Source organism: Carassius gibelio, chromosome A16 (genome assembly GCF_023724105.1).
Source record: "Carassius gibelio isolate Cgi1373 ecotype wild population from Czech Republic chromosome A16, carGib1.2-hapl.c, whole genome shotgun sequence".
NCBI classification, from domain to species: domain Eukaryota; kingdom Metazoa; phylum Chordata; class Actinopteri; order Cypriniformes; family Cyprinidae; genus Carassius; species Carassius gibelio.
In genome coordinates this window covers 4,192,080-4,261,310 of record NC_068386.1, presented here as the reverse complement: position 1 = coordinate 4,261,310, position 69,231 = coordinate 4,192,080, and the positions used below count along the sequence as shown (strand labels likewise).

Genomic DNA, 69,231 nt, shown 5'->3' with positions numbered 1-69,231 from the left:
CAAATACATATTTATAAATACTATATATAGTCATTAAAATCCACTAATTAACATGTCAAAAACACTAAAAAGTGAACGTTTTATTAAAAAAGTTTTACAATTTTTTTTATTTAAAATATTAATGTAAACAATAATTATATATTAATGATACTAAAATAACACTGTGTCAGGGTTTATTTATTGATAAAATGAATAACTACAAATCAAGAATAATATGGCTCACTAGGTTTTGGAACTGAGCTAAAGCAATATTGCTTGTGGAGAAAATGAGCTTGGATATGATTTTCCATGTTAACTTTCTTGTATCTCACATAGTTCAGTTGAGATCACTCGCCTGCCCTCTCCAACCTCTGCCATGTCCAGTGGCGGAGCGCCTCCGGCCCGGGCCGGATTGGGGGGGTTTGCGGACCGCGATCATCCTCACCGAGCCTCATCTAAAGAGGTTTTCTATGTTGCCCGTCCCCCGTTGGCCCGCTCTAGTCCAGCATACTGTACTAGCAGTTCTGATATTACTGATCCAGACCCAAAGGTAAGTCCCATAGGACAGGGCTTCTGATTGGGTGGGGGGTTCTGATTAAATAATAAGCCCTTTCGTTTAGAAATCTTTCATGACTATGGTCAGTGCTGTCTGGTCCGAATTCTCATGTGAATAACAGCTCGCTCCCTAGCACACGTTTCGCCAGCTTTTCTGAGGGTTGGCTTTGTTCCTGTGGGAGAAGGAAGCACCACTGACCTGCTTACTGCAGAGTCAAATACCACCCAAGCAAGGAAAGAGGGCTACGAGATGATGTGGGTGCAGTCAACACATATGATAGAGATTCTTTACCTTAATCTTGGTCCTGACATACAAAAAGTCAACAATTCACTCAAAAAATTTAATTCTGTGAGTATTTACTGCATAATTGCATCACATGCAGTTTTCATAGAGACAAATGCTGTCAACAAAGCACTATAAGAGTAGTACATATTATTTGTGCACTATATTCCAGGTCTTCTTAAAATTTTATATTTAATTATATATATATATATATATATATATATATATATATATATATATATATATATATATATATATATATATAATTACAAAAAAATGGCACCTTCCATGTTAGGTTTTGCCTCAGTGCTATATAATTCATTTGATTTTTGTGGTTTTAAAGGAACTTTAGCTTCAAAATATAAATATAAATCTCATAATTTTTTATTTTGTTTTTAGTTTTTAGTTTTTGCTAAAAAAGTTCAATTAAATTAAATAAAAAAACCTGTTGGAAATGATTTATTGTTAAATTATATAATTACTTAAATATATTATGTTATTTAAATATAATGTATAGAATATCATATTTGATTAATTAAATATCATTTTCTTTGACATTTTATTTATCATGAAATTATATTTTATAAGTTTATAATAAAAAACAAAGCTTACTTTTAAAATATACACACATAAAATATAATATATATGTATATATATTTTTTTCAATATAAATATTTTACACAAACAATAAATATAACAATGACACTTAAATGTAATTTAATGACATTTAAATTAATCATATGAAGAAAAAAAATAATTGTTTTTTTTTTTCTTCAAAATGTGAAAAATCTAATTTTTCACTGTTTAAGTCATGAACTACTTTTATGGTGCTTTTGTGGTGTTTGTTTCTATTTTGATTTCAGTTAAATTAATTTCTCTTAATAGCTGATGCTAATTATTTTATTAACATTTGCTTGAATATTTTAATAATTATGACATTTATCTTGACATTATTACATGGACAATTGTCTATTTATTATTTTTTTAAATATGCTGTAAAATTAATGTCAAAAACATAACTCTGAATAGACTACAATCAGTAAATTCTAAGTGTTTTTTTTTAATGTAACAATGGCACATTTAAATGAGCCATTGAAAAAAAAAATCAATTTTTATGGTGCTTTTATGGTGTTTTTGTTCATTTTGAATTCAGTTAAAATTATTTTATTCTATAAAAGCTGAGTTTAAATATTTAAATATTATTCAAAATTCTGACAATGCTAGGACAACCTGGCTTTTGTTTTTATGCATTAAAGGCATAAGACTAAAAATAAGCAACACTACTTCCTATGAAAAAAAAAAAAAACATCTCCTGGGTTTTTAACAACATGAGTAAATAATAACAGAAATTGGATTTTTGGGTGAATGATTTCCCTTTTAACCCAAGTTAATACACACATGCAGCCAAGCCACGTTCATAACCGGCCACACCTGCTGCGCTCGGCAGGTATCTGCAGCGTTCTCGCCCGTAGGTTCTGCTGTAGGTGTTAATGAAAATGTTTCTATGATGGACCTCCAGGACTCAAGAATGAACAGCGTCTCTAACCTGCAGTCTATGGGGGACATGCTCAACTCTTCCCAGGCCTCGATTGCCGGCCTCGGCAGCTACGGTGGGCTCGCGGGCTTGGGAGGAGGCCTCGGAGGCCAGCTACGTGCTGGAGGGCGTATGTCGGCCGGATCCGGGGGCTCCAGCATGTCCGGGGGTCTGAGGTTGAGCCAGATGGGAACCACCACCGACTCGCTGTCCCAGCAGCAACAAGCCGCCGCTCTCCGCTACCCCCTCTCCTTCCAGAACCCTCTGTTCCACCTGGCTGCTGACGGGCCTCAGCTTCACCACCAGCACAGTCGAGCTCAACCTCCTCCTCCTCTCCTGCTGGCCCCGGAGCCGGACGCTTCTCACCCCTCTTACATCCCGCAGTTCGCCCACGGCGGTTTCTCCCGAAGCGAGGACCTCTCCACCCTCAGACCCGGCCCTCATCTGGGTCAGCCGAGTATTATTCACTCCCACAGCTACAGCGACGACTACAGCCGCCATAACCAGAGCGAATACGGGCGACGCCAGATCCCCATGCACATGCAGGTATTTTCTTGACGGTTTTTATTGGCTTTTGCATCATTTTGATTTTAATGTAGAAGTTGTTCCACAAAAGTACCATTATCAAATGCTACAAAGAAGCACCATATATATATATATACCAGTGGCATCATTAATTGGCTCAAGTCACTTCAAGTTGATTCGATTCAGCCGGTGTCAATTACAAAACAAATAGGATTCAGATATAAAGCAGCTCTACAGAAGATAATAGTGTCATCATTTAATTTAATTTATTTCAGTGTTGATTCAATTCAAATTTAATAACTGTGAAAAGTTCATCAATTATGAAATGACATCAAAGCAGATTTAATTTAAAATGTATGCATTTAGCAGACACTTTTATCCAAATCGACTTACAGTGCATTCAGGCCATCAATTTTTACTTATCATATGTTCCCGGGGAATTGAACCCCCAACCTTGCGCTTGATAAAGCAATGCTCTACCAATTGAGCTACAGGAACACAGATTTACTGAAGAGAGTTCCATTATCCAGCTCAATTCAGTTCAATTTTTGTTCTAATTTGCAAAATTGATCATATTTCTGAATGTTAAAGGGGGGGTGAAATGCTTGTTTTCTCTCAATATCCTGTTAATCTTGAGTACATATAGAGTAGTACTGCATCCTTCATAACTTCAAAAAGTCTTTAGTTTTATTATATTCATAAGAGAAAGATAGTCTGTACCGATTTTTCCCGGAAAAACACGACCGGCTAGAGGCGTGACGTGTGGGCGGAGCTAAAGAATCAGAATAAAGAATAATCTGTGCAGGGTTGTCTTGCCCTGGCAACCAAAAACACACTCCTTTTGTGACATTTCGCGACGCTCTCGCTCTGATCAGTGAAGTCTGTTGTGCTCTCAGTGCTCTGCTAAACGGGAGCGCGCTCTTCCTGCAAACTAGCCTTAGGACCCATATAAGGAAATTCCGCTCCATCTAACGTCACACAGAGCCATACTCGAAAAAAAACTTTCCGAAACTTGTGACAAACCGGAAGGAGTATTTTAAGAACAAAAATACTCCTTCAAACGTACAACTTAATTTTTGAAACTGTCCATGTTTAGCATGGGAATCCAACTCTATAACAGTGTAAAAAACTCAGTATGCATGAAATAGCATTTCACCCCCCCTTTAATGACCTTTTAAGCCCTAACTCAGCAAGCCAAAGGCAACAGTGGCAATGAACCAAAACTCAGGAGACAGTAGTGAACAAAAGGAACTAAAGAAGTTAAACATTAACCATCACAGATTCTTGAACTTTTGTTGTGTTTAGTGCTGCTTGTTCTAAATTTCTGGGTAAAATGATTTAATAAAGCATGTTATTTAAGCATGTGTCTGATGACCAGGAGCAGCAGCAGATGGCAGGCATGGCATCGCAGACGGGCACATCTCATTCATCTCTCGCCACGCCACCTTCCACCGTTCAGCCTGCCCGCCAGAGCTCCATGGCTCCTCCCACGCAGCGCATGAAATCGCAACCCTCACATCAGCTTTCCGTGAGTTCTGCCGCCGCTGCCGCTCCTGCTGGCAAAACCAGGCCACAGAGCGGAAACCTGCTCCAGTCCCCGGAGTCTGGCTTTGGGGGCCGACAACAGGGCCCTCGGCAGCAGCTGTCGGTCAAAGACAGCACCCCGCCTGGCCTGCCTCATCAGCAGAGCTCCACCAGAGAGAGCCAAGGGTCCCAGGGCTCTCAGGGAGGAACGCCACAGTCCACACAGCAATCCAAATCACATCAGGAACGACAGCAGATCCAGCAACAGCATCTGCTCAAGCCTACCATGAGCAAACAGGTGTTCCCATCAGAAACCATTCTTCACTCTGCTATCAGTGTGTGTTTGTGCGTTTGTGTCGTGTATTTCCTTTTGTGTGTGATCTCTATAATATTATTTGTGATGGAAAATATGTGGGAAACTGTTTTCAGGTTTATTAAAGCCATTTAATGGACTATAATTTAACAAATTATTCAGTTTCTTAAAAATATCTTTAAATATAATAAACCAGCAATGTTTATCACACAAAAGAATATATATATTTTTAAGTTCTTTTAACATCTTAACTGTATAGTCAATACGACTAGTAAAACAAATGAACACTACATATGATCAATCTTGTTTGCTATAATTTTTACAAATTCAAAAATAAAAAGCAATATTTATGACTCACAAAAATGCGAATCTCATTAACACTTTAAAACACCTTATGTTTATAATAAATACATCTAGTAAAACAATAGAAAAAAAAAACTGTATTCAATCTCATTATTTAAATAAGTTTATTTTGCCACAAGATCATTTTTATAAATGCTGCACAGTGACTATTTTTGGGCAGATTTTAGAGAAAGATTATCATAATTCTATGAAATAGATTCAGACTTGGTAAAATGTGTTCAATGGAGCTGAAAACACTATAGTTGAATTGGTAGCATAACAAACTTAATCATTTTCTTTAAAATAAATCATACTTTTATTCAGAAGGGACATGGTAAATTGATCAAAAGTGACAGTAAGAACATTTATAATGTTACAAATGATTTTTATTTCTAAGAAATGCTTTGATAAACCTTTTCTATTTATCAAAGAATCCTAAAAAAAAAATGTATCACAGTTTTCACAAAAATATTAAGCAGCAACAATAAACTTTCAACACTGATAATAATAATAAGAAGAAACGAGCAGCAAATCAGCATATTAGAATGATTTCTGAAGGATCACGTGACACTGAAGACAGGAGGAATGATGCTGAAAATTCAGCTTTGCATCACATCAATAAATTACATTTTATGATATACTTATATATATATATATTTAAGTTGAAATAATATCACAAAATCTAACCAACCTCAAACTGTGTAGTCTAAATATTAAGCATGCAACTCAAATTCTGTTCCCACACTTACATGATCTTGTGTTCTTTTCCTCAGGGCTCTTCCCAATCTCCAACCACCCTCAACCCCTCGATCCCTGCCTCGGAGCGAACGGTCGCATGGGTGTCCAACATGCCCCATCTTTCTGCTGACATAGAGAGTTCCCGCATTGACCGAGAGGAATACAAACTCAAGGAGTATTCAAAGAGCATGGACGAGTCGCGTCTGGACCGGGTGTGTTTCTCTGTTTCTCTACTAGCTGTGTTCACATCGGGGTGAAAAAAAAGTCATCTACTCACCCTCATGTAGTTCCAAACCTGTATGAATTTTCTGTCTTCTGTTGGACTCAAAAGAAGCTATTTTGAAAAATGTTGGAAACCAAACAGTTGCCATTAACTTCTGTCTACAATATGGAAGAAAATACAGTGGAAGTCAACGATTTGGTTATCAGCATTGTTCCAAATATCTTCTTTTGTGGTCATCAGAAAATAGAAACTCTTACAGGTTTGGAGCAACTTGAAAGTGAGTGGTTTTTGGGTGAACTGTCCCTTTTTGACTGTTTTCAAACTGTTTCTTGGTCCAAACACAAGCTTGATTCTTGTCTCTGTCCTTCTGCAAATGCTCCACAAGACTCTCAGTTGACTTCAGAGTGCAGTTGTGTCTCCCACCTCAGCACACAAGTGTCAAGGAAATGCATATCATGTCTTTCACCTCTGTAACAGATGGTGCTGGCAGCCTCATTTATGCATTATTTAAATATCAAATGAGAATGAGCAGACTTTTGCAGTAAACAGACTTCAGGAGAGAGCAGCATGGGCTTTCAATCAGTTCGTCCTGGCTGCTCTTGACCTTCTGTGAAATTTGTGTAGAGGTGACACGCAACCTTTTATAAATGTTTCACAGTGTGCCTATTAATCATGCATATGATAGCTATGAATCAGCATTTTTATTTATCTTTTTAAATATATTTTCTCATTCCTGTGTGGTTTAGAAGGAGAATTCTGCTAACTTGCATTGACTGTAGTTGCCCACCTAGAAAACATATGACACGTTCCTTGCGGAAAAGCTGTAGGGTGCAAAATCATGCTTGCTTACTTGCCGAATTTTGGCCAAAATCTAAAAGTTGCTCATTACTGAAAAAAACAAAAATGTTTCCAAAACGGCTGAGCTACAAAAATATGAAAACAGTCATTATTTACTCTTAGTCTTAATTTCTCACAAAATATGATTTTTTGAAGAATATCATGCCTTCAAAATTGTCCCTTTTATATTTCACAGAAGAAAGAAAGGATTTTGGAGTAAAATTATCTCTCACCAAAGCTGTACACTTGGAGTACCTTATTGTTTTACTATATCAAAAAATTTTGTTGCATATCTTATTAATATTTTGAAAGTTTAGTAAATGTACTTAATAGATAATACCTTGTTACTCGTAGTTTTCACAACTTATTCAGGTAATTTTTTAATACTTTTATTTCTACCTTTAATTTTTAAATAATTAATTTTTTATTCAATAGTTATTTTATAGTTTTCATTTTAATTATTTAATATTCCTATATGCTTTTAATACTTATTAAGACTTTTAATCCTTTTTTTGCAAATTTTATTAATATTTTAAAAGTTCATTAAAGCCATTTTATGGATAATATCTTGTTAATTATAATTTTCACAAAAAGATTCAATACATTTTTAAACTGTTTTTAATGCTTTTATTTTTGTTATTTTTATTTACTTTTATTTTTTAATTTCTTAAAAAAAATTACATTTAATTAAAACTTTTACATTTCTTTTGAATACTTTTAATACATAGAACATACAACTCTTTTTTGCAGATTTTAATAGTAGTACATTTTATTAAACCTTTTAATGGATCATATCTTGCTAAATATATTTTTTAACAATTATTTAATGTTTGAACCATTTTTTTACTTTCATTTAAAAAAAAATTTTAAGTAATAAAAAAAAATGTAATTTGATACGTTTGAAACTTTTTGACACTTTGATTTACTTACTGACCTAGCGATTACCTTACTGTCTCAAGGAAGCCATCAAGATGAGGGTAACATCTGCTCTGTCTTCATCTGTTCTCTGGACGCAGGTGCGTGAATACGAGGAGGAGATCAACTCTCTGAAGGAGCGTCTGATGATGTCACACCGCAAGCTGGAGGAGTACGAGAGGAGGCTGTTAACTCAGGAGCAGCAGACCAATAAAATCCTGCTGCAGTATCAGAGCCGACTGGACGACAGCGAGAGGAGACTGAGACAGCAGCAGATGGAGAAAGACAACCAAATTAAAGGAATTATTGACAGGTAATATGAAAAAAAAAACAGAGGCAGGAGAAATACTGAGCGGCGTTCATGTGATCATGCTCGCTGTGTAATTACAATCATTTGACAAAGACCCCTCGTGTACAGTAATGCTGTTTAGAAATAGTGGCCTGAAAAAGTGTTTGTATATTAAAACCAAACTTAAAAATGTCTGATTGTCGTTTCATTAGAAATTAAGATCAAAATGTCAAATAAAGTGGCATTAATAAAAAATAAAATAAAAAAGCAAAGCATTTCATGACAAATGAAAACTCTATATACTGTAATAGAGTACACTCAAAAGTGCATTATATAGAATCAAAAGTTTTAATGTTTTTGAAAGAAGACTCAAAAATAAAGTAACTGTAACAATGTGAAATATTATTCAAACTTAAAATAACTATTTTCTATGAAAAATAAATCGAATATATCTTAAATTTTAATTTATTTCTGTGATGTAAAGCTGAATTTTTTTCTGAAATCCTTCTAATATGCTGATTTTGCTGCTCAAGAAAATATCTGCTGTTGTGCTGCTTCATATTTTTGTGGAAACCATAATTTTTTTTCTTTTCCATTTTTATTACTGTAGTTTATTGCATCCTTGCGGAATACAAGTATTTATTTAAATTTTAATATTTTTTTATGACAAATTATTAAATTATTACATTTTATTTAAAAAAAAATATTATTTTTATTTACATTTGAATGAACTAATTAAATATTATTTAGTTATTAGTTACTATATATTATTTAATTTTTTTGATATTCAGACATTTTATTGAATGATCCAAATACTTTTTTAGGGTCAGTCTGTGTATATGTTTTACACATTTTCATAAGGGGATTTCTGGAGTGACCGCCAGTTATGTTGAACTGTGCTACTGTCATAATAGTTTAACATGGACATCTCAGTCTTGTAACTGTCATGTTGAGGGTCATCACAAAGCTACTTTTAATTGATGAACTGGGTTCATTTCCTTCCTGTTGATGTTTGTTTTGTTTCATTTCATAATTTTTATTACTGTGTTATTAGGATTCTTTACAGAGACCCATTTTCCATTATTTTGCTCACTATTATAAATAGCATCACCCCACCTACTAGTTGATGAAATGATGATGTAACTTCCTGTAATGCAGCACTTACATTTTGTGTCACAGAGTATATTGCTGTTTCAATCCAATTCTAGGGATGAAGACATGGAGTCAAGACACTCAGATGGTGAAGGGAGCCCTGGTTCTTACTCCCAAAAGGGCATAAAAATATAAATCATCAAGTCTCTTCCTTCCTTGACGTGTATTAGTGCAATACTGGAATGATCTCAGGATGAACGGGATGTGTTTTGGAGGCAGTCGTACGTTTGCAGTATATATTTGTTATTTTAAGTGCGGTGGCGTCTGCAGTAACAACTTGACATGGACAGACTGTGCTTCAGCTGAAAAGAAAAGTTGCTTTCTGAATCGCTAATGTTTAAATAACTTGTTCAGAAAGAGAAACTGCAAAAGCTCTTTCAAGGATTGTTCATCCATTAAACAGAAATCTGTGATTATTTGTTCACCCTCCTCAATCCAAACCTGTGTATAAATATTTCACTGGAATACAAAAGGACAAGTTATCAAATAAAATATTAATAAATAGTACAGGTTTAAGAATGAGACTCTTTTAGCGTATCTGCAATAATAATGTTTTTGAACAAGCCTTTATTTGGCTTCTAGCTGTTTATCTTGAAAATGGAAAAGGTGCTGGCGATTTCTCTTCCAAACAACCACCAATAATTGTAGCAGTACCCAGAATCCTCTCTTCCTGCTCTGCTGCACTTCTCTGTTCACTGTGTGCAGAAGAGATCATATCTCAGATCTTCATGTTCTCCATATCTCTATGTGCTATCACAAGAACAGCGCTCTCATGTGTCAACCGCTCCTCATCACATTTGGCTTTCAGTTGTTCAGGCCTTTCAGTGTCGAGACCATTCATTTTGATAAATGCAATAAAAACAGATATTTCCCAACTTCAGAAACAGGCTTGTGTTGCTTATATTCAAACACAAGCCTCGTATATGATTTCTAATACTGAAATTAATGGCTGAATCTCACAAAACCCGGCCAAGGTCATGTTTCACTCCAAAATAAAATACTAATGATTAATTTAAGATATATATATATATATATATATATATATATATATATATATATATATATATATATATATATATATATATATATATATATATATATATACACACACAGTGCTTTAAGTGGACTGGTATGCACCGGTACTCAGTACCGCCACTTCCAAATATAGCTCTTGAGCCTACCGCCACCTCTCCGTGCGCCCAGAACGTGCTTTTCGCGTACTGGTACGTTCATTTGGACATCTGTTTTAATAGAGGTTTTAATAATTTGCCTGCGCTGCCGCTTTTCAGAAGTGCCCTCCACAATGCACGCTTCCTAATTCTTCCTAGTTCGGAGTATGAGGCGTGAATCATTTGAACCTGTTCGGGAGTTCGTAGCGGGTTTGCGAATCATTTGAGTCAGTTTGGAGATTGCAAATCATTTGAATCAGTTCGGGAGTTCGGAGCGGCTTCGCGGATCATTTGAATCAATTAGAGAGTTCGGAGCTGGTTCGCGAATCATTTGAGTCAGTTCGGGAGTTCGGAGCGGGATTGCGAATCCTTTGAGTCAGTTCGGGAGTTCGGAGCGGCTTCGCGGATCATTTGAATCAATTCGAGAGTTCGGAGCTGGTTCGCGAATCATTTGAGTCAGTTTGGGAGTTCGGAGCGGGATCACGAAACATTTGAGTCAGTTCGGGAGTTCGGAGTGCGTTCGCGAATCATTGAGTCAATTTGGGGATCGCAAATAATTTGAATCAGCTCGGGAGTTCGGAGCGGCTTCGCGGATCATTTGAATCAATTCGAGAGTTCGTAGTGGGTTCTTGAATTATTTGAGTCAGTTCGGGAGTTCGGAGCCAGATCGCGAATAATTTGAATCAGTTCGGGAGTTCGTAGCGGGTTTGCGAATCATTTGAGTCAGTTTGGTGATCACGAATCATTTGAGTCAGTTCGGGAGTTCGTAGTGGGTTCGCGAATCATTTGAGTCAGTGCTTTAAGTGGGCTGGTACGCACTGGTACTCAGTACCACCACTTCCAAATATAGCTCTTGAGCTCTTTGTGCGCCCAGAACATGCTTTTAGCGTACCGCTACGCTCATCTGGACATCTGTTTTAATAGAGTTTTTAATCCTTTGCCTGCGCTGCCGCTTTTCAGAGCGCCCTTCATAGTGCACGCTTCCTAATTCTTCCTAGTTCAGAGTATGGAGCTTGAATCATTTGAACCAGTTCAGGAGTTCGTAGCGGGTTCGCGAATCATTTGAGTCAGTTTGGAGATCGCGAATCATTTGAATCAGTTCGGGAGTTCGGAGCGGGATTGCGAATCCTTTGAGTCAGTTTGGAGATCGCGAATCATTTGAGTCAGTTTGGAAGTTTGAATGCAGAAATGTCGTAGCTCTTTCTAAGGGTATTTTTTCAAAATCCTTTTGCACATTTTATATATGTTCAGTAGTTCTTTATAGCTCAAGCAAATCCACAAACTAATAAATGGATTTATTATTAAGGTCGCCTGTTGACTCCTTCAATATAGTTGTTGTTACCTCAGCGGATGAGGGGAGTCAGAAAATAATATTTTTTTTTGGCTATAATAGAGTACCGGCATCTCTTTTGGGCCACTTAAAGCACTGTATATATATATATATATATATATATATATATATATATATATATATATATATATATATATATATATATATATATTACTTAAATTAAAGTATTTGTATATCTTAAGATGTTGTGCTGTTTTAATTGAAGCTGATTTCATTACATGAGTTAAAAAAGACATCACAGTGCAGTATGCAAATATATATATTTTGTTTTCTTGAGGTGAAATCTGACCTGGATTTGTTGTCACCTTCATAGATAAATATTAACACAACAAATCAGTGTTGTGTTCAGTATGTTTCAGTATTATGATTCATTCACAATGGCGAGAAGATGCAGCATAAAATATTAAATATGAGGTAAGTGAGTTTTGATACAGACACGCTGTGAAATAAATATATGTGTGCTGCTGTTTGTGAAATAAACATAGAGATATGCATTAAAGATCAAGAAACATAAATACTGGATTAATTAAGGACTTAAATGAGTTCTTATAAAATCTCTTTTGTAATGTGATGTTGATATTAATAATAATTTAGAAGAACAGGAAATGTTTGTATTGGGAACAAAAAAGCCCTTTTTTAAGTCTTTCATTGTTAGCCTTTCAGATATTGATGTATAAAAATGAGTGTATTAAACATTTCTATACTCTTAGACACCAATAACAAAGACATTGCTTCCCTATAAATTCTTTTAAAGTTATTTCTTGAGAAATATAAAGCATAGATAATATATATTCTGTATATGAGATGATATATATTTAATTCTTGTAGCCAAACTGTGTGCAATAAATATGCCTTGATACTGTAGCAATGTTAAACAGCACAATGAAGATTTATTAATGATTCCTTCTCGTGACCCTTCTGACCTCTGCTTGTGAAATGTGTCTGACCCCATGACCCTTTGTCTGACCTTTGTTAATAAAAAATCACGTCGTTGTGACAGACGTGAGCGGACTTGAAATAAATATGCTTCTGTCTTTTTTAGCAGTACTGAAGTATAACTTTGTCTTTGTTTTTGTTGTTGTTTTTTATTACGTTTGCGTTTCAATTTTGTAAAAGCATATAATGTGCAATTATCAATGGAATAAAATATCAAATCACATTTCTTTTTAAACCTAAACTGTGGAAATCCTTATTTACTTATGCTTAAGTCTAGAATTAGTCATTCTGCAATAAATAAATGTTAAATTCATGTCTGTTTCATATCAGTATACGTCAAAACAATATCAGATCTATCACCGAACCCATTATCCAATTAAAGCTTTACAATTCAAAATCAAATGCATGCATTTAATATCAATCACCTTATCATCTATATATTGTCTTGTCATCATATATCAATCCAGACATCACAAAACACTTCCCTTTAGTTCACTTGATAATCACATCACTTTTGGGCCTACTAAAGTGCTTTGCTCTGCAGTATCTGATGTGATTTCCAGAAACGAGAACGTCCTTGTTTTGTGTATAAAGCCAAACGTCACTTCGATGTGCGCTGGCGGCCAGTTCAGTGGCGTGTAATTGCTGGAATAAGCTGCCAGTAAGAGCGGCAGGCATCGTTAGAAGCCGTGCAACGTGGCCCATTTTCATTTATCAGCTCGCTTATTCCCATGGGATGATGGAAATATGTCATTACATGAGATAATGAGACATATTCTTGATGGAATTTCTCATAGTATGCTTTTCAGATTGGACCAAATCAGCCACTACAACAGTTTATACCGCAATCGAAGCGTTTATCGATGATATTTGTGGCTGATTAACACTTATCTTTGATTGTCTGATCTCAATAATGTCTGTGGGATTTGGAACTAATAATGTCTTTCTGTTTCTTGTCCTTTCTTTCTCCTTGGCTTTCTTGTTTTCTGTGAAGACTCATGGTTGTGGAAGACGAGCTGAGGGTAGGGGTGATGCCTGAGCAGAAACCCAGGATGTTCGCAGACCAGGTCTGTCCTCTATTTCTGGATCTCTCCTGCACTGTCCGGTCTGTTGTTTGCGTGTATGTCTGTCTATGTTCATGCCGGAATGCCTTTGCTAGTGTGCTCTGCCTGTCAAACCGCTTTAGAGGACTGATTTCCATCGCTGATGTATGATGATTTGTAGGTCAGAACTCACAGATCATTGATTTGATCCACTTGAGGAAAAGTAGCACTGAATTCTGATGCTAAAGCTGAACTATCTCAGAGGAAACTTTTTTTCAGAATGCATTCTGTTATGAAAGCATACTTAAACTTTGAGGACAAAAAAAAAAAAAAAAAAAACATATATATAATGTATAAGCCCAAAACTTTTGATTTTGGATTGGTCTTTTTGGATTTCTTCATTTTTCTAAAATACAGCAAAAACAGTACATTTCTGAAATATTATTATTACAATTTAAAAGATCATGTTTCTATCTGCATATATTTCTAAATGTTATTTATTCCTGTTATCAAAGCTGTATTTTCAGCATCATTCCTCCAGTCTTCAGTGTCACATGATTCTTCAGAAATCATTCTTATATTCTGATTTGCTGCTTAATAAACATTAACAATAACAATAACATCCTATTATTATAAACATTGAAAACACTTAGGCTGTTTAATATTTTCTGTGTAAAACATTTTTCATTATTTATTTTTTGATGAATGTAAAGTTCAAAACAACACCATTCATATATGTATTTACTGCCGCTTTTGATCAGTTGAATGCATCCTTGCTGAATAAAAGAATACATTTCTTTCAGAGAAAACTAACCCAAAACTTTTGAATGGTACAGTCCTGTATGTCACATTAGAAGTAACCAATGAGAAATCTGTTTTATAGAATTCATGGAACATAGCTCAGATCCTTTGCTCTTGCTAAGTGTTCATACAGAAATATTTGAGATTTGATAGCAGATTTGATATCTTGGCAAATCTGAGCACAGCTTGAGACACTGTTAGGGTCTTTTTCCTCCTCCAGTTATTCGTATTGCTGTCTAGGAAAAATGATTTATATATTACAGAAATATTTCCAATGGGATAGTACAAAAAAATACATGTACTTCTATACATAATGCATTTTTGAAGCATCATTTGCTCAGTGTCGCTTTACCTCAAGTGGAGAGATATTTAGTTAAGCATTAAACTCCAGTACCTCCTGTAGAGATGTCAAATGCTTCATGTGTCATCCTTCTTTTTTTCTGCTTTGATTTCTCATAAATGGTGCATCACTGTACTGTATGTTTCAACAAACACCAAATTCTCAGCAGCTGCAGTCTGTGCAAACGTCACTCGACCGCTCTGAGCAAACGCTCCAGCTGGCTCTAAATCAACTTCCGATTTGACTTTGAAAAAAGAAAATCAATTATGTTGTTCCTGACAAGATAAGATCAGATAAAAGGAGTGAGCTGCTGCACGTATAACTGAGGGATCAGGAAAGCTGCTGAGTGGACAGAACCTCAGACTGACGTTCAGCGCTGTCAGCACAGATGCTCCTGCAGAATACAGTTAGTGTGTGAAAGAAAGCAGCCCTGGAGATGAAGCTCAGGTGGGTACCAGGAGATGTTTGGAAGAGGCCTAAATGCAGGGTTCCGGAAGGGAACATCTTTTAAACTTCTATTTAACACATTTAGATTCCCCCAATAATAAAAAAAAAGAAAAGAAAGATTCTTTCTGGGCCTTATAAACATTCTTTATCCTGATGCACTTTATATAAATGCATTTAATATTTAATATATTAAATAATTTAATATTATTAATTTACATAATAAAGTAAAAAATAAAAGTGTAAAAAGCTGTTCATTTCATATTTGTACTGTTACATATTTGTATCTATTCAGTTAATAATAAACATAATTTTAACACAATATTTATATTTTTTTCACTGCTGTGAAAGTTTAAAATAATAAAAATAATAATAGCAAAAATGTTTTTGAAAGGGGTCTCTAATGCTTACCAATCCTGCATTTTTTTTGATCAAAGATACAATAAAATGGAATATTGTTAAATATTTTTACTAATGTTTTCTATTTTAATATATTTAATATACTGTTAAATATATTATAAAGTTATATTTTATAATGTGCTATATATTAAATAAAAATGTGATAAAATATATGATAAAATGTATATTACACAATATAATTATCTTTGAACTTTCAGCAGCCATTAATTCAGGTTATCATTATCAGTTGCAACTAATGCACAGTGATTAATAAAGAAAAAAAACCCATTGGAAAAAAAAAAAACTATTGACCAGCAGGGTAAATAATTATAAAAAAATCATGCTGCATTAGAAACTGATTATTTTCTCTTCCAAAGCCACTCTGATTTCAGCAAGAGAGAAGTTTGTGTTTGTAAATCGTCTGGTTTCGAACTGTCCCATAGTTTTTAATGATGCGTCTCTGTCAGTTCTGTGTTCGCTCATGTGCTTGGCAGACGTTCACAAGCTGTCTGTTTGTTTTTGTTCTGCCGTTTTTCCTTTTATTATGTCAGGTGCATTGAGCCAGTAGCATGTCCCTGTTCCCAGATTATTTGGATCGTGAGCGCTAAAGAATTATTCTGTTGTATTTGTAGAGAAGAGTTTTGTTTAGCTTGTAGCTGCATGTTGGCTGCAGAATCATTATGATGAACACAGACTTCAACACAGATTTTCTTTGCCCTTCACTTATGTGGTGAGGTTTGTGTGTGTATCTTGATGGACATTTAAATGTTTGTCTGGGGATTTTTTATGTGTTTTTGTGTCAGTGCGTGCATGCGTGTTTCCACATGTATGCTGATCCGGTCTCACGGACACGCACTCACTTTGCCTGCTCACAACCCTCACATACACACGATTCTCTCCTCTCCTCTTCTCCTTTTGTGTGTTGATGAGATACGGTGATTTCTCTTAGGGGAGGCGGCAGTCCATCTTAGTTCAGCCCCGCCTTGCGCCCGTCCCGCTGCGAATGAACAGGTAACGACTCACCTCACTGTGACCCGCCCACTCCACCCTGTCTCCTCCCACATCCACTGTATGTACACTGGACTCGTCTACACACACTGCACCTCGCCTGCACAAAGTCATATGCACCTGTACTTCCCAGCAGTAAAAAAAAAAAAAAACTAGAATAAATGTTGGCTTGGTCAAATCTGAGGAAAAAGCCTTAGTTTATGTTTTGAGAGATTTGAAGATTCATACAGACAGATAGATAGATGTGCAGTCGGACAGACAGACAAAAAGATATATAGATAGACTGACAGATGGACGGATGGATGGATAAAAGAAAAAAAGGAAGAAAGAAAAAAAGAAAGACGGACAGACAGACAGACAAAAAAGATAGATGGATGGATGGATGGATGGATTGATGGATGGATGGATAAAAGAAAGAAAGAAAGAAAGAAAGAAAGAAGGACGGACTGGCAGACAAACAGACAGACAGATGATAGATGGATGGATAAAAGAAAAAGAAAGAAAGAAGGATGGACGGAGGATGGACAGACAGACAGATGATAGACAGATGGATGGATAGTAATTTTAATTTGAAGATTGGGCTGAGAAGTACATGACTTAATTTAGCTGTTATTTTAATTTTATATATGTATGCATGTATATATATATATATTTACATGTTCAAATAAAACTTCTACTATTAAGAGAAAGAAAGAAAGAAAGAAAGAAAGAAAGAAAGAAAGAAAGAAGGATGGACGGACAGATGGATGATAAAAGATAGATAGAATAGAATAGAATAGAAGTTTGTCAAATTGTTTGTCAAGGTAACTTGATAAAAACATGCTGAGAAATCAGTTCTGCTGATGTAAAGAGAGACATTCTATCAAAAAGTCCATTAAAAACTAAGCAAGATTGATACATTTAATAATGACAGCATTTTGATGAGTGATTATCAAATGCTGAGTATCCTGGAAATCATTTTGCTGCCATGTCCTGTTTCAAAGAGATGCTTTGTGGTGTGTGTGTGGGGGGGGGGGGGGTAATCTCACACTATGTAGAGGTGCGCAGGGCATATGGCTCAGTGCAAGGTGCAGGACTTCTCATCACCATGTCCATTCTATCAACATCATCACCATTACACTATGAAACTGATGATGATGAATTCGGGGAAATCTCCGTATCTTTCTCTGTGCCGCCCTGGCTGAGGTCAGGGGTGCGTTATCAGCGTGCATGAGATCCTTGATGGGTGTGAGTGTACATAGTATGTGTTCATGCTTTCGTTGCGATGTTTAGAGCGCTTTTGGTGATTTCAAAGTACGTGTGTAGATATTTGTGCACTGAGTGGTGTATAGCTGTTTCGCTAGTTTGTTGCATAGAAATGCAATGTTCATGGTTACGTTAATAACTCATTTTATGCACTGTTTATTTTGGGTAAATGAAGACATGCAATGCTCATGTCAGTTAAAAAGGTGAATGTATGTGGTGCTGCTCAATGTATTTGTGATTTTGTTCGCTCCAGATGATGGTTTTATAAGGTTTTTGGGTCCTAAAGAGCTGTAGAAACACATCCGAACGTCTCAAACCTTTCTTTTGTACCTAAATTTTTTGACCTACCAATTCAACCGAGACTTTGATTTGACCACCCAAAAAAAAGCAATGGTTCCAGACGAAAGTGACTGTCGTGTGAGTTGCAGTTCTGACAGAGATGCACACTTGGCTCCTGTTGTCGTCATCACTTGTCTTTCTGTTTAGTGTTGCAGCTAGATCCAAACCTCCGTTCCCCAACTCTAAATCCATATTCACTCTCAAATACTAGGTTCTGATTGAGAAGAGAAACAAACTGCACCAAAACGGAGTCAGACTGGCTTATGTTAGCAAAGCTAGCCACTTCGCTAATGTAACAGTCTGGAACCAAAGCAAATTCCTTGGTGTTAAAAACGTAGAACCCATTAAAGTTGAGCCCTTCACTCATAATTCTGGTAAAAATGAAGTCAAACACAAATAACAGGTGAGTATATTTAGAATGGTAAACATATTAGCAACAAATGATAAGTACACATGTTGTTGTCATCTTGTTTTGTTGAACTTATGAATGCATTAGCCTCAGGTTTAACCTCCGGTTGATTTAACTCCAATGTTTCCACCCCAATGCAGACTTCACTGAAAAGGACTGATCATGATGAAAAACACACTGAACATGATTTAGATATAAAATGAGCTGAGGCAGCTTTTGGCACTGCACTGCAACTCTGTAGGTAAGATTAGAGGATAAGAGCTAAAGAGCAAACAGTGTCTCCACTATTTGACAAAAAAGTTTGCTAATAATGTATTAGCCAAAATATTTTATACATATTTACATTTATAAATAGTTAAGTTGATTACACAATAATTAGATGTATACATATATACTGATTAAAGGGATAGTTCACCTTCAGTCCCCATTGACTTCCATAGAATGCAGGAAAATAAAAAACAATGGCAATCAACAGCTCAAGATGAACTATCCCTTTAAGAAAATAGAAATCATTTGGAATTCCTTTCATTGTGACTCTTTTCTGCATGTTACATATAATTACGTTACAACAAGTGATACTATTTTCTGTGTTATGAGTGATTCGCTGAATTTTTTCTCAACTGAGTTGTTGCAAACACTGATTCAAAACAACTACAGAACATATGAGTGACTCATTGAAACAACTCTCAAGCAATTAGTTCAAAAACACTAATTCATTTAGGTATGCACTAGTACTCGATAGTACTAGTGATTTGTTGAATCATTCAATTGCAATTCGTTCAAAAACACTGAATCATTCTGGAATTAAATCAACCGCTTGGACACGCAAATTTGTTTGGAACTATTTTCATTGGCTGTGCAAAATAGACAAATATCTGTTAATATAGTCCCTAAAATGTAAGTTACTCATAGTTGTGATACTTGTCTTGAAAAATAGCACTCTTGCTTGTGTGATATTGCTTAATTAACAACCGGAGCACATGGTGCAGTATGGTCCTGAAAGGCTTATAAAAACAATGCAAACAACACCTTTATTTTCCCAATTTCAACTTGGAAATGCTTATCTAGTTTTTGCCGTTAGTGGCAAACAGTCTGGTGGTAAAGCATTTACAAATTGAATTGTACTGTCACTGTGAAAACTCCCTGAAATTCTTTTGGTTTAAACAAGTTTAAATAAGCTTTAACAGGTTTTGGAATTTTATAAATAATCATGCAATATAATACACATTTGATATAAAAGATTTGTAAGATAGTAGATAGGTAGCAACTTGATTCGTTGTACAAATCTGTTTTCTTTCATTTGTACTGATGACAGAATAAAGTTTATTTTCAGACTGTTTTAAATGCAAACTAACTCAGCTAAGAGCTTGTAGTTCTTAATTTTTACTAAATTAAACAAGGCATGATTTTTCCCCCTAGAGCCCTTTGGGCTGGAATAACACTGTCAAGCACATGTTTTACAAATACACACGCTCACAACAGTTAAGATTGTTGTGATAGCTTAAATAATAGCACTTACATTTCACATAAATATTCATTCCCACTTCCTGCGTTCTTTAAAGTTGCATGCTTGCATGCTTAGTAGAAGCTTCTTTAACTGTTCTTTTAAAGGGGTCGTATCAGTTACACCTTTATGTAATGATTGACAGGTGGGAATGTGAATGTGTTTATGCAATTGCTGTGGAATGCATTTTCAAGTTGTATTAATATGTAAAAATATTCCTACATTTTATTTTTGCTAATTATGTTACCGTCACTTATGCTCACAAAAGCTGCATTTATTTGATAAAAACAGTGATATTTTATTTGGTAAAAACAGTAATATTTTGAAACATGGTTACAATTTAAAAAAGCCAAATAAATAATACATTTAACATATTTTACATGTAATTTATTCCTGTAATGCAAAGCTGAATTCTTGCATTCATTACTCCAGTCTTCATTCACATGATCCTTCAGAAATCATTCTGATATGCTGATTTAGTGCTCAAGAAACATAAATTATGAATACAAATCAATAAATTATAAATGAAACATATTTTTGGTAAAAATTAAATTAAATTAAAAGTAGACACATAATTATTTAGTGAAAAATAATGTATGATACGACCCCTTTAATGGTAAATTAACCTCAATGAATAGTGCTCTTATTATTTAAAATCACATTTTGAGGAGATTTACCAAAGATAATCCAATAAGCAGGGCTTGAAACATACTGTGTCATTCTGTTTTTGACAACCACTCTGGCCTTCTGCAGTGCAACCTCACAAGAGCACAAGAACATCAACAGCAGATTTGTAATTCCCTCCTCATCCCTCTCTCTTCCTTTTCTTTGTGTCTATCCCTCTTTCCCTGAGCGATTCTCTGGATATTTTTATTCCCCCTTTACTGCTCTTCCAATCCCTTGTCACCTCAAATCTCTCTTTCTCCCTCTCACTCTGACCCTGTGACCTCCATTTGCTTTGATCTTCATGTTCTGTACTTCCCTATCGATCTTCTTGCCATGGGAACTTCTCTGTTTTGCATTCCATTTGCTGATTTTTTTTTTTTTTTTTTTGCGGAATCTTCATCCCTCCATCCCTCCTCCTCTTTGCCTGCTCTCTCTCTCTTCTCCTCCCCGTTCCTCCCTCTCTCTGTCTCGCTAGGAAAAGCAGCTTTCCGCCTTGGATTCAGCAGACCCCAGTGTGAGTTTTGGAGGAGAATTGACCAGCACTCCTGGCGTTGTGGGAGTCTCCCAATCGGACAAATCCTGCACCCAATCCTCCCTGAACGGAATCTTGTCCTTCCCATTAGCCTCCCCTCCTCATTCCCGTCCAGCTGAACGGAGAGTTCTCCGGCAAACAAAATCAGCAACGGCATCGAGGGCAAGTTTGGAGGGGGAGCAGGTCAATAACAACGCTGACCAAAACCAAGATAATTTATTAGGAATTCCGATGAAAAATTCACATCTTTATGGATGAAGCTTCTGTGGATGTTTTATTTCGTGCATTAGACTGAGGGCAAGTGGGAGGTGGAACCATTACTTGCACCATCCAAAACAAAAGGGCTCTCCATCAGATCAGATATGTTATTCCAAAATCACATTTTCTTTGGATCGAATTTAAAAGCCCCTTGCACATACAGTACCTCTGCCACCACAAGTCATCCAAAACACTGGAAAGTGCTTGGTTCAGGTTCCAGGTTTTTTTGACTGAGGTCCCTTATATTGTGTAAAAAAAAAATCCCAAGAAGCTGGGAATGACCCCAGGACCAGTGGGCAAACAAACTATACATATGTTTCGAAGTGTATAGAGATAGAAATGTGACTCACGAACACATGCCAGCTTTGTCTTGAGGATTTTGTTATGTCGTCTGGCTTTCCTAGTGCCTTTCTGTATCTCCTGACAGGGTTTTCAAACGAACACAAGAATAACGACAGCAGAATTACAGAAATGGTTGTGCAAACGCAGCACTCTTCTCAAGATTGCTCACTTAGAAGAGATTGATGTGTTCTTCTGCCTCAATGTAATGCTGGAAATGTCCAGCTCTGGAATATGACCATGATTCAGTGTTTTTTTTTTTTTTTTTTGTGGACAATGTCTTGTGGTGTTCGAATTGCCTCACTAGACTGAACTTGTGCAATGTTTTCTCTTCTCAATCTCAGAACCTATGTGTATTTAACTGGTGCTATGGATTCTCAAAGCATTGCTCTCTGTCACATCACAGCCTCCCATTCTGTTCATATGTGTCTTCGTCCTCCCATTAACTCCATAACGGGCCGATTTTGACTTTCGTTCAGTGTGTGTCTGCAACAGGAGATGAGCGCGAGGTGATCTCTGTCAGGGCACAAACCTTTTGTCTTTTTACGAAAACAAGATGCTTAGGCCAGAATGCAGTTGTGGTGATAAGGTTTTTTTTATATATACAGAAATTTTCTGTGTTTTTGTCTTAAGAGACAGTTTCAAAGTCAACATGAAAGTTAACATGAAAGCAATAAATTTTCCCTCCATAATGTGACATTTTGGAGTAAAATGGGAAAAATTACTTTATTTGAACTATTAGGAATTCATTGGATTGTCAAAAAATTGGTGTTACATACTGGAATGGAGTCTGGTGGCTAAAAACAAAACTGATTCATGAAAGTTGTTTCAAATGTTTTTTTGTTAAAAGATTATGAAAACAACCCTGTTTTTATATAGAATAGCATGCACCAAATAATCATCAATAAGACGACTAAGAATGTACATTGAAAAGTAGACAATGACTCGCACCAAATAATCAGTACATTTACATTAATGCATTTGGCAGAAGCAATGCAACTTTTATTGCATTCAAGGTTTACATTTTATCAATTCTCTGCGAGGGAGTCGAACCCATGACCTACTGTTAGAGCTATGCGACAGAATTGCGAATAACAAGTTAACCATGGGTCCATTTTGTTTTCATGTTGACTTTAAAGTTGCTCAAGCAACTCTAAAGAAGTTTTTGGTAGTGTTGAATGGTCATTTTAGGAAATATCTTGTTAGAAAATAACTTGCTATAATTCCCCATTTGAGTATCGCTGCCATCTGGTACTGATTGTATTCCCCATCGCTCACTACAAGTTGTTTTATTGTTTGTTTTACAATTAATCTATTCATTGTCATGTTTCTACAGACTTGAGACATTCCCATGGCTTTGCTGATACAAGTCATTCATTTGTAACCCAGTTCATTGTTGATTGCCTTATTGTTGCATTGTAAACCGATAAAAGTTGTAACAGCTACACCAATACAGCAGGCCTAGATTAAGTTGTTACTGCACAATAAAAACACTGAGCTGTACTGTAATATTTATATAGATTGGGAAGGCACTAGAGAGAAGAATGGACTGATTGCCATTTTAGCTTTTAAGAGCTTCGAGGGCTATCTTTAAGTGACTTCTACTCCATTTAGTAATAATAAACAGGCGATTTCGTCAATGTCCCAAAAGCAGTTGAGGAAAAAGTGGGATAGCAGGGTTATCAGCTGAAAAAAATGTGCCATGACATGAATATACCTCAGACGTAAAATCGAATGACTCAGGTAAACTTTCAATTGCCTCACAGTTTAACGCAAACTGGACAGAAAAAAAACGCATTTTGAGTTGATCTGCCTATTTTGGTAGTTAGTCCATTTCTTCTCTGAGATTAGTAGCAGTGATTGGTCAGCGGCTCATCAAGCACCTCCTCTTTTCCCTGCATCTCCAGCCAATCACAAAGCTTCATGGAGGACAATCTGGAACCTAATTGGAGGCCTCACCTCGGACATTCGTCAGGTTGGCCAGGGTTTAATTCCAGGGCGCTGTCACGCGATTCGGTTGGTTGACAGAGGGGAAACTGAGGCTTTGACTCTGCGCCAGAGCCGATCCAAAGAAGAAATGTAGGTTCCCTTCCTTTGACGTGCCCTCTCTCTGATATAATTCGATATGATGACCGTTTGGGATGCTTAATGTCTGTCAGATGTCAGAGAGATGACGTCGCATGCAGCGTAGTGGTTCATTGAGAGAGCTGGAGAGGTTCTGAGGATCAGATCAATCTCAAAGGTGCTGTTTTTTTAGGTTCTTTACTAACTTCATGTAGGATATTGAACAGTCCTCTACTTCTCATTATGATCTTCATATGCCACATTCGCTCTGCCTGTCATGCCTGCCTGCGTCTTAGTCATGTCTTTTATTTTGGGGAAACTGGATATGCACAACCTTTTTTTTTTTTACCCTGAAGAGACGCTGATTTGTCCTTCAGCAGATTTGATAAGAGGCTGGAAATATCCAAACTTCTGTTTCCTGGTGGTTTTCTATTTCTTGACTGGACCTCACCCAGATGAGATCACGTATTTACATGCTGGTAATGTGAGACAAGACCTTTTGATCCGTAAATTTACGTGACAATCTCTTTGCAATGAAAAATCGACAACCTGTTATTTTACCTGCTCCCTCTCCACGCACTTTGCTACGTCCTGGATCCTCGCAGACTCTTTGTATGTGAAAGAAAGATGGATTCTTTTACTTTTTAATTCTCTTTCCTTTTGCTGTGGAGTTCTTGATTTTGTGGAAAATACCGTTTGGAAGTGGGATCCTCTCGTTTGGAATTTGGCAGTCGCACGTTTGTAGGATTGTGGGTAGTTTTGCGAAGCCAAGTTACTGTTCTTAAATTGAACTTTATTTCCTTGTTTGGATGGCATTTCCAGGCAACACAGACATTTCTCTGCTTCCTTTTTACACCACTAGACAAAAATATAAATGTTGAGAGATCATGGAGGTCGAAAAATAATGTTGTGGGTGACTGTGTGTATATACAGTGTGTGTACAGTATTTGTGTATATACTGGATGTATGGATGGTTATATAATATTAAGTATATATATATATATATACATATACATGTATTTTGTACATAAAATATGTTTGTATATGCAGTGTACAGAATGTGTTCTTTTACACTGACTTCCCTTTTTCTCAATGTGGAAAAAGAAAAAGCAGAACAGAACTTTGTGGGAATTAAAACTCACATCGGCGACTCGTCGGCGGAGTTATTCAAAGCACTTTTCGCTCAGGCTGATTGTACGCAGTCTGAAACCCACAATGCATCGCCATGAGTCCAACACATGCTTTGCCGGTATAAAGCTTGCACTCTTTTTCTCACTGATTGAGGTTTTTTGTAACAGGTACTGGGTGACCAAGCAATGCTTGTACATAAATATATAGGCTTAATAACTACTGTATGTTTGCAAATATCAACTTTCCCAGAAAGGAGTCACCTGCTAGTCTTTGCAGCTTTTGCATCGCCATTTGCTTTCAATTTCAATGCGGTGCGTGCCGTGCGTCAGATGAGTTTTTTTGGGATCGCTGTAGAAGGTCGATCTCATGATAAGACGTCCCCATTTTACTCTGCTGATCTTTTGTATGGCCTGATGCTTTATTCCCTCATTACTTGCCTAGCAACTCTTCCATGCAAGTAATCGCTTCTTTGTCTCCTGTAAATGAATGGAGTTCCCATGATGTGCCTCTTTCTGATAAACTTCAGTTGGTCTCTGTCAGCCATAAGCCAATCACAGTCATCTTTCTTGACAAGCCATAAGCCTCGCCCCTAAATTTCCATTTTTGAAAAGGGCAGACACTTGGGAATTTTATTTCTTTTTGTATATATTAATAGAAAGAGTGGTATGTTAGAGTGTATTGACGATGTTTTTGGATTTGTTATGAATGTTGATATTCTGGTTATTGAATTCTGGTTATTATTGTAATAATATAATGACTGCTGTTATCATTTCATCATTCTTTAGTTTATTCAATACTGTTAAAGACTTTCGTTTCTTTTTGAATAAATCTGAATTTATATTTTTCGGGTGGGCTAATTATAGAAATGAAATCAATTAAACAGATGAATAAATAAATTAATTCTTATTGAATTCATTTATGACACTGAGAATTATGTTTTATCTATCTATCTATCTATCTATCTATCTATCTATCTATCTATCTATCTATCTATCTATCTATCTATCTATCGTCTGTCTGAAGAAATAAAGTTGTGGCTGTTTCAGTTGATATTACTGACCCCACTCCCAGGTTCTACAACTCAACTGAAGAAAATCCACTTTATTAATATCTTCAACTAAAGTAGAAGATAATAAGAATGAAACATGATGGAGGCTTGTGATTTCAGTATTGCTGTGTCTTGTCAAACATGTTAAAAATGCAGCTGCCAGGTGATACCTGCTGGTCCGTCTGCTAATCTTGACCAGAGACGAGGGGTTGATGAGAACATTTTCAATTGAAATTACTATTTTTAGGAGCTTGTGGCTGCATCTATAGTAAATTTCTGCATCTACAGTAAATAAGCATCTACAAATCTCTGAAATCTGAAATGCCTGCAGAAAATATTTTAAACAATAAAATCAGGATAAACATGCAATTAAAATATTTGTACAAGTGTATTCGCCTTAAATTGGATGTTTTGAAACTAAAACTTTTGAGAACATTTTTCTACAGGGAAATTGCATATCTGACTTTACTTTCCATTCATAAAACTCTTATAGTGTGCCTTCAGACATATTCATTACTTATGATATATGCAGGGCTGTATACCCTGTATATGATTATTATTATGCAGTAATTTTAGTAATTTATTCACAGTTCCTAAATAACACTTCAGTAAATTAACATCAGTGCTTTTATAAAAAAAACATCCTAGCTGGATTTCTCTCATTTATTGACTACAGATATTCTCATATTATTAATATTAATAATATGATATTATGCATTGCATTGTTACCTTAAATATGCACTATATAGTGAAAGAGAGGATCTTTTAAGCAGTTATTTTTTTAGTTAGTTAAACCTGAAATGAGGTGTTATGCTAGAACAGTATTGTAATCATCAACAGAATTTAGAAGATACACACATCCAAGGTCTTTTTCCCCCCCTGAAATATAAAAAAGAAATCTGCTGTAATTGCCTTTTGACTTTGAATACAAAATTATTTGCTATTCCCTTTGCAGCTATTTTGCTAGCTGAATGATCTGTCCATCACAGCAAACATTTAGAAGGTGGGACCACTTTGAAATGACAACATTATTGGTTTAATTGCAGGTGAATGACAATTAAACTCCATTGAATGAACAATGAGGCTAGTAGTTATGGTTTTAGAGGCCTCTCCTTAAAGCCAATTGCATGCTCTGAATATCTCTGGTTGATCAATTGATTTAAAGTGGTGAGAAAAGATGCCTTAAAGAACATAACACATTACAAATGTCTGACAATATATACAATTCCTAAACTGGAAAGTTGGTTTCAACAACAAGAAAATAAATTAAAAATAACAAAAGTTCAGCAAGCTTATCACAGTTTGAATAAAAAAAATATATATATTTATTTATTATAACTTAACAACATACTCATTTGCCAGTACTCATCATCATACAGTAATTTCTGTGAAGGAACGTCATATTAGCGAGTGATCAGCTCGCCTGCAGCAAAGCGCTACTACTTGACCAAGAACTTGACCTTAAGAAACTCTCGCGATACTTTTTGCAGCGGTATAGCAATATATCAATTGTCGCGATACTTGCAGCGGTCGCTGAACTGTGTGCGGTGGGAGGGGGAAAAATGGCCGCTTGCGGAGCGACACTTGGAATGATGAGCGACAAAAACGCGAACACAACCCCTTCAAAATGTGACAGCTGACCCGAACCGACACCAGCACACACACCGGCTTCCGAACGGATGGGTATCACGGCCGGTGGCGGGGGAGGTCAGGAACGACAGCGTTTGTGTTCAAGTTGTAATTTGAGGGAAATAGGTGAGTTAGCTAGCCTGCTAATGTTAGCCGCGCGCTAAACTGGGACTGAACGAACCAAAACAAGATCCACGAAAACAGACCACAGCAGCAGCATTATCCCTGCTAGGATGAGCGGACCGGGTCAAGACAGCGAGTCAGAGGCCAAAGTGCTTCATATTAAACGGCTGTACAGGTAAGAGTGCTGATAGCAGTCCGGTATTGTTAAAAAAATATCTGTAACGCTTTATATATCTTATTTTTTTATGGGTCAGAACGGTTGGAAACCATTCACAAAGGAATAATGCTGAACGAGACACTTGACACTTGAATATGCGGCGTGTTCATAATGTCTCATCTGGAAATCTTAAAGTATTTGGCATGCCTGGCATCAAATTATAGCTATTAAATCTAAATTTACTCTGTGATCTATGTCTAAAGGTACTCTTAGTTTCTATAAAAGGACAGATGTGCGTAAATAAAAATGAAAGGCCAGAATTGTATGAGAATTAAACGTATTTTAAGCATCTGAATAAGTATGGATTGTACTTGTGTATAATAGACAGACAAATCTAGTTATTTGAAATGAAATAGTTTATAGAACCCTAAAATAAAACGTAGAATAGAATCTTTGAAACAGATTGGTATCATATTTGATACATTACGCTTCTGTGGATTAAATAATGTGATATATGAGAATATGGATCTGCAATATGATCTCATGGATCTGAATATAATTTTGTTCAGAGGCCCAAACTGAGCTTATATAAAAATAATGTACAATAAAGTTCTTATAGCTTGTAAGGTAATCATGATATTCATGCTTTAACATGACATATATAAAAATAATGTACAATAAAGTTCTTATAGTTTGTAAGGTAATCATGATATTCATGCTTTAACATGCTTAAACATTACGCTTCTGTGGCTTAAATAATGTGATATATGAGAATATGGATCTGCAATATGATCTCATGGATCATGGATCATTCATATATATATATATATATATATATATATATATATATATATATATATATATATATATATATATATATATATACACAATTAAAGAATACTGAATATATATATCGTGTATTTTTAGAATTATTCTAAAGGCCCTTTTGCTTAGATGACAGAAGATATCTAATAGATTGTTTACAAAGGGTATTTTAGTTTTTGATAATGTTGATAATTTAGAGGCCTTATAAATTAATGTATCGTTTATGATTAAATGGGCTTTCTAGGGGCAGCTGAAATTCATCTTTCATCTTCTAATCATTTAATATCATCGATTAATTCTTACAAATTCTTAAAATTCTACATTTTATCTTTAGTAATATATAGAAAATGACAGCAGGTTTAATTTAGTACAAAGCTAATTTGTAGCAAGTAAAACGACACGTTAATAACTGAAAGTGTGGAATGGGATTTGTTATATTGTGAGAAAGTGATGTATGTAACAATGTTTTCCTCATTTCTTTTCTGTTTTATGTAGGGCTGTTGTGGAAACGGTGCATAAGTTGGATATTATAATCAGCGGCAAGTCATCATATAGGGAGGTCTTCAAACCTGAGAATATCAGTTTGAGGAACAAGTAAGCACGAGTTCACTGTCTCTGCAACCCGACCAGACGCTACAGTATAATTGGACTGATTATGTTGTATTTACATGGATAAGAGAGAGCTTTTATTGTTGTCACAACTGTTTAGGACACAACAACTCATTAAAGTTCCCATATACTTACATATCAAGGCTTCTTATTTTCTTACTTTTTTTTTTTTTTTTACCAGATTGCGGGAACTTTGTGTAAAGCTGATGTTTCTGCACCCTGTGGACTATGGACGCAAGGCAGAAGAGCTGCTGTGGAGGAAGGTCTACTATGAGGTCATTCAGGTCATCAAGACCAACAAGAAGGTACTGTCATCTAACACTACACATTCCATAATTTAAAGTACTCTTATTTGATGCGGTATCTGGCATCAGGCTGAAATCCTGCCTCTCTTTGCAGCATATTCACAGCCGCAGTGCTCTGGAGTGTGCCTACAGGACCCATCTGATCGCTGGGGTGGGCTTCTTTCAACACCTGCTGCTCTACATCCAGTCACACTATCAGCTGGAGCTACAGGACTGCATCGACTGGACACATGTCACCGACCCACTCATCGGTGAGACATGCATATTATGAAGTAATAACAATAACTAGAAAATTCATAGAATTCACTGATCAAATCTTTTGGGAAATATGTCTACCTCATAAACAGAATAGTCAGGGTTCCCACTGTCACGTAGAACCTGAAAATATCAAAGATCAGACCTGAAAAATAATTGTCTAGAGATTCAATTTTTGTGAATGTAATCTATTTAAGGATAATGGAAAATTGGTATCAAGTAGGGCTGGACTATATCTAAAAAATATATATATATATCGATATTGTCAAAATTTGTACGATATTCGATATATATCTCGATATGTTTGCATTTGCATGTAAATAATACATTTTTATTTTATTTTTCCCATTAAACAATTTAGATTAAACAACTAATTTAAGCAGTTTAAAAAAAATCTAGACCAAGTGATCACTTACTGCTTTTTATTAAATTAACACATGTAGGCCTATATGTAACTGAAGTAGTGCAAAACAAGTACAGAAAGTGCATTCTGTCAACTTTTTAGTGCATGCAATTCATAATTTAAACTATGCAACAGGGATAAGTATTTTATTTAAATGTTTTTATTTTACAAGTTTTTTTTGTTTTTTTTTAGCTAAGAACACAAGTCTGTCAACTGTCTGTGGATTTAAGAGAAGCTCTGATTCAGAAAACTATGTTCCTACTGATGCTAGAAACCCTCTTAGATTGGGAGCTAGTTGCTGAAGCACTTAGCTATTTCTTATATAAATATAAATAAATATATATATAAATGAATACCAAAGACTTTTGCACTCTCTTTATATTATGAAAACTGGTAAATATAACAGTGTAATTCCATAATAGTAATTCCAAATGCCCATAGTCTATGCTTCTCTATCCAAACATCAGTGGTCCAGTAAGTGCATTTATTCAGCGATCACAAATCACAAACAATACAGTCGATATGATAAAACAAAGACCACCTGAACAACGCTTTCATTAGATTGCTAAACTCCTGCTTGTTAGGGTTTTCAGATCATCGTCTGCGGTGCTTCCACAATGAGGAATAAGCACGTGTCAATGGTTGCCAGATTGCAAAAAAAAAAAAGCAGAAACGGGGAAGAAAATGTATCCTTGTAACAATGAAGCTCTGATTCGGGGATTTAAACTCTTGTTATCTGGCAACTGCTTTCTAGAAAGCTCTCATAGTAGAGGATTGTAGAGCAGTCCGCAGTGACATTTTCATTTTTTGGACACTCGGTGCGTTCTTTTGGGAAAGTATGCTTGAATGAGAAATATTCTAAATCCCCGATATTTTCACATTTTATATCGACGTCAAAATTATTCCAATATTAACGCTAATATTCGATACATCGCCCAGCTCTAGGATCAAGTCTTCATAATTGATTGTACAAGTCATTTAAATATTACAGAAGTCCAATGGTCAAAACATTTTGGAATACTGTGTTAGCAAAATTTCTTAATTAGATAATCTGTCTCTGATTAATGACTGCAGGTCGTAAGAAACCAGTCTCAGCCACCCCTAAAGAGATGGAGTGGGCCCAGATGGCGTGTCACAGATGCCTTGTGTACTTGGGAGATCTTGGTAAGTGTGTTCTCACTTGATATTTAATAAAAAATCTCTGTCTTGCAGTGTGATTTTTATGTTCACATAATCTGAAATCAAGCTGTTTAATGTTTATGAAGCGCGGTACCAAAATGAACTGGCGGGAGTGGAGGCAGAGCAGCTGGCGGAGCGCTTCTATCACCAGGCCCTGTCTGTCGCACCTCACGTCGGTGAGCAAGTCCTTGCTTCTCACATCCACCTTACAACACCTTTTCCTGGTACTGGAGAGCATGCTTTTGTCTGTTTAACAGTGAATTTTTACAAAGTTTTAATAGATTCCTTGTTTTTTAATTTTTTTTTATTTGACTTTCATGCTATTGCATTGGGGAATTGTTTTTTTGTCTTTTACAGGCATGCCGTTTAATCAGCTGGGTACACTTGCTGGAAGTAAATTTTATAATGTGGAGGCTACTTACTACTACTTGCGCTGGTAAGTTATCTGAGAACAGCATCATATTTAAATGGACAATAAATGGATACAGCAGCATTACAGATCTTTAGTATGACTAGTGTGTGAAGAATCTGATAACCCTGCATGATCAATGACAAACTGGTTTTTCCTGTCAAATAGTATTCAGTCAGAGACTCCCTTCGATGGCGCTTATGGGAATTTAAAGCGTCTGTTTGACAAGGCAGCCAAGATGTACCACCAGGTGAAGAAACAAGAGATGAAGAAACTGTCACCATCACGCCAGAGGTGTGTTCCCTCTCTTTCATATATAAAGACAGGATGGAGGAGTGTTTCTGAAAATATATTTGATGCATTTAGTGTGTTCCTTTTCTGTTCCAACAGTTTTGTTGCTGTTGTTGTTTGGATCTGAATATCATGCACTTATGGATCATACACATTTAGACTAAATGCATTAATACAGTAAATAGGATATACCTGAATTAAAATAAACTTTTAAGTTAAATGTATTTTATTATTATTGTACATTTTATTACTGGTGCTGTCTAGAACAATCATTACTACTATTATTACTCATAGTATATACCCCCATCCCCAAGTATTAATCATCAACGCATTACTTGTCCTGCATTGTTTGGGATGGGGACATAAATGATTACTTAAATTATGCAGCTTTTTAAGGATATGTGTGCTGTATCTAATTAGCCAGACATGTTATTTTTCCTTGGTGAACAACAAAATTCATAATCTTGATATTAATACTGAGCCTAAAGCATAATCCTATCTGTATAGTGACCATTGTAATTTATATTTAGCATATTAAGGTTTTTCAAAAATTATGTAAAAAAAGTTTGGTTCACTAAGAAGAACCGGTTAAATCAAACGATTCGTTTGCGAACCGGACATCACTAGTACAAAGGGAAGAGATATTGATACGTTGTGTATTAAATCTGTGCGTTAGTTTATTGAGCCTTTACTTTGAACAGTTTTAAACCTCAGTTACTGTGCGCACTTGAAGACAGTTTCATCGTTTTGACTTTAGTAACTGAATGTGACACACAGCTTGATTGCAGTATAATTACCCAACAATATAATTTCGAGAGAAAGCATTAAAATATTTACCATATTTTTCAGACTATAAGTCACACCTGAGTATAAGTCACATCAGTCCAAAAATATGTCATGATGAGGGAAAAAACATATAAGTCGCATTGGACTATAAGTCGCATTTGTTTAGAACCAAGAACCAAAAGAAAACATTACCATGTACATCCGCGAGAGGGCGCTCTATGATTTCAGTGAGAGTCTACAGGAGCACTGAGCAGCATAGAGCGCCCTCTGGCGGCAGGAGACGGTAATGTTTTCTCTTGGTTCATTTCTCTCGGTTCATGTCAAATTAATTTTGATAAATAAGTCGCACCTGACTATAAGTCGCAAGACCAGCCAAACTATGAAAAAAGTGTGACTTATAGTCCGGAAAATACGGAAATATTTATTCCCTATAGGGGTTCCATAGTACACGTCATTTCCTTTCTGAACACAGTATTCGGATTGGGGCACAAATCTTCTGGAAACCATACCATAAAGCATTCTAGCATCATGGTGTAGACTAGCATGGGCAAGTAGCACTCACATTAATTAAGATATTCTTGCTTCAGGTCAAAAGACATCAAAAGACTTCTGGTGAGCTTCATGTATTTGCAGAGTCTGCTGCAGCCCAAGAACAGGTGAGAGCATCACCTCCAGCTGAACCTGTTTTATGTTATTAAAAATCATTCCTCAGCTGTAAGATATCATTTGAGAATCAAATCAACGTGACTAATATCCTGTCACCTCTTTAGTCTGATGGAGACGGAGCTGACATCACTGTGCCAGTCTGTGCTGGAAGACTTTAACCTGGTGCTGTTCTACCTCCCCCTTCCTGCTCACGGCAGCCAGTCAGCCAGCGAGGAGGAGGAAGAGCACGACTCCGTCTGTTCTGTGCTTCCTGACAGCCTCATATTCAAGATGGTGGTGACTTGCCTTATGGTGGTGCACAGTTTGAAGAGAGGGGGTAAGTATGGACCGAAAGAATTGATCACAACATCGGCTGCTCATTTTACACAAATCATCATGTCCTTAATTATGTTGCACTGAATGATCACACAGGTACTGCTTCACTAATCTAAAAATAGTGCTGGTTTCATGAAAGTTATTTTTATTTGGATTGCCAATTGTGTGTCACAGGCCTATTTTGATTTTGATACATAATACAACAAGCTCAGTTTCCTGGTAATACTGCATTCTGACCAGATAAAACACTGTGAAGGACAAATGATACTTAAAGCAACACTATGTAAATTTTGGTGCTCTAGCGGTTAATAAACAGAACTGCACGAATAGAAGAACATTCTAATCAGAGCTACTTCTCCAAATTTATGTCTAAGGCGATTCATGCAGGTATGTGTTACTCTGCAGTGGTGACGACCCGAACAGGCAACAATAGTCCAAATATAATAACTTGTTATAAATGTACTGTAGATATTTGGGATAAGACAAAAAGGCATTTTTGTAGATTCATTTATGGTGTACTCGCTCATTATATACATTTTCAAAGATCTAGCGCATATTTACATAGAAAAGCTAATTCTAAAGCAGCAGAGCTTTGTAAACAGCTCAGAGTAATCATGCCATCTCCATAAGATATGATTGCCAGAACAATTTTACCGGGATTTTTGAAAAGGTCCTGTTCACACATGATCTATTAATGGTAACTTACCGGTAATTTACCAGTAAAGACTGTATGTGTGAAAGGGGCTAAACTCTTCCTCTGTAAACGCAGTGAATTTGAATTAACGTTCATCTAGGAAAACAGTGAGCATTATCTCACTAGATTTGTAACATAAATAATTTATAAACCTTTGCTAACACAGGAAAATACATCAACCTATGTCTCTGAACATCGTGATTTCAAAATAAAAGTTTCTGCGTGTGGCCAAATATTAAAAAGTAATGGTTTTAAACACTGTTTAATCACACTGTAAAGTGATACGTCATCAGGTACCTCTGCAGGTATTTGTTTTAATACATAATGGGCTAAAGCTGGTTATGTTCATATAACTGGTGCATCTCGATAAATTCTAATGTCGTGGAAAAGTTCATTTATTTCAGTAATTCAACTCAAATTGTAGAACTCGTGTAATAAATTCAGCGCACACAGACTGAAGTAGTTTAAGTCTTTGGTTCTTTTAATTGTGATGATTTTGCCTCATATTTAACAAAAAAAAAACAGTGTTTTTCAATACAATCAGTACAATTAATTTTTTTTGCTTTAACGCCTGCGTTTTGCAAATTTTGAGCACAGAAAACGTTACGTAGTGTTGCTTTAATAACTTGCTTAAGACTAGGTTGACCACTGTTTTTCCAACTATAACATATATTTACTTTTATAGTATTTATTAATATTTTGAACTGGTTTTTATGATTTAATTTTAGTTAAATATTTAGTTTTTTATTTTTGTCATTTGTATTGGTTAGTTGGTTCAGTCTATGTGAATACATGCTATGCTATGAAAAACCTGGAAAATCAGGGTATTTTAAAAATTGTTTCCCATCCTTGGAAAAGTCAAGATATTAAAAAGATATATCAAATATCTGTCAATTCAATGCCCGTGTAGGGAACTGTTGGAAGCTTTCAAATGACAGTTCTTATTTAACTTTTGTTGCAAATGAAGTACTATCTCATCTGTGCAACTTTAATTTAATTCTAGCTTCAAAGCAGTACAGTGCCTCCATCGCTTTCACGTTGGCTCTGTTCTCCCATTTGGTCAATCATGTCAACATTCGACTGCAGGCTGAACTGGAGGAGGGCGAGAGTGATGTCCCACCCCTGCGCACTGATAACACTGGTACAGGTACTTCCCTTGCTTAAAGACACCATGAAATCAAAAATGACAATTAAAAATCTACACAGTGTTGAAGTATTTGTTATAATTGATTTTTCCATGCACTTTTTCCCCCTTTTTTTATATGTACTTGTGATCTTTAACTAAAAACATTAACCTCCCCCTCTGAATGACATCCCATCTCTTCCTGACGTAAGACTCAGAAAAGAAGTTAGACTTAATCACCTGGTCGCTGGATATGTCCAGTCATAATGCTGAAGAGACTTATAGATTTATAGATTATAGACTTATAGATTAATTCGAAAAGTAACCTGCTCTGTCTTGTTGGTCAGATCGCCTGTCAATCAAACTCCAGCCAAAATCGCACCCAACATTCCAGAAACCATTTCACTCAGATTTACGTCACAGTAGGAAAGAAAAGACTATCGCTTTTTTAAGATTTCATGGCGACTTTAAATGTAATTTTGTCTTTCTGATATAAGGTAATATTACTTATACCAAAGAAGTTGTTGGATCTGTGAAGAATATTTTCAGTGCTGCCTTAGATTCTTACCAAAATTTGGAATAATAGAAAGCATGGGAATTTATTTTATTATTATTTTTTTTTCATGAAGCACTAGGATCCCAGCTCACTAGGATTTGAAAAAAGCTTTTGTTTCTGCTTTTTGCTGTCATGTGACTCTTCACTTAAAACTAACGTTTCCAATGCAATGCGTTTGTTCGTTTGTAGACGACGCTGATGCCAGAGATCATGGTAGTGCTGCTCTATCAGAGGAGAGAAAACTGCAGAACGGCTCCCTAGAGGAAGATGATGAAGAGGAGGACGAGGAGGGGAAAAATGAGGAAGATGAGCCTAAGGGGAACGAAAGGACCCCGGGGACAAAGAAAAGCCTGGAGAACAAAAGATCAGCTGAGGAAAAGCAAAAACAGAAGCGGAAGTTCTCACGGCTCTCGATGCTTCGCCGCAGACGCTGCGCTCACAAGGAGGACGAGAGTGACCTGAGCGAGGGATTTGAGAGTGACGAAGAAGAGAGTGGGGAAGGCAGGGGTCCAGTCGACGGTCTGGAATCTGCTAGGGTCCAGATAAACTCTTTAGGAAGAGAAGGGCGGAGGGGACCACTGCCAGAGGATGGCAGCTGGGAAAGCGGTTCGGAGGAGGATGAGGGCGGCACAGCTTTTGACGTCGAGACGGACTCCGACATGAACAGTCAGGAATCTCGTTCGGACCTTGAAGACATGGAGGATGCCGAGAATGCACCACAACAACAGCAGCAGCAAGAGGAAGATGAGCAACCGCAACCGTCTAGGGAGGAAAACTCTACACCTCCAGTAACCAATGGCCCATCAGTGTCTAATGACACCAGCATCAGCAGTAACCTGCAGGCCATGTCCTCTCAGCTCTTCCAAGCCAAACGCTGCTTTCGACTCGCCCCCACCTTTAGCAATGTTCTGCTCCGGCCTGCAGCTCCCACTAACCCCATCCCAGACTCAAACCCTGCTCCAGTCCAAGAAGCCCCGCCTCCTACTGGAGAAATACCAAGAAGCATGAGTCCAGAGATTGCTAATGGAACCAATGACAATGGTAACTTGTTTTACAGAAAATAGATTTTGAGTTTTTTCAATTAATTTAGACTTTTTTTTTTTTTTCTTAATCTAATTTTTATGCTTTACATTAGCATTTCGTTCCGGACCATTAAGAAATTTCTTCTGCTCCCCAGAGTTGCATTTATTTGATCTAAAATACAGAAGAAAAAAAACATTAGAACTGTAAAATATTTTTACAATTGAAAATAATTTATTTCTGTTTTGCTGTATTTTAAAATCAAATTTATACCTGTGATTCAAAGCTGAATTTTAAGCTTTTCAGCTTTGTCACATGATCTTTCAAAAATCTTTCTAGATTCTGATTTGGTGCATGAGAAATTTCTTATTATAAAGATTTCATTTTGTATGTATGCATGTATGTATATATGTATATATATACTACAGATATATATATATATATATATTAGGGGTGTAACGGTTCACAAAATTCACGGTTCGGTTCGATACGATACACTGATGTCACGGTTCGGTTCGATACGTTTTAGATACAGCAAAATGTAAAAACATCTCAACTTTTCAGAATGCCGCAAGCGCACCGCGGGTCATGTGACAAGAACTAACCAATCAGCTTCATCCTTTCCCGTAACAACGTTGAGAGCTCAGCCAAGATGAAGGATCAGCTGATCATAGTTGTATATGGATTGCAATTTTGAAATAAATTTAGTAGCAGAGCTACTGCAAGCGATTTTTAGAGCTGCAAATCCATTTATCCTTCGCTGAAATTTCCGCGTCTCATGGAGAGAGCACGTCATTGTTGCTTAGCAAAGACAGACGCCTCATGAGCGCTTCTGCCCAAGCGCTTTGGAAAGGAGGAGAAAGACGCGCTTAGCGTTTTCCATGCGTTTTTAGGCACGATATGTGAACGGCCCCTAAGGCGCTCGCTCACTCAGCACGCGCTGAAGGCTCGTTGCAAAATGTCGAATTCCTTTAACAGACCAGAAATATAAGATCCTAAAATAACCAACAGGTCTGGTGTTTGGGTTGGATTCCCTGTAAGCTATAGTTTCTAAATGCTGCAGGGATAGTTTGCTGCGTGCATGTTTCTCCTTTTTTTCGTCTTTTCCCAGATAGTACTGACGCATATATCCCAGATATTCCCGCTGGTGTTTTTTTTTTTTTTTTTTTTATTCCCGCTGGTGTACCCTGTCATGTTGCAGATGCGACATACCGTTGTTTTTTTATCCACCACTCTCTTGCCATCACCATTATAGCTTAAAGGGAATCCAAAGTGCACCCAAACACCAGACCTGTTGGTTATTGGGGGATCTTCTCATTTCTAGTCTGTTAAACGCATTGGCTATTTTGCAACGAGCCTTCAGCGCGTACTGAGTGAGCGAGCGCCTGCTGAGTAGCCTAACATAAACATATAAGATGGTGTTTTTTTCTTCTTCGGGAGTGTCAGGGGCGTTGCCTGTTACGTTGTTTGGGTTATTGGGCTACCTTGTTGAACGCATATCATTATATTTCTCTCTGTCTCTTTTTTTTTTTTTTTCAAATATAATTAATTACTCCAACGAACCGTTCGGTATGCATAATGCGTACCGCGTACCGAACCGAAAGCGTCGTACCGAACGGTTCAATACGAATACGCGTATCGTTACACCCCTAATATATATATATATATATATATATATATATATATATATATATACTACAGAAAGTGAATTTTTTTGTCCATTCTCATAAAACTATGACTATTTGATTTGTCGTACGCAGATCCTGACTCTGAATCTGAGGGCAGTGAGCACAGCAACCATTCGCTTCACAGTGAGAAAACTCTTTCTGAGCGACTGGAGATTCTGACAAATCAGGGTCTCATCCAGGTGGTGAAGGTATTCTTGGATTGGCTGAGGACAAACACTGATATCATCCTCATGTGCGCTCAGGTACATGTGATTCTGAAATTGTGCATTTTACCAGCAGAATCGTTTGTTTGCTTCTGTATTGTTATGTGTTGTTGCTGTTACACGTTGCTACTGTTATACATTGTATACATGTTGGTCTTTGGTATCTACCCAAACAGAGTTCTCAGAGCTTGTGGAACAGACTCTCAGTGCTGCTTAATTTGCTTCCTGTGGGCAGCAAGATGTTAGAAACTGGTAAGAGAAATCAGTTTATAAATGGATTATAATCCCTATTTTTTTTTATATAATAATAGGACCTTTTTCTCCTGTTCTCTTGCAGATTTAGGTCTGAATAAGCATGTAACAGACCTGCTGAATGAGTGTGAGCAGCCTGGTTTGGTCCAGACACTGCTCTTGCCAGAGGATCTGGCCCTCCGCCACCTCCCTGCCCTCAGCGTAGCCCATCGACGCCTGGACTTCACAGGCCAGAGACCCCCTCTTACCCCTCTGGATGAGGTAACCATCACTCTTGCCTCCTTGTGTGCTCATAGGAAGAACACATGGAAGAATTTTTGTGGCAGCTATGCTGTTTTACTGATTTCCTGTTTTTTTTATCGACTCAAAAATGTATGCGAACAACTGATTTAACAATTTGTTTTTTATCAAAGACATTTAAATCATGTTTCATCTTTGTTCCCTGTTCATTTAGTAAAAACTGTGGAAAACAACATTACTGATAATTGGGTTTTTACTACATTTTACTTGCATTTCAGTCTCGTATTAATGTTATTTAAATAGTGGTCAAAAATAGTTTATACTATGCACTTCTATTCAAAAGTTTAGGGTCAGTAAGTGTTTTTATTAGATTTTTTTTATAGTCGAACTGTTCTCAACATTGATAATAATGCTAAATGTTTCTTGAGCATCAAATCAGCATCAGAATGATTTCTGACGATCATGTGACACTGAAGACTGGAGGAATGATGCTGAAAATACAGCTTTCCCTCACAGAAATTAATTACATTTTTTAAAATATTGAAATAGAAAACTATTATTTTTAATTGTAATAATATTTAGCAAAATTGCTCTTTTTACTGTGTGTTTTTTTATCAAATAAATGCAGCCTCTGTGCATAAGAGAATTTTGAGCGGTAGTTTATATGTAAACAAAAAAAATTCATATATTAGAATATAATTATTTGGTGCTTCTTCAAAAGTACTAAAACAATTTATAATCCTTACATTTCTTAGGATTCTCACTCATCCCTACATGATATATCATTTTTCACATTAATGTTAAAGTAGTTGGTTTCAGCTAATTAGAATGCAGAGGGTTTCGTTACAGGAAGTATAATTAACCTTCAGTGTCTTTTGCATTCTCTCATGTTCTTCCTTTATGTCTTGTTTTCTCCATGTTGTCCAGTGTGTGGTGCGTGTGTGCTGCATTCGCAGCTTTGGTCACTTCCTCACAAATCTCCAATGCAACGTGTTACACTTCAACCCGGAGGCGGGCATCTTCACCAGCATCAGCCAATCAGAGCAGGACAACCTGGTTCAGCAGGCCAAGGCCCAGTTCCGCATGGTAAAAGACATTCGACTGAATAGTAATGATACAAAGGGATAAAAGAAAACTATTAGTGGAGCAATAACAGCTTTGTATTGATTTACACTGAACTTTTCTTTCCTCTTGAAACGATAACTCGGCTGATTTCTTTTGTGTGCTCAGATGCATTGGTTCGATTGGGCATTTCAGTAGCACGTAGGACTTAAATTTTAGCAAAAATAGTCACTGAAAGTGCATCTTAATGATAGGGTCCACAAAGACATGTCTACAGTAAAGAAAACAAGGCTTTTTCATTAAACCTCACTATATTTGTGAGCTTTAGCTTGAGAGCCTTATGTTGCCAGGCAACCATGCAGCCCTTAGTGGTAGAACAAATGATGGTTGAAGTGGCACCTTGCTGTGCCGGTGAAGAGGCGGCTCTTTCTGGTACAATTTCATTAAAACCTTCAGGGTCTGCGAATGAAAGGAATGGCTGGCAGTCCATGACAAGCTCATGGAATAAGTCTGCAGTGAACAGCGCAGATCTCTCATAACACGCCACTACAGCACGACCACAGCAATCAGCAGGAGCTCTGTGTCCCGGCTGTTAAATAAGCTGAGTTTGAGAGTCCTGCCTGCTTTAGTCTGCATTTGTGCTATCCTACAGACGGCCTGATTAGATCTTGTTGCATGTGTGTTAACAGCGAAATAAGAACATTTGAATTAGAATTTTCAGTTTCTGAGATTCTTAACACTCATATCCAACTGTCCTCTTAATTTAGATTTTTCTATTATTTTTACATGTCAGATAGTGTTAGATCTAATCTGAAACCATCTTTTGGCATTCAGGTGAGGTTTATGGAAGCACAGGAGTTCATACACATGAATCATGAAGTCCTTAGGCAGAAAATAGTGTTTTGAATGCAAAAAAAATGTACGTTATGCAGATCCAAAGAGGAACACAGAATTTGTGGAGGGTTTTAAGATGTTGGATATCAGCGGTAGGTTAACAGTCCATTTTGTCCTGCATTGTACAAGTGTCCTGTGCGTTTAAACGGTGAGATCATATACAATACCATTTAAAGGTTTGGGGTTGTTGAGATGTTTTTTTTTTATTGATTTTGAAAGTGTGTTATGCTTAACAAGGATGCATTTATTTGATCAGTCATACAGTTCAGCTAATATAAGTTTAATAGAACAGCATTCATTTGAAGTAGGTTCTTTGTGTAACAATATGAATGAAACTTTTTAACGGTCGAGTATAAAACATATGCAGCATGGTTAATCTTCATACTGTTAGGGCACAGTATGTAAAAAATATAATCTCCAAAGCCATCTTAAGATTTATATAGAAGAACAAACACTCAAGTTTTATATTTCATATTTATCTCTCAGCCTTTCTTTTTCCTTTCTCTTATATTATTGCTTTTGGAGTGAATTTAATGTGTGAAACAGCAAGGTGCCCTTTTTGTAATTCACTTCCCAGAGTCGTAAGGTTAAAGATATATCTTGTTTAATCATTCATCTCTTTAAGGGAGCTTTAAGGAATTCCTTTAAAAAGAAATGTCTTTCTGTCTCAGTCTGTTTACAGTATACTAGTCCACTATTTTTCTCTTCCTTATTAAGGGCTAAAAAACAATATTATAAATTTACCTGCTTATTCACAGCTTGTGTTTTCTGAGGGTAGAATCTGAGTCATGTTTTGAGGTTACACAGAGCTTATATTGACCTTGCCTCGGCTCGTTCACAGGCGGAGGAGGAAGCTCGCAGAAACCGGCTCATGAGAGATATGGCCCAGCTGCGCCTACAGGTCAGACCAGCTGTTTATTAATGCACATCTTGCTCACAACATTTATCCAGATGTACTCAATGAATGGGTGCAGTAATGAAGCATTTCCTCTGTCTGCAGTTGGAGGTCTCTCAGCTGGAGGGCAGTCTGCAGCAGCCCAAAGCCCAGTCCTCCATGTCTCCGTATCTGGTGCCAGACACCACGGTTCTCTGCCAGCACCTGGGGCTGCTCAGACAGCTGGCTGCCAGCGGCTGCTTCATCATCATCATCCCTCGCACAGGTCAGCCCGCGTGTCTCCTCTCGTCTCCTAATGAGAGTTTCCACTGTTGTGGGAAATCTGGAGATGGCAGGGCAGTCTGGAAATATCACGCAATTAAATCTTATTTATTCATTAAAATGACTATAGTGAATGCATGTTTATGTGGTTATACTCTGCTGATCAGCTAGTTAACAATGTTAACTAAAACTACAATCTTTTTCTTTTTTTGATTATTAAAGGTGAAATTAAATATAATTCAAATATTTGATGAAAAACTTAAAAATTGAAATAAGGAAGTTTAAATTAAAGCATTAAAATTTATAAAACTGAAATAAAATAAAGCTATGTTGAAACACACAAATAAAAGAATAAAAATGACAAAAGCACAAAACTAAATTACTGAAAAAAGGCAAATCTAAAATACTAATAAATACTAGAATAGTATATACATAATACTAAAATAACACTGCTAGTTATTGTGTATAAGTTTAAATCAAATATTTCTATTTTAATATTTGATGAAAAAAAGGATGTTTAAGATGAAGTAATAACATTAATGAAACAAAAATAAATGAAAGCCGTACAGAAATATAAAAAAAGACAAAAATAAATACTAGAATAGTATATAAATAATACTAAAATAACGCTGCTAGTTATTGTGTATAAGTTTAAATCAAATATTTCTATTTTAATATTTGATGAAAAAAAGAAGGATGTTTAAGATAAAGTAATAACATTAATGAAACAAAAATAAATGAAAGCCGTACAGAAATATAAAAAAAGACAAAAATAAATACTAGAATAGTATATAAATAATACTAAAATAACGCTGCTAGTTATTGTGTATAAGTTTAAATCAAATATTTCTATTTTAATATTTGATGGAAAAAAAAGGATGTTTAAGATGAAGTAATAACATTTAATGAAACAAAAATAAATGAAAGCTGTACAGAAATATAAAAAAGACAAAGACAAAATTACTCAAATTAACACAGCTGATATATAAAAATATAAGCTCATTCAAAATATTAATAAATACTATAATAGCATAAACTCAACAAACTCAGTGTAAAACCTGCAAATCATTATTTTTGAGTTGGTCAAAATTGTTCTCAAATCATTCTGAATGTCAAAATGATTTTTAGCAATCCTTATTCAGTCTAGAAACAGTGAAGGTCATGGAAAAGGGAAACCATCTTTCAGAAAGAGCAGGAGTCCTGTGAATCATCCTGGTATAGATGCTTGACATCTATATGGCATTCTTGTGATTTAATTTGCTGTTATTTTTAATTGGCATAACATAATTTTAACACTGGTTCTTTTTAATTGCTGCACTCTCAATGATTTAAGATCTAAACTCCTCCAGTTTATTCCTCAAAAATGTAATGAAAAGCATGCACTTTTTGTACAGAACGTGCGCCAGGAATAATCAGTCAATGTGTCTGTACAAATGACTTGACTGAGATGAATTTCTGTTCTCTTGCAGTGATTGATGGTCTGGATCTGCTGAAGAAAGAGAACTCTGGAGCGAGAGATGGAATCCGGTTCCTTGAGACAGAGTTTCGGAAGGGGAACAGGTACGTCTTGAGCGCAGCACTCAGTTTTAGCAATGCTGGTCATGTAAAACTCTTCCAAACAGCAGACATATAGAACAAGACGTCTGAAAATTCTCACTGATCATACAACAGGTACATCCGCTGCCAGAAAGAGTCAGGAAGAAGCTTTGAGAGAGACAAGTTAAAACGACAGGACATTGAAGCCTGGTAAGACACATCACCTTCACTTCCTGTTACAGAGCAGAGTCGTGAAGTTTTGTCTCAACTCTGATTGTTCCTGTTTCCAGGCACCTGTATAAGATGGTGGACAGCTGTCGCCAGCTGACGGGATCTCAGAGCAGTGGAGATGAAGACACCGCTGGTATGGTGACCATCCTGACGGGACACTCACTAGAGGAGCTGACCGAAAGATCAGCTTCCATGAAGGTCAGTCGGACATTAGCAGACTGAAACTAAGCTTCTACGATCACAATAGAATGGTATTGTAGAACCTTATAACATAGGATGAGAAATGCACTTTAAAGTCACAGTAAAGATGAACACACAAGATTTCTAATTCATATAAATTCTGTTCTTTTGAACTCTGTACTCATGAAAGAATCCTGAACAAATCTATTCATTTCCACAAAAATATTAAGCATGCAAACTCGTTTTCAACACTGATACTAATAAGAAATGTTTTTTGAGCAGCAAATCAGCATATTAGAAGGATTTCTGAAGGATCATGTGACACATAAGCCTGGAGGAATGATGCTCTGCATGACTGTAATATATTACAGTCTAAAAAAATATTCTAATTGCTATTTTAGATTGAAATATTTCAAAACGGATCAAATAAATGCAGCCTGATTTGTGTATTTGTATGTATATATCTGTGTATATGTGTATGCATGAATTTTAAAGTCTCTTATTCTCATAAAGGCTGGATTTATTTGATCAAAAGTACAGTGATATTGTTAAATATAATAATATTGTAAAATAGTGGGTTTTTTATTATAATATAGTATAAAATTTGATTGATTTCTGAATTGTTTAGCAGTTAAAAATAACAGCATTTATGCATTTAAATAAAAATTGAAAAATAAATTGCTGAATAAAACTGTCTTTCAAACAAAAAACCTTTAAACGGTAGACTTTTTTTGAAAAATGCACAATACAATGTGGCATGTGTTGCTACTTTTGCTGTAAAATGTAGCTTTTTGCTGAAAAGCGAAGCTGTATTGTAGCATTGCTACTCCACCCAGACCTGGCAGAATTGAGATCGTCGGATGTTTCTGTGTAAGAACAGTTGGTGTTATGTTTGTAGGATGCATGAACTCTCTGTGCATTGCTCTCGCTGCAGGCAGCTGTCCAGGCGGTGGCAGCAGCAGGCATGGAGCTGAAGAGCATCACTGACTTCTGCAGGCAGTGGAAAGAGATGGGCTGAGAGACGGCGTGGGACACAGGGGGTCGGCTCGGCATGGCATTCAGCTGATCGCACGCTCACTCCCCCACTCTCTATCTCTCTCGCTCGCTCTCTCTCTCCCAATTTACTGCTCTGTCTGTAACTGCGTCCCCAGGAAAAAAAACTCATAAGACAGAGGGTTAGAAGGAAGGAGGGTGCAGGAAGTGTTCAGAGAAAAGAGAAGTCAGAGGAATGGGGGCTTTAATCTACAACAGCGCATCCTCGACCCCGACACAGGAGGGTTAAAAGAACCTGCGGGGTGAAATCACTCAGTTTAAGTGCCCCGGTGCGCCTTAACCAGGCATATATACTGATGAAATGAGTGTATATGTTTTGATAGAGAGAAACGAACATTCATGCGCATAGAAGTTAAAACAAACTCATAAATGGAAATCTATAGAACAATGTTTTGGATTATTTTTGTCTTCTGGCTGTGGTCATGGGGTTGCACTGCCACAGGGCGGTGAGCACAGAACAGAAATCATCCCGTCTAGCGTTTACCCTCGACTCCCAGAGGAGAGTTAGGGTGTACACTTCTTTTTGGTGATTTGTTCTTTCTAAAGTGGCTTCCCCCAGTTTTTTCTTTTTGCTGTGTAAGTTTGTGATTTAATGTATTGTGTTATCTGTGTAGGAGCTGGCAAATGGTTGCTTTTATTTGATTTTATTTTTGTATGTCATGTTATTTCCTTTGTATGCTGTGCTGAACACACAGGAATGAGGATGGGTGTAGAGATCCAGTCGAGAGGCATCATCTGACTCCGGTCACACTCGACTGTGCTGACAGATGTGGAAGTGTTTCTGCTTGACTCGAAACATGAAATTACTACTCAGCAAATCTAGTACCAGCCATTCGCCATCACGGTCTCATAGTAATTGTCCCATATTGCATAACGCAAAGAAATCCAGTGTTCGTGTGAGACAGTGCATTAAACAATAAAATGATTTCATTGAAATAGTCACTTTTGTCTCTGTCATGGATGTTTTTTTCTTTCTTTCTTTTATAAATATATAGATTATATATAAGCAAATGGTTTGTGAAAGGTACTTTACCTTCAGTAAATGTTTGAAAGTCCAAGAGATTTTATTTTTAAAATAATCTGAATTATCTAATGAAATGTATATTAAAAAAATCAACTTAAAAGTTGTATATTTTAAAATGTAATTTGTTTGTTACAAAGCTGACATTTGAAGCTGAAGAAACATTATTATTTTAAGTATTATTAATGTTTATTATTATTAATAAAATAAACATTAACTGAAAAAAAATCTAAGTATAACAATAAAAAATAAAAACTGACATACTTAAAAAGAATGAATAAATATGACAAAAACGCAAAACTTTAAAACTGAAATAAAACAGAAAATATAAAAATAAAATGTCATTCAAAATCCATTAATAAATTCAGTAGAGTATATCAATATTACTAAAATAAAACTATATCTAAATAAGTATATGTTACAGTTATTTTCTAGCAATAAACAGTAAATATGAAGTAAATTGTGGAAACATCAAAATTAAATATAAAATGCTTAATTTGCAAGTCTATTTAAATCGATCTGAATTAATCCTACTTTTTCACTTAGTAGAGTCTAATTTGGGACTACATTTTTTGTTCTCGTTATAAAAACACATAATTTGTCTCTAATGCTTTAAAAATGTAATGGAATAATATAAAAAAATATATATCAAGGGATTTCTAGCAGCATATATGCCTTATTTTCTCTTTTTTTACGGGGTCTGTCTCTCAGTACCTTGGTGTAAGTAGGTCTCTGTGTCCTCATTCAACTACATTCAGTGTCTCGTGCCCAGCCGCTCTGGGCCCTCTGCCGAGATCTCATTGTGGCATTATGGCCAGTTCTCTGGCAAAGACCACTGTCAAAGAATGGCCGGCTCTGCCCTACTTATAGGGGAGAATTATTTGCAGTCCAGTCCAATGACCAAATGTACCCTGAGGTTTCAGTGGAATAGAGGATGGGAAGATGATAAAACGGGGGGAAAAAAAACTCATCAGAATCTTCAGAGTTTACAATCAGAGTTTACATTCAGCATTCTTTACATATCTTAAATCATAATCAATACAAACGGTTTACAATATCAGTTTGAATTTATTTCATTACAATTTGTTTCTCACCTTAAATATAATTTTTAAATACAGTGTTATTTTTGGTTGCTTATGTCTTGTGCTCAAACAACAATTACGTTTTGAGATAATTTTCCATACAGAGGCAGAGCTTCAGAAGAACATTTAAAGATCCTTGTGACACCATTTCAATTAAGTTTGAATAATTTGTAAATGTTATTAAGATACATTAAAAATAATATAAAAAAACCCATAAAATATTAGGCTGTAGGACCAAAAAATAATAATAATAATAACAAAAAAAATCATCCCTCTCCAAAGTACTTTAAATCAATTCACTGATGAGTTCCTGTTGTTAAGTATTTCTATTTTAAATTTTACAATTTATTTACAAATTATTTAGTTTTCCCCTTCATTTCATCAACTTTATCTCTTAACCGTATTGTGTAAGCGTATCATTTATTTTAATACTTACAGTACTATATGTTTTGGTAAATAATAATAATAATAATTATAATTATTATAATTATAGATAGATAGCTAGATAGCTTGATATATAGAAATATAGATAGATAGAAAGATGTAAAAATAATAATAAATCTTAGCCTACGCCTTTTATCTTATTAGCGAGTCATTAAAAGAGTTGACTCAAATGATTCGATTAAAACAGCGAATCGTTCACGTCAGAAATAACAGTGAACGAAATGATTCGTTCGTTCAAAAACACCAAACGGAGACATGACACTTCATGTCTTTATTATTATCATTATTAATATATATTAACGACAAGATTAACTAAATATCCTAACATAGCCTAAATGTCTGTCAAAAATAAATGAAATGAAATGTAAATAAGTGCCTGTCGTATTTATTTTTCTTTTAGCACAAGAATGACACTTAATTAAATCACCCAATACAATATTTTTTATATTTTATGTTTTCATTTAAACTGCTGCATAAAACCAATGAAGCAGTCAACGCTAAATTGTGAATAAATGCTATTCTTGACGCGTCGAGTTGGTTCTCTACTACTTTTTTTTTCCTAAAACGAACTAGCACTTCTTGTTCTTAAAAACAGAAAGAGAAGACGAAAAGTAGTTGAACGAGTGTCGCGGCTTTGTTCTCGCTGGTCTCCTGATTCTACACACAGGGCTTCTTTCATTTCTCCATCCAATGAGAGCACCCTCGCGAGCGGAGGGTGGGATTTCCACTGCTGTTTGTGTTCTTTCCCAAGGAATGTGAGGAACACACAAACCCCAAGTGATTGTCGGGGCTGTCCGCTAACTGTAGGACCTTGTTCAGCCATGGAACTGTAGTTATTTCGCGCTTGCCCTCCATTATTAACTGCAACTCCTCTGATCCCAAACTGGCAACCTCATATCTCCAACTGGCACGCGCAAATGATCTCATAGACCAGATCAAGCTCAAAGGTTTGGACCTACGATTTTTTTCTCTTGCCTTATGTTGTTATTTTAATCCGCCTTGTCAGAATTGTTGCTATACATAGAAACTTTCCATGCATTTGCTGAACTGAACTTCCATAAGAATTCTTCGAAAGTTATATAGGAATGTTTTTTAAAAACATGAACCTGTCATGACTTTATATTACAACGTAGAGGCAACGAACTTCACCAAAACCTGAAATCTCACACAATCTCATCGCAAATATGTAATTCTGGCCAAAAATGGTGAAGGAAAAGTGGAAGTGTCATGTAACAACATCAGGGTGGAGGATTTGATGTCAAGGTTCAAGTTCAAGTTTTGAAGAACAGATCGTACAGTTGTTGTTTCTGGAGTTGAGGAAATTATTTTAGCTTTTTTTTTAAATTGTGGAAGTGTTGTGTTGACATTGAGCACCTCCCTTTTGGGTGAGAGTATATATATAGCATGCATATGGTGGGAGAGCATGGTTGCTTTTGCAGAAAGCACATGGAACATACTCTGTTCAGTACATTAGTCCACGTGAGCAGGCTTCTGTAAGACAGTAAGACAGGACCACTTCCCTCAGTACTGTAGAGCTGACAGTACATTACCAGCCTGTCTAGGTCTCTTTTCGTGTGGGACGTCCTCCTGAGCTCCACTTCCACCAAAGGATATGAAGAAAGTGACATGTATGTGTTTCTGTTGTACCATTTAGACAAGTGTGTTAATTTAGTGTAGTTTGCCAAGTAGTCTAGAATTTAACTGATGCCTGTAATGCAGAATTGTTGCCTTTTTTAACATGGCAAGGACCACTAAATATGGTGATCCCTTGTGAGGGACCCCTCTCCTAAAATATACGAGCGCCTAGATATTTGCATGTACTGTATGCAGATCCATTTATATTGTTTGAGAAATAGTACGCTTAAAGGGATAGATACAGAAAAAAAAAAAATGAAATGTCATTATTTACTAACCTTCGTGATGTTCCAAATCTGAATGATTTTCTTTCTTCTGTTGAACACAAAAGAAGATATTTTGCAGAATGTTGGTAACCAAAGAGTTGCTGGTAGCATTGACTTAATACTGAAAAAAATTGTGTTTTGCACACGGTTTGTTTGCTTCAGGAAAAATCAATTTCATCCAGGAAATGCATCCAAAAAGTTTCATTTAAAGTTTGGAAAATAGATTTAAAATTCTGTTACACGTGTTTCATATATTATGAATCTTGTTTTCAACCCTATGACTAATTCTTTTCACTGTCCCTGTACATTCAAGAGGAGCTGCATAATCAGCATTTCTCAGGATGATTTTATTTTTTTTTTTTAATTTTAATTCTTTCAAAAGTCTGAAAATATAGCTGTAGTGCAAAACATGTGACATTGTTTACATCATTGTCTTCTGAGCGTGCATTCTCATGGCTTTGAGCTATAATTTTAGATTAAGGCTGGGCGTATTTTCTTCCGCCCATGGTTTTGAGTTTTTACCATTTATTATCCTTCACTAATTTTGCAATAGTTTATAGGAACTAGTGCGATTTCTTTCCTCGGTTGTATTTTATTAGCAAACTTATTGTTTATATTGTCATGTCAATATATAGTCATGTGTTTTACCATGATGGTGTTTTGTATTTGTGTTTATGACACTATGTGCTTCTTCTAGCCTATATATTAGTATTTATTAAAAAGGCTCTGCATGGTATCATCAAAAGCTTCTTTTCCAGGAAAAAGCCTCAAGCAAAATTTTTATGTTTCACAGACCTTCCAAAAAAGGTTTTGGTAGTTCTAACAGAGATGTTTTTCTATGAAATATTTATTTATTTATTTTCCTTATTACTGTTTAAAATGAGCAAATCATTTAAAGCCTAAACTGCTTGGAACACATCCTGTTCTCCCAGTATAGCCATTTGGATTATTAGTCTTGTGCGTTGATGCTGGTAGCCAGATCAGGTATTAACATGACAGAGATAGTGAGATTCTACAGATACACTTGTGCCGAACAGAACATGCGCATACAGGCTGCATGCATATAGACACTCGATTGTCAACACACAGTGATAAAGATGTCTATTGAGGCAGATCTTGTGACACAATCATGAGCCAGAGAAGGAATGTCAGAATTAGTGAAGAGGGTGAGATGTGGAGCGAGAGCCACACAAGCACCCAGAAATCAAGGCCGTTCAACATCTGTCTTAGTCTGATTTGTTCTAGTTTGGATTATGCAATAGTTTGTGAGACAACATGAAATCAAAATGTAACCTATTCATCTCTTTTATTGCACAGTTGTAGTATTATTATGAACAATTAATCAGTGCATGGTATTCCAAGTGGAAAAACATCTGAAACCGTTTTGCTTATTGGCTGATGTAATCTTCTTGTTTTGTAAGACCCACCCAATATTTGTTTGTACGTTTTGTACTAAATACTTTTATTTAGCAACAACACGTAAAATTGTTTTAAAGTGACAGTGAAGGCATTTCCATTGATACAAAATAAAATTTCTATTTCAGATTAATGCTGTTCTTTTGAAGCTTCTATACGTCAAAGAATCCAGAAACATATAAAGCAGCACAACTTTACCTCATGTAAACGCAGTAATTAGATTAAAATAATGTTATTAACCTCATAATCATAGTAACTATAATCACATTGAACTCTGTGGCGTATGCAATAAACAGGCATGCAAACGCTTTGATTGCATTAATACAGCTTTATTACAGCTATGCCATGTGTTCAAACAACTTCATGAATGAACTTTGTGACATTATTCCGCAGCAGTCCCAGTTCTACGGGTGCTAAGCTTAAAGCTCCCTCAAACGAAAGCAAGAGCACCTTCAGTTGATGCTGTAATAATATGATATTGTCAAAGCAAATTTGACAAAAGCTCCAATGCGTATTTGTGATTGCGCTATGGAGGTCATCCAGGTGTCTATTTGCAACGTGTTTTTTGAAGCCAATCACAGACTTATCTGTTTATTTTTTTAATGCAATGCAATGGCCAATCAGAGGTGTTTAAAGGGGTCATGTGACGTTGCCAAAAAGAACATTATTTTGTGTTTTTGTGTTTATGCACAAATATGAGGGTAAAAATTTTTTACATTATTGTTGCCCTGCCTTTCTGAAACGTGTCGATTTTTACAAAGCTCATCGTTCTGAAAAGTGAGGTGTATGCTAATTGGCCAGCTATCCAGTTCATTGTGATTGGCCGAATACCTCAAGCGTGTGATGGAAAAGTTCCTCCCCTTAACATACTGTGATGCCGTGTCCTGGTGCAATGAGACAAAAACAATAAAACCCATTACAAATAGGCAAATGTTGCACACAGTGGCGACATAATTACTGATAATAATGACTTTACTAATACTGTCTTTTAACGCGTTGCGTTGCATTGTGTATGGCACAGCGTAAACATAAAACCATATCTGCATTTGTGATCGGAGAAACGACAAACAACAAGTGCTACTCTACACTGCTCAAAACTCATGTTCGAATCATCAGTGACAAATTCTTTAAATATGAAAACGTACTTACAGGCTGTGAGTGAGAAGTGCCAGACTGTCCTTGCAAAGTTGGAATTGCCCCACTTTATAGAAACAGCCTTTGTGCACAGACAGCATTGTACTCTCCCAGGTTCAGGAAACAGTCCTCTTTAAAATGCGCTGCTCACATATGAATATTTGGGTTGAACTGTTCTGGAACAGTGTTGTAAATACAACTTAACCACTGATTTTTAGTTGTGTCATCTTTTGGAAGGCCAAACAAAGTAGTTTCGCTTTCACAATGAAACACAGCGTCAGCAAAAATACTACAGCAAGAATCACCGTTACTGAATATTTGGTGGTGTTATGCAAATCTTCCCACACAGTGACGTAGATATTTGGGGGTGTGATTAAACAAGGCGTTTTAGGAGTGCATGGACGGGTCTAAACTTTTATATATCTCTTTGAGTTTGTGACTTGTCTTTGCAACTTTAGGCATCATATGAGGCATCATATGACCCCTTTAAGTTCAAGGTCCCCTTAACCACTCAAAACACACTGCTACACAAGCTTGTGAATCCTCTCATCATAACAAATAAAAAGTAAGTGTAGACTAAATTATAACAGAACTTTGTGAGATCACGTAATGTAAATTTTCACAACCCAACCATTCCTGATGGGTAAATATTCCAACTTTTGTATGTCCCGTTTTGTTTTGAAATACATTGCGACAAAAACAGCTCTGTCGTTGGTCACAGCTGGTGGTCACACACAGCACCAGCTTCAGATGAGCTCATCTGCTCCTCTTGTTTGGGCTCAGATCGGTGTGTCATAGGATTTAGCTAGTCAGACTGTAATCCCAACATCTCTACCCATCAACAAGACCCAAAAAAACACATCCAGTTAAAACTTAGCTACGACAACTGGGATGGGAGCTGTTTGTTTCTGATTTACACGTTTCCCAAAGGGCATTATGGGAAGAACTTCATATCCAGTGTCAGATGAATTCTGTTTATGTTTGACTTCTATAGAAACAGCTGACTGAGGAGACATTCCACAATCCGTTAATCCATAAAATCAACACTGACCCACTGAACAATGACAGCATATTCTGTGAATGGATGACCAGACCTGCACAATCTGACCGGGGGGATTCATCGGTTGTATTAATATGTAAATGCATTTGTTGTAGTTGGATCTAAGACCGTTTCTGTGATGTGCTTTTCATTCACGTGATACTCCAAACTTATATGACATTCTTATCCGTAGAGTGCAAAAGAAAATGTTTAGCTGAATGTTCATGCTGCTCTCTTCCATACAGTGAAAGCATACTAGTCAATTGTTAGTATTATTCACTAAAATTAAAAATATTTGTTGGTTGAAATAAAGCTGAAATTAAATTAAATATTACCCGAAATGTTGCCTTGGTGACAAACTGCAAAAAGTACTAAAATTTGTACTAAGATTACACAAATGTAAAAAATAAATAAACAATTATAATTAAAGCTCTATATATATATATATATATATATATATATATATATATATATATATATATATATATATATAATGTAATTTTAATATAAATTTTAATATAAAAAATTATATTAGTATTAAAATATATTAAAATAGCACTATCTGACAACATTGTGATTTTATTATAGTTATTAATTAGATTATTTTTAAATATTTAAATGCAGTGTCATTCTATGCATTTCATAATTGCTAGAGGATTTAAACTGTAGCAAAAAAAATTGCTTGAGATGTTGAAATTGAAATGGGTTGTTTCAAGGGAATTAACATTCAACACACATTTTTTCATGCGTAGTCTCAGTGCAAAAACTAGTTTCAGTCATATAAAATATTTTGATGAACAGTATTGGCAATTATTGCTGTTCGTCACAATTTATTTATATTTGTGCAAATGAATTCTTGTGTTCATGTGGCTGCTTGTCAAAATGATAGTTTACTAATTAAAAAATACCACTCTTTTAAGCCATCCAGAGCAAATAACCCTGTAAATACTGAGACATACTCAATTGTAAATAGCTGAAAAATATTAAGAGAGAATGGGTTTAGTTTTCACCCAACCCTAATATCAATCTCTTTTGTCAAAAAGATTTATATTAGTAAGCAAGGAAGGGCTCTTTTGTGGAGGCATTGGTCAAGTATTTTCATCTGCTTTGTTTAGGCTTCCGTTTATCCTTGTGCACAAAGCATGCTCATTTTCATACAGCTCCATGTGTAACAGTCATCTCTGTGCCCCTCACAAAGCACATTCTGTTCTAGTTTCACAGGATCGGCTCCTGTGCCAAGCAAAGTATGGACCTCTTGCGAGAGGCAGGAGCTTACAACTAAACAGTTGAACTTCAGCTTCCCAGAAGATGGGTTTGTTGCTTAATGGTTGCGTGCAAAAATGTTTGCATGTAACAGTATCTGCATGCAATGTCTAATGTGCCAAGTTATGTTCCCTGCTTTTGGTTGAAAGAGTCAAACTGGAGGCCCCTACTGGGGTGTGTGATGACGAAATGTCTAAGATTGTTTTGAGTGTTAAAGCTTTAAACCACATGGCAGTTCTTTAAAATCAGTCATGCTCTCTGTAATTGTGTAAAATTAAATGAAGTTTATAAAGCATAAAACTTTTTTTTTTTTTCAAATTTTATAATATTTTTGAATTAAGACTCGTATGCTCACTAAGGCTACAGTTATTTAATTAAAAATACAGTAAAATGTTGAAATATGATTACAATTTAAAATAACTTTTCTCTTTGAATATATTTTAAAATGTAATTTATTCCTGTGTTTAAAAAGCAGAATATTCAGCATCGTTGATCCAGTCTTCATTGTCACATGATCTTCAGAAATCATTTTAATATGCTGATTTGATGCTCAAGAAACATTTCTTATCAATGTTAAAAACAATTGTTCTGAATATTTTTGTAGCAACTATGATCTTTATTTTTTCAGGCATAGAAAGTACATCATTTATTTTAAAATCTTTACTAAAATTGTAAATGTCTTTATTGTCACCTGAATTGATTAACTGAATGCATTCTTGTTGATTAAAGGTATTAATATAATAATGTAATGTAATATATAATAATAATTACTTATTTAAAGCTTATTAAGTGGGTTTTCAGCAGTTATCCAGCATGCTTTTCACTGCATATGGGTCAAGTAATCATTGTGTCTGTCTGTGTGTCTCTCTGCAGTGTTTCCTGTGTGGCGGGGGGCTGGAGAGGGTCATGGTTGGGGCTGGACCCAGTGCGTGAGGTGGGAGGCAGGGGAAGGGGGTCTGGAGTGTCCGCTGTGGTGTGTCCTGTGTCAAGGAGGCAAGGAGAGACTCGAGCAGGCCTGTCAGAGAGGGAGGGGAGTGCTTCATCTCCCTGCAGATATGCTGAGCGTCAGACTTCCGCAGCTCTTTGACTTCCACCAGGTGCCAAAGGTGAGGAAGAAAGCATCTGTTTGACAGTCAGAGAGAGCGTTTGAAACGTCAATTACTGCAGGGAAATCCCTGGGAAATCCTGCATGTGCTTAAAAGTTCCAGACCAAATGAGCGGGACCAGACGGTGCAAGCCACCAATTTCAGTTCTGCTAAACTCTTTCTTAAAGAAATTCCAGCACAGTTTCAGTACGATTACGTCACATTAATGACTTCCATTCAGAATATTAAAGCAATGACTTTATGTTCCCATGACTTTTTTGTGGAACATAAAAGATGATTTTTAGAAGAATGTTTTAGTAGTCGTAAATGCTATAATAATATTTAAATAATATTAAAACTACAATGGTTGCAACAGAATGCTGATTTTATTAAAACTGTATTTTTATTATACTATTTTGTGCTTTTTAATTGACTATTAAGAGTGATATCATTAGATTTGTTTCATAATTACTTAATACTTAAACAGTTGGAAAATAAATTACCGTATTTTCCGGACTATAAGTCGCACTTTTTTTCATAGTTTGGCTGGTCCTGCGACTTAAAGTCAGGTGCGACTTTTTTATCAAAATTAATTTGACATGAACCAAGAGAAAACATTACCGTCAACAGCCGCGAGAGGGCGCTCTAATGCTGCTCAGTGCTCCTGTAGTCTACACTGAGCGCCCTCTTGCGGCTGTAGATGGTAATGTTTTCTCTTGGTTCTTGGTTCTTAATAAATGCGACTTATAGTCCAGTGCGACTTATATATGTTTTTTTTCCTCATCGTGACCTATTTTTGGACTGATGAGACTTATACATAGTCCGAAAAATACGTTAGTTTGATTGATTTATGTGCGTAATTGAAATTGTTTTTGATTCAACACTCACAAAGGTTCATGGATAATATGAACTTTTTGTTTATTAAAAAGTGATTTTGCTGAACAGGATAGGTTAATATTGTTGTTCATCAATTTTGCTATATTTGTGAATATGAACACTTTATTGTGTTCATTTATTTTGCATTGGCTGCACTGTCAAAATGTACCATTGGTATGACATGAGGGTGAGGTAATGAGAGATATTTTTTAGACCATATCTTACCTCGTCGAGATTCTTTATAGATTTGGCCGAGATACAACTATCTCTGGATTCTGGATAAAATCTGGAATCTGAGGGTGCAAAAAAATCTAAATATTGAAAAATAATCATCTTTAAAGTTGTCCAAATGAAGCTCTTAGCAATGCATATTACTAATCAAAAAGAAAGATTTTCTATATATTTACAGTAGAAAATTTACAAAATATCTTTACTTATTATCCTAAAGATTTTTGGCATAAAAGAAAAATCTATAATTTCGACCCATACAATGTTTTTTTTGGCTATTGCTAAAAATAAACCCCAGTGACTTAAGACTGGTTTTGGTCACATATTATTTTGAGTTTGTTAAAAACATATGTTGCCATGTCTTACTGATCGTGTGGTTTTTACAGTGTAGATGTTTGCATGTATCTTAGACGTCCGTGTGCGTCTGTGCAGGTGTTTCGAGAGGACGGCATCATGTCTGGCTACCGTCATCCCAGGAGCTCAGCCGTGGACTGCATTCTCAGCAGTTTTCAGATGACCAATGAGACGGTCAATATCTGGACCCACTTCCTGCCGACTTGGTAAAGCGCCCAGTTCAGCATGTGATTCCTTTTTAGTGCCAGAACGAATAACTTGTCAGCTTTGAAGCTTCGGTTGAGCTGTTAGGATCTAGCTTATATGCAGACACTTTAATGCAATATCAGATTTTACTAGTGCTTAACACGTTATTTGAAATGTATTATTCGTGTTGAGTCTCATTGTTATTCAAATGCTTTATCTTTTCAATAACCTTGTAATAATCAACTATGATTTTAAATAACTGTGCTCTATTTGAATATTTTAAAATGCCATTTATTTCTGTGATCAAAGCTGAATTCAGTATCATTCCTCCAGTCTTCAGTGTCACATGATCCTTCAGATTTATCCTCCTTGGTAACATTATAAATGTCTTTACTGACACTTTTGATCAATTTAATGTATCCTTGCTAAATAAAACTACTAGTTATTTTAAAAGTGGACTCTGATTGGATGTGCCATATTCAGAGTCATGCTCTACTTTCCTCAGACAAGACAGAAATTCTAGGGGTGCTCCGATCACGATCGGCCGATCGTTATGCCCATCTCGTCAGTAAAGCCGGTTCTCTAATCAGCGGTTAATTCCATCATGTGCGTGATTTCACATAGAGCAGCTGTTACTACACAGAGCCATTTGCTGAGTCCCAATTCGGAATAGCAAATAAAATTTTATTGGACATAAAGAATGAATGAAACGTTAACAGTTGTGGTGTGCGTAACTAGGCAACCACGTTGTCGTTCACGTTGCATGACGTCATCGAAGTATGTCCCAGAACGTGCATACTCTTTTGCTACACACTCAAAAGTATGTACTTTTTCCTCACCAAAAAAGTACATACTTTTAGGTCGTAGTATAAGTAGGCGAATTGGGACTCAGCGTTCGTTAATAGAGAAGATGCGCAAATCCACTTCATTTTCAGCATTTATTGGCGCATCTTCTCTATTAACAACGGCTCTGTGTAGTAACAGCTGCTCTATGTGAAATCACGCACCTGATGGAATTAACCGCTGATTAGAGAACCGGCTTTACTGACGAGATGCGCATTAACGATCGGCCGATCGTGATCAGAGCACCCCTACGAAATGCCTCTCGTATGACCTGAGCGGTGCTGTTTTAGGTACTTCCTGTGGCGGTTCAGCACGCTGTGCTTCACTCTGGACTTCCTGACGGAGAGCTACACCTGGCCGCTGCTGGTCTACCTGCTTCTGATCTGCCTGTACCCCTTCACCTCCAGCTGCGCTCACACCTTCAGCAGTATGTCGGCCGAGGCTCGTCACATCTGCTACTTCTTCGACTACGGCGCGCTCAGCCTCTACAGTCTCGGTACGCTGCGCACTCACGGGTGACACTTAACTGGGTACTCTGTTGGTTGATTGATAAGCACATTTTCATCTAATGATGTAATCGCTGACACAGTGGCGATTCTTACCAAATATTTGTTATTTAAACATCAGAGTTTTGACTAAACTCATCACCTATGGTTCACGCTTCTATTACTGTAGAAAGAAAGAGAGCAGCGGATATATATATATATTATATATATATATATATATATATATATATATATATATATGCACACATACTAAATAATGCTGCATGAATTTCCATTTAATTTTTTTACAAATTATTGTCCCTTTTAAATAAAAACCAATATTTTTATATACTATTAAAATATTTATTAATGCTTGGAATTTGAGTTTATTTATATATATATTTCAGTTTTAATTTAAACTTTTTCATTTATATTAGTTTTTTTTTTTTTTTTTTTTTTTTTTTTGGTATATTTCTATTTAGTCATTTTAGTGCTTCAGCTTAATTTTTTTCAGTTACTTTCCAAGGCAACATTTATAATTTCTTTCTTCAAAGTTTTTTTTTAAGGTTTTCCATCTGATATTAATTATATTTTAATTCAGCTTTATTTTTTCATGATTTTTTATAGTTTTAGTTAACAATACAACACTGCATCCCAGTACCTCAAACAATACAGCATAGTGCTAGCAACACCAATGTCATGGGTTTGATTCGCAGAGAATGCATGAACTGATCAAATGTAAAGTGTGTCTTGAATGCACTCTTAAGTTGCTTTAGATAAAATGTGAAATGCAAATGCATAAATGTAAATGAATATGAAACTGTGAGATAAATGTGCCAGAGTGGCTGCTTGTCATCCACGGTCACTGACAGAATGTAAAACCCCCTGAACTTCTCTGATGACATGTCAGAGATTGTCACGATGGCCTGCAGTAGAAATGAATGCATCTTGGATGGGTTGATGTGAGGTTATTGAAAGCGTGAGCTGTGGAGGAAATGAGTCGTCTAGCACACGGCTGGCATTTCATTGTTTGACTTCAAAGGAAAGAAAGCAAACGCTCTGGCTCCAGAGAAATCCTTTAAATTCTGCAATGATAAAGAAGAGTGAAGGCTGAAGAACTACGCATATTATTCAAGCCACTTATGAAGAGCTAGTGCGAAATACAAGTGCAATTGTAATATGTGCAGAACACTTTACCTTGCATTGAGTGAGTGATTTAATGCACCTTTCAAACATTAAAGACTCATTTTCTTGATAAAGGAATGGTTACTTTTTCAAATGGAAATGGATTTGAACATATATATTTGAAACGAAATCTTATTTCTGCAGTATTTCCATTCATTTGATTTCAGCAAGCCTGGATGATGGTATGGTCATCTGTTCGAAATCCTGTGTTTAGAGCAGTGAGTTTTTCATGTAAGCTCCCACAGTCGAAGAAAAATATTATTCTTTCATATGTGGAATCCATCTGCATTCATGTTTTTGCAGTTGTGGTAAAGAAAGGCCTCTTTTACTGCCTTTGAGAAAAGCAGAATAGCTGTATGTGTCCACAGCAGTGAATGTGTTGATATGGCACAATGGCCAAGAATTACAAAAGAAGAAATTCAATATAACATGCTTTTATATAGTTACCCTTACAAAGATTTGATGCCACTTACCTTGCAAACCTATCAAATGTGTTTGGTTCTCATCAAAAGCACTTATTTCAATCACATACCTTGTAAACACGACTTTTTGGTTTCAAATTGTATGTAGTTTTTTGCAGTGGTACTACTTTTACTAAATTAATGAGAAAATCGTTAAAAATAAAAATAAAAATGTTAAAGCTTAAGCACGTAAATTATTCCGAACTAAAGCTAAATAGAAATATATATATATATATAACATTTTTTACTAATAATATAAAAATATAATAGTTAATTCAAGAAATTAATAAAGACTTATAATACTATATAAATAATACTTAACACTGAAAAGACCATTTAATTTATTAGGGTTTATTGTCCATTTTAAACAAATATCTGGAATTGGCTTTTATTTTTATATTTAAATTTTAGTTTTACAGTATTATAGTGTTTTCTAGGAAATAATGGTTGATTTGCATTTTGACATTTGTGTCAACTTTGTTTAGAAAATTCATCCAGTTATTTCTGGGAGTGTTTTAATAATAAGCCATTTCAATACATGCACAGCTGTTTTAAATATTATTGCAAAAATTCTGAGAAATGTGCAAGCTTCATGCCACTTTTATTTAAATAACGCAATAACATTTAGACACTTTGTCTCCAAATACCTTTTGGGACCATTAGAATTTGGAAATTAAAAATCTACGATTTCTGTGCTTAGATCTCAATCTGTTAACAAACCCTCTTTATTTATGCTAGCTTCATCGTTCCCTAACCAGGAATGTGCTTTATGCAGTTTCTAACACATAAAACACAGAATCATATCCCAATGAAAGCATGCATTAGTTTTCAGTGTTTTTATTGAATTGTGACATATTCAGCAAAAATAAGAGCCCTGTTTTAACACAAAGAGCAGTCTGCAAAATGTGCATTGATATTTTAATGCTGCCCTAGAAGATTTTATGAAAAGTGGCAGATTTTTCCTGATTTCACCTTCAAACAAAACTCTCAGAAATCTTGCAAAGATGTGATGCCAGACTAAGCTGGCAAACTTATTGAATTCAGGAATTAGTTGTTTGTTTTGTTTATTGTTTGTTTGTTGTTGTTCTTTTAATAGAAAGTGCATTAATATATTTTTTTTTTTTTTTTTTTTTTTAGAGAAATGCTTTATATTCCAATAATTTTAAAATGAAATCCTCTTTTTTTTATTTTTTTTTTATTTATTTTTTTTTTTTCTCTCAGGCTGCGCCGTCACATACGGCTCTTACGTGATGCCTGACTGCTGGGTAAACAGTTGGCTTCATCAGTATTTTGTGGCCATCGCCATCGGAAACTCTCTCTTCTGTACCAGCGTGTCCTGTTACTCCAGGTGAGAGGGGTTTCAGTGGCTCATTAAGACTCATTTACTAAGTCTGCGACTACAGGAGCTACTGCAGATAGAGAGTTGATTATATAACTTGCATCCTTCTCACACATAGACCTTAGCTTGCTCTGACCTTATTCCTGGTTACAAAAAAGATTTCAGTCATTTTAATAAATAAATTGTTTACAAAAGTTCTTAACTCTTGTTGAATTATTAATTAGTTTTGCTTAAGCAAGCAAGACTACTGCAGATATATATTATTAAACTCTGGCACATAATTTGTCTCGCTCTGATCATGCAGGTTGTTTAGAAAATGTGTGTGATGTACTTGTTCTAAACAATCATATTTATGTGTGGAGGATGAGAAATGGGCTAAACAATATCTCCTGAGCAGACATTGAAGGGAGCCATATTTACTCACAGAATATCTTAGAGACGTGGGGTTTGGGGTCCTTGGACTCAGACCATTAAGCAACCACCTAGCAACCATTCTGTAATGACCTAGTAACCACTCAAAAACACAATGGAAGCCGCTCACAATGCACAAGCATTTATGGTGGAAAACTGTGCATGATCAAGCACCACTCCTGTTTTCTTCATAAAGTAAAAAATACATAAAACAGTCATTTGCGCTCAGTTGTCTAAATCAGCTGTGCTGTAAGGCAAGTGCCCTTTGCTCCGTTTCTCTACATAATCCATTCACAAGTTGAAGAACATTTTCGTTCATGTAAGAGGACCAAATGTCCACATATAATGTTTCAGGAATGACAAATCTAAAACTATTTCAAAATATTTAATGCCTTATTTAATTGTTATACCAGTAATAATACACTTATTTAATTAATTATTTAAGTAAATAACCCTTCTAGGTTGTTGGTGTCTTGGCTTAATTATTTATTTTATAAATAAATTTTTATTAAAAAAAGATAAAAATCATGCAGTTGCTTTATACTTCAGTACAGTAAAAGTGCTCAAATTTGTTATAATATTCATTTCATAATAAATCCAAAAGCAAGACATGAAAAAAAAGGTAGCGTGTTATAATGGTAATTTCATGTCAATTTCATCATTTCACCATGTCATCTCATGAATGAAAAGTGAATCTTTAAAGTGAATTTTACTGCACAGTTGTAGAGTTATAATAAGAGAAATAATAAAGGCTTTATATGTTCATAAAGATAAAATTGATTATCAATAATACCATTATGCTAGCTAGCTAACATTTGCCTTAACAGTTACGATAGTGTTTAGTTGTCAGCATTTAAATGTACAATTACATAGGTACTCTCCTGGCATTACCAGGCTCGGCATATACAATTATGTGTTGTTAGTTGTTGTTTTATAGCATGAAACTGTATATTAATGTCACTATCATTATTTACGGTGTTGCAATTATTTTATTTCTCAGTTTCTGACAAGAACAAGGCAGGAGAGGTTTATGTAAGGGTCTCAACTTTTACATGGTCAAGCACCACTTACATTTTCTTCATTAAAAAAAAGTACCAAATCGTGAATATTAATATTACTACCATATTATATTAGTATATAATATAATTTTTTTGTTGCAATAATGTTTATATATATATATATATATATATATATATATATATATATATATATATATATATATATATATATATATATATATATATATATATATATATATATATATATTATTATCAAATAATAATTTATGTATTTATTTAAAATAAAATAAAAAAAACAATTTCTTATAAAATAAAAAAAAACATAAATAGGTAAATATAATTCACATATTAACTTTTATATAATATTGCATTATAGTTTTAAATATAAACACAACGTATCTACAATGCATTTTAAGTGAAGGATGATAAATTATTGTTTTTGGAAGTTTGCAGTATGGGACGATGTTATTTTGAACATGTCTATAAATATAATTTGTTTTACATTTCATGATCATATTTGATATTAAATATTTCAAATATTTATTTGAATTTATATTTTGATTAAAAAGCATATCTATAATGCATACATTTTTAAGTGAAGGTATGTTTTCCTCTCGTCTTTTGTGACAGGTTTGTAGAGTTGCAGTTCCCACACAAAAGTAAAGTCATGCGCACGGCTGCGTTTGTTGTCCCCTTCCTGTTTGATAGCTTCCCACTGTTCTACCGAGTAAGTATGCTCACACTTCACTGCACATGCAAATTAGCCAAGTGTTTTTGCCTGTGTAGAGTACGCTGCAGATATGAATGCACTCTTTAAGGCTATTCTCTATCCGCATGTGTGTCTGTAGCTGCTGTTGTGCTGTTGGGGGAGCTGTAGTTCCAGTGAAGCTCTGGCCAGCCACTCTTACCATCTGCTCTTTGCGTTCCTCACATGCTTTCTGTTTGCGTCTCACCTCCCCGAGAGACTGGCTCCTGGACGCTTCGACTACATCGGTACCTCATTTCATTGATTTTACGCTCATCTTTGTTTAGTTCTGAATGGTTCCAGAGGTTCCCACCGGTGTCACGTGGTTCTTTTGACCAGTTTTTCCACTCGCTCTCCTCCAAGGTCACAGTCACCAGCTCTTTCACATATGTGCGGTGGTGGGCACCCATTTCCAGATGGAGGCAGTGTTGACAGACATGGCGTCTCGCAAAGATTGGCTGACGTCGCACTCCTTTTTACCTTCGTTTCTGGGCACCATGGGGGTCCTCGCAGTGGGCGTCCTGCTCAACCTGGGCATCATCGGCATCTTTAGCGCCGGTTTACCGCGAACACCTCGCCAAAGCACTTCAACCTCTAGCGGCGCCCACCTTCATCAGGAGTAAAAACTTTCTTGACCACTCCACACCTCACTGTGCACCTTTCTGGACGACTTTACACTATAGCGCACTTATACAGTCACTTTCACTGATAATATAAGCCTTGATACTTTTGTACTAAGAAGCTAAACGTTTAGGCTCTCACTTATTATAATTTCCTTTTATACTTAGTTTATTATCTCAGCCGAAAACCCTAATGATAATCGCGACCTTTCAGGTGTTATTTACCCAAATGATTTTATTCTTTAGTCATCGTTATGAAAGGATAAGGGTTGAATGACGCTAATATTGATTTTAACAGGTTATATTCTAACATAGTTAGGGGGTTTTAATAAATACAAAATGATGTTGGTGTCATGAATATGATAATGTTGTGTAACATTAACTGGAAAATAGCATTAATCAGGGATTTTATATTTGCATATAACATCATTAATATAATTCAATCCAATTTTATGATTGTTGCATATCAAAATCTACAAACATTATGGTGGGTATCATATCATGTAAAAGGTGAAATTTTGCCCCTTTAAATACTTATATTTGTAATGTCCCTTTTTATTATTATTTGGATATACTGGAATGCCTTTGTATAATTAGAATAATCAAAGGTGCAGTAACAAATTAATGAAGGGCTTTTGTTACTGTTACATATCATGAAGGATACATTTAGCTCATCGAAGCATCATTCTCCTACTAAACCTCATCTCATGGGAATATGGGGCTGCACTGGAGTCCTTTACTGTCGTTTACATGTTTCTAGACATTTGTGACCCTGGACCACAAAAGCAGTCTATAAAGTGTCTGTTTTTTGAAATTGTGATTTATACATCATCTGAAAGCTGAATAAATATGCTTTCCGTTGGTGTATGAGAGATACAACTATTTGAAAATCTGGAATCTGTGGGTGCACAAAAATCTAGATACTGAGAAAATCACATTTGAAATTGTCCAGATGAATTCTTAGCAATGTATATTACTAATCTTAAAATTTAGTTTTGATCTGTTTACTGTAGGAGATTTACAAAATATCTGCATGGAACGTGATCTTTACTTAATATCCTAATGATTTTTGGCATAAAAGAAAAAATCTATAATCTATAATCTAAAAAATTTATTTTTGGGCTATTGCTAAAAATATACCCTAGTGACTTAAGACTGGTTTTGTGCTCCAGGGTCATATTTGGTGAACAGCTTTGAGTCCTGTGTCCTCCTCTGCATCGGGTCTCATTTCTGAGGTATTGTTTTGTTCATTGCAGGTTTATGGCATACAATACACTGTTTATAATGAAACACAAGGTTTTTATATTTAAGTGCATTTTGCCAATGCACTTGTGGATCCAATGCAAGCTCGAAATAGTTTTTTTGCTCATGTAATTAGTGCCATTCTGTTCTTAAACCAGAAATCAAAGCTAATCATTGTGAATGGGTAAGCTCTTAACCTTGGTCTCTTATTTTGTCCTTTTTCTTTTTCGTTTCGTCTGGCCTAGCGGTGCAGGACAGGTACGTCGGCTTTTAATTCAATGCAATTAATGCTGCTTAAAGGCAATAGTTTTGCGAAACCTTTTCTAGCAAGCTCTTAATGTTGGTCACATGGTGGTAATGATATTTTAATTGGTGATTATGAAAGGGATGTTGAGTTAAAAAGGAAAAGTAGGTGCTTTAGTGGTTAGTGGCGGAAAGAGTCTGCATTTCTCCAGATGCCTATTTGTAGTTTGACAGCAGAAATTCTCGCTCACCGTTCAGTTTAAGTAGGTGTGTGTTTTTCCACCTCCAGCCTCGCTGGAGTGTGTTCTTCTGCTCAAAGAGGTTCAGATGTGAATGTGACTGGTCACAATAGTATTTTGTGCACTAGATTTAAATGAAATGTAAAAGGTTTTGGATTCCCAATCCCTGTGTGTTTGTTGGCCCAAATGAATGTATTGCAGTTTTGAAACTGTTTTAAAGCACCATTTAATGTTACAAAGTAGCATTTAAAATTACCAAGGAAATTAAAATTCTTTTTTTACTGAGGATTTAAATATGCAATCATTATCGCAATGCCTTTTATTTGCAATTGTCAATTTTGAAATATTTTTGGTAACAAATGTGAAAAATATGAAAGTGCCTAGAATTAAACTGACTTATTGTTCACTTCAGTCTTTGTCCAGCTGTTGTGGTTTCATTGAATACAGAGCGTTTACACAAATAGCATTATTGGCTTAACACATAAGTGGATGAGCCAATTCTGTTGTGTAATAGTTTTTATTAGTAAGAATGTTTGTTTGCAATATGCTGAAGATTTGCGGGATCATCCTTTGACCACAAACCTCAGTCCAGTTCACAGAGACAGGTATCTCTGCCTTCCAGTGCTTTAAATAAAAACAACATTATTAAGCATTTTTTTTTTTTAATACATAATATTAGTTAAATTAATTGAATTACATTTTATAAATGAATTTAATAATCAGTTGAACTAAAACTATATTTTATATAAAATCTAACTATATATAAAATCTATTTTAATTAAGTTTATATCACTTATGGCGAATGATGGGAAATGTCGTATTCAAATTATGAAACGTAAAGTTCCGTTCCTGGAAGTTGATTGGTCAAAACTGCGTCATAGGTATGCAAAGCATATGACTTCAGAAGACTTTTAATATTGTACAGATTACATTTATTTATTTATTTTTTTTTTTTTGTCCTGTTTTTAAGCTCGACAATCGCCACTGTCTACATTTGTTGTAGGGAAGCGATTTGTGTCATCATTTCTCTTTTTATGTAAAACAGAATATAACAATTGGCTATCTATGAAATATAAATTTCAAACTACATGAGAATGAATAACTAATGACTTTCCCTTTAACTGTGCATCACTAGTCATTTTATCATCTGAGGCAGGAATACACCGACTGCCTGGAAAAGGGGTGAAATGGAAGTGGTCCAGACAAAAATGACCCGTGAGAATTGAGTTTAGGCACCACAGAGCCAGTGATACCATTACCCAGAATGCATTACAGTTCTCTAGAGTCTCTGAGCTGAGATTTCAGGCAAAATAAATATGTGGAAGCGATGATAGGCTTATTTCGTCCTCCTTTATTCAGATATACTGAATAAATTATATGTGTTTGTCTTCCTTAAGAAAGCACCCATATATTCGTTCAGCACAGTGTTGTTAATAGCTCATTTTTTGTCAAAGGTTCACAGTTGCCACATTTATCATTTACAGACTGAGACTATGAAACAGTGGGCTTTTTCAGGCTGCTGTACAGTATGTTCATGGTATGTCTATCTTGTAATCTATAATGACACTGAGGTTTCAACTTCACCTCCATCTGCCACTTTCTCTGTCCATCTGTTGGTTTCTGTAAAGATCTCCCATCTCCCATCACCTCTGCAGTTATTTGCACTCAACTATATTTAGTTTAAAAGATTAAAATATCTACGTTTCAGTTTAAAATGTTTGTACAGTTAAAGGGATAGCGCACCCAAAATAAAATTGTCATAATTTACTAACCTCATGTCATTCCAAACCTGTATGACCTTCTTTCTTCAGCATAACACAAAAGAAGATATTTTGAAGAATGTTGGAACTGTAATTAAACCATATTGGTTTCCTTCTCCCTTCTGTTTTTAATTAAATTTTTATACAAAGGATAATTAGTGACCATAATAATGCAGAATATCCAATATCTTCTTCATTTTACATCATAACATTACATGGTTTTAAAGTTTCCAAAAAATACATTTCTCAAGACCTTTGTATGTAGATTTTGTTTTATATAAAACAATAGCAGTCTATGGTGTGTTTGTTGACTGAAATTATATTTTCTACACATTAGTTTCTGGTAAATTTGCACTGTAATCCACAGAGCACAAAATGAACATCTTGCCAAAATAATGTGAGATTAACAATATTATGGCATACAAAAACTGCCAAAAAAAGAAAGAAAATTAAGTTTAATTAATCTATAGTACATTTTTTATTGTTATGTTTATTTGTACAATGAAACAAATAGCTTTCAGATGCCAACGTTCTG

The 69,231-nt window shown here is 35.7% G+C and overlaps 3 protein-coding genes across 5 annotated transcripts; all 3 read left to right on the top strand.

Moving 5' to 3' along the window:
* The first annotated feature begins 310 nt into the window (after nt 1-310).
* LOC128031227 (ras/Rap GTPase-activating protein SynGAP-like) lies at nt 311-26,102 on the top strand. The gene is made up of 8 exons (XM_052619510.1): nt 311-529; nt 2,337-2,897; nt 4,255-4,698; nt 5,829-6,005; nt 7,870-8,081; nt 13,660-13,732; nt 16,642-16,703; nt 21,339-26,102. Exons 1-8 carry the CDS (start codon nt 356-358, stop codon nt 21,379-21,381), a joined length of 1,746 nt encoding a protein of 581 aa, XP_052475470.1. The 5' UTR covers nt 311-355; the 3' UTR covers nt 21,382-26,102.
* Nucleotides 26,103-27,681: 1,579 nt separating this feature from the next.
* LOC128030698 (nonsense-mediated mRNA decay factor SMG5) lies at nt 27,682-47,017 on the top strand. 2 transcript variants are annotated; one of them, XM_052618540.1, is made up of 22 exons: nt 27,682-28,162; nt 29,465-29,563; nt 29,760-29,883; nt 29,978-30,134; nt 31,616-31,705; nt 31,807-31,896; nt 32,078-32,156; nt 32,298-32,423; nt 33,794-33,862; nt 33,977-34,188; nt 35,885-36,028; nt 36,750-37,601; nt 39,341-39,510; nt 39,648-39,723; nt 39,809-39,984; nt 40,891-41,049; nt 42,761-42,820; nt 42,920-43,079; nt 44,545-44,635; nt 44,747-44,821; nt 44,902-45,040; nt 45,957-47,017. In XM_052618540.1, the coding sequence occupies exons 1-22, from the start codon at nt 28,098-28,100 to the stop codon at nt 46,038-46,040; spliced, it is 3,297 nt and encodes a 1,098-aa protein (XP_052474500.1). In that variant the 5' UTR covers nt 27,682-28,097; the 3' UTR covers nt 46,041-47,017. The 2 variants fall into 2 exon arrangements, with proteins under 2 accessions (XP_052474500.1, XP_052474501.1); XM_052618541.1 differs by having other exon boundaries at nt 27,775-28,162; nt 35,885-36,022.
* A 2,386-nt stretch (nt 47,018-49,403) lies between these two features.
* On the top strand, nt 49,404-67,347 carry LOC128031193 (membrane progestin receptor delta). Of its 2 annotated transcripts, XM_052619448.1 has the most exons (8): nt 49,404-49,569; nt 56,249-56,481; nt 57,997-58,124; nt 59,238-59,443; nt 62,300-62,426; nt 64,478-64,574; nt 64,696-64,840; nt 64,956-67,347. In XM_052619448.1, the coding sequence occupies exons 2-8, from the start codon at nt 56,431-56,433 to the stop codon at nt 65,213-65,215; spliced, it is 1,014 nt and encodes a 337-aa protein (XP_052475408.1). In that variant the 5' UTR covers nt 49,404-49,569; nt 56,249-56,430; the 3' UTR covers nt 65,216-67,347. The 2 variants fall into 2 exon arrangements, with proteins under 2 accessions (XP_052475408.1, XP_052475407.1); XM_052619447.1 differs by lacking the exon at nt 49,404-49,569 and having other exon boundaries at nt 56,285-56,481; nt 66,385-67,347.
* Nucleotides 67,348-69,231: the final 1,884 nt, after the last annotated feature.

What these genes read in the sequence shown, in the direction of transcription:
- LOC128031193 (XM_052619448.1), top strand. Translation starts at nt 56,431, where the DNA reads ATGCTGAGCGTCAGACTTCCGCAGCTCTTTGACTTCCACCAGGTGCCA. An exon ending in GCTCAGCCTCTACAGTCTCG is followed by an intron (nt 59,444 to 62,299) that starts GTACGCTGCGCA and finishes TTTTTCTCTCAG; the next exon opens with GCTGCGCCGTCACATACGGC. An exon ending in AGCGTGTCCTGTTACTCCAG is followed by an intron (nt 62,427 to 64,477) that starts GTGAGAGGGGTT and finishes CTTTTGTGACAG; the next exon opens with GTTTGTAGAGTTGCAGTTCC.
- LOC128031227 (XM_052619510.1), top strand. Translation starts at nt 356, where the DNA reads ATGTCCAGTGGCGGAGCGCCTCCGGCCCGGGCCGGATTGGGGGGGTTT. An exon ending in AGCCTACCATGAGCAAACAG is followed by an intron (nt 4,699 to 5,828) that starts GTGTTCCCATCA and finishes TCTTTTCCTCAG; the next exon opens with GGCTCTTCCCAATCTCCAAC. An exon ending in CCAGGATGTTCGCAGACCAG is followed by an intron (nt 13,733 to 16,641) that starts GTCTGTCCTCTA and finishes GATTTCTCTTAG; the next exon opens with GGGAGGCGGCAGTCCATCTT.
- LOC128030698 (XM_052618540.1), top strand. Translation starts at nt 28,098, where the DNA reads ATGAGCGGACCGGGTCAAGACAGCGAGTCAGAGGCCAAAGTGCTTCAT. An exon ending in TGTGTACTTGGGAGATCTTG is followed by an intron (nt 31,706 to 31,806) that starts GTAAGTGTGTTC and finishes ATGTTTATGAAG; the next exon opens with CGCGGTACCAAAATGAACTG. An exon ending in CATCATCATCCCTCGCACAG is followed by an intron (nt 43,080 to 44,544) that starts GTCAGCCCGCGT and finishes GTTCTCTTGCAG; the next exon opens with TGATTGATGGTCTGGATCTG.